Genomic DNA, 72,089 nt, shown 5'->3' with positions numbered 1-72,089 from the left:
GTCACGACTCAAAATTCCACCATAGGCATCGTGATAGCACTTAGTCTCTAAGACTAGGTAAGCCGATTACAATTTCATTTCGAGCCTTTTTTTGAAATATATAATTTAATACAAGTGTCAAAATCAAAAGCGGAAACAAATATAATAACCTCCAAAGATCGGTAATAGTGAGTCACAAACTCTAACTGAATACATGGAATGATCTCGAGGACCGAATATACAATACTGTTCGAATAAGAAATTAATAGTACAATAAAAATGGAAAGACTCCAAGGAAATGCGACGACCAAGCAGCTCTGCCTTAAGTCCTTGCGATCACACTCTAACTTTGTCCGAGTACGATATCTCCAATATCTGACTCTGCACAAAAATATACAGAAGTGTAGTATGAGTATTGTCACGACCCAAAATCTAACTAGTCGTGATGACACCTAACCCAACCCGTTAGGTAAGCCAGTTATCAACTATTCAATTCCAATAAAATTTAATAAGACAATCAAGTAAGAGGGCATATCTAAATCTTATAGATTCCTCAAGGACTGGTAGTACAATTCATGAGCTTCTAAGATTAGAATATACAAAGTTGGTATGAAATAAATACAACATCTGTTTGAAATGTACATAAACAGATCTTTGTAAATTTAAGGCTACCATGAACAAGAGGCAGCTACAACCGGAACGCATGTACATCCTCAAATCTAGATCTCATCGGTATCAGCAACTTTAGCAACCAACATCTGCAAGCAAGGTGAAGAAGTGTAGTATGAGTACAACCGACCCCATGTACTAAATAAGTAACAAACCTAACCTTAGGTTGATAGTAGTGACGAGCTGGAACAAAGGTCGGCTCCAACATCAATAGTCAACAACAGTCCATAACAACGTAAAGCAAGTAATAAAAGAAGTAACTCCAAGATAAAATGCTCAGCTTAATCATGATTTCTGAAAATAGTTCTCCCTTTCAAGTATATCAGTGAAAACCCAAATCGTTTACCGAAGTTTCCAAAAATATGAGTAAGTTTGAAAATAGTAATTTTCCCGAAAATCCTTTCAACAATAAATAAGATGTTTCATTTTCGTTCCAGATAGCTAGTGTAAAATGCATCACCATGTCCATATGCCAATATGCGTGAGAAGTCATGTATGACGTGATACCGTACAACATGAGGAAGATACATCTCTATGCATGTATGTCATATGTGTATGTCAATGCAATGTAGCTCAGAGATGAACTCATGTACTCACACTCTCAGAGTACTCAATCTCATTGTCTCACACTTTTAACTCATCATGCTCAATCACTCAGTACTGTATATCCGGCCCGGGAAAAATCTATCCCGGAATATATACATGAACTGACCATTAGTCACTCAGTACTAAGTAGGGCCAATCCAACCTGTGGGGAAGATCCATCCCCAAGTGTAAATGATTCGGACAAGATCCATGTCCAACGAATATCCATCCCTCAATATAAATCAATCGCGCTCACCAGGGGTGTGGGCAGACTCCGTAGGGGCTTTTTCAGCCCAAGCGCTAAAATTCACACGGACAACTCACGTGCTATGGTATCAATATCTCAAAATTAGTCCATCTGCCTCACTCAGTCATCAACCTCTCCAGTCTCTCGGGCTTACAATGACATGAAGTAGCCCAAAAATGATGATATGGTGTATCAATAAAATAACAACAGAGACTGAGATATGATATACAATGAATGAATATGACTGAGTATGACATTGCAATGTAAGCAAATAACTCAACAACAGTCATTGTAATGACCTCAGTGGGTCCTAACAGAATAAGCAAGTAGCCTATACATGGTTTCTAACATGAATCACATCTCGATAACTCTAGTACATAGAGATTTCATGATGACATATAAGTTCAGGTAACTACACAGTACGACAGAAATAACGGAGTCACAGTTCACACGGTGCACGCCCACATGCCCGTCACCTATCATGTACGTCACCTCAACACCAAACACATAACACTTATAGTCAGGGTTCATACCCTCAGCTCCAAGATTATAGGAGTTACTTACCTCGAACAAGACGAATCCAATGCCAGGCAAGATAAACAATACTACGAAAATTCCATTCCGCACATATCAACCTCCGAACGCCTTCATAACTCCTAAATTCCATGCCAAATGATACAAAACTAGTCAAACAGCGTGCAATTTAATCAAAATATACTCCAGTTCTTGCTATTTAACAATTTATAAAAATTTCTAACTCCCCCTGAAAAATCGACAGAGGGGCCCACATCTCGGAATCCAATGAAACTCACAAAATTCGACAACCCATCTATTTATGCGTTCAACCATACAAATTTCACTCAAATCCGACTCCATATCGGTATTCAAAACTCGAAAATTTATTTTATGAAATTATAGAAATTTCCTTCGATTTCTCTTGAAGATTCGATAATCATACACCAAAAATGAAGATTAATCCATGAAATATAATCACAAGGGAGTCCAGAACACTTACCCTAAGTTGTGTGGAAGAATTCCTCTCCAATGTCGCCCAAACCGAGCTCCAAAATCCGACAATGGATAAAAATGTTGAACCCTCGAATATAAGACATTCTGCCCAGCGTTTCCGCATTTGCGGACACTAGGTCGCATCTGCGACCATTGCTTCTGTGTAACAAGCTCGCATCTGCGAGACAACCTTGGTTAACAGTGATCACTTCTACGATGTCGAGGACCGCTTCTGCGGTCGTGCTTCTGTGCAGGTTCCTTCGCATCAGTGGTTCCTTCCGCTTCTGCGATTAGTGTCACCGCTTTTGCACGAAAATTCCGCATCTGCGGCTCCTGTTCAGCAGTGCCCAGCTCGCTTCTGCGAAGGGCTTCTCGCTTCTGTGCCTGCGGCTCCTCATGCGCAGGTGCGAAGACACCATCAATAGAAAAATTCCAGCATTTTCTTAAGTCCAAATTTGATCCGTTAATCATCCGAAACTCACTCGAGGCCCTCGGGACCTCAAGCAAATATACCAACAAGTCCTAAAATATTATACGAACTTAGTCGAGGCCTCAAATCACTTCAAACAATTCTAAAACCACGAATCATACCCCAATTCAAGCTTAATGAAACTAAGAAATCTCAACTTCTACATTAGATGCCGAAACCTATCAAATCAAGTCCAATTGACCTCAAATTTTGCACACAAGTCATAAATGACATAACAGACGCATTCCAACTTCCATAATCGGATTTTGACCCTGATATCAAGAAGTCAAATCCCCAGTCAAACTTCCAAACTTACATTTCCATTTTAGCCAATTCAAGCCTAATTTAACTATGAACTTCCAAATAATTTTTTGGATACGCTCCTAAGTCCAAAATTACCATATAAAGCTATTGGAATCATCAAAACTCTATTCTAGGGTCGTTTACACATAGGTCAACATCCGATCAATCTTTTTAACTTAAGTTTTTATCTTGGAGACTAAGTGTCTCAATTCATTTCAAAACCTCACCGGACCCGAACCAATTACCCCGACAAGTCATACAACAACTGTAAAGTATACATTGAGAAGTAAATGGGGTAATGGGCCTGTAATACTTAAAATGACCGACCGAGTCGTTACATTCTCCCCCACTTAAACATACGATCATCCTCGAACATGCCAGAAGTTGTTTCCAAGTCATCAAATCACTATTCCATCTTACCACGTACGTACCCGGGGGTGATACTACGCCACCCTATTCTGCATAGGCCTGACAACACAACATTCATTAATTTAACCTTAGCGCATAAACCTTGGAATTCAATTTTCAACATTCAAAATTTCTTTTCAAGACACGAATCTTACATCTACACACTGTATGAGTCTGAACAAGTGGTATCAAGCCATAGCCATAACCTTAGATATAATCACATAATATACTACATAACTCGCATGCTCACAGCACCATCCCCGATCACAGTAACTGCTCTAAACTAACCCGGTACTAGTATTAAACCCCATATCAAGCCAAACCTCATTCCAAAACCTTCGTACACTGTTGATAATAAAAGAAACATACGGAATCTCATAACCCCTTATTAGATCTACAAGTCATGGAGCTCTCTCATCCCAACTAGAACCATAATCACTTTCTAAGCTGACTTTCAATGTCATCCTCCCAAATATACCATAATCAAACTTGATAGTACCCATTATAGGTCCAACGACCATATATTATTAAGCACAACTATCCCACAGATACGCCACACCAATATAACTCAAGCCACAACTACGCAATCCGGGTACCCAAAAATAGAAAATATCTCAAAGAAGAGAACCGTATTGCAAGTTCAACAAGCACCACCACAACTGCAATGCTATAAGCTCATCATATATAGAAGAACCAAGACACACGAATCTAACAACGATAACTAGATCTTCTAGAGCTCACATTAACATCAACCGCACAACATGGTCACAGGCCTCCCGTCCCAGCATATCATACATGAGCAATTAAATAAGTACACATGTATATGATAATGAAATAATATTCTCATGCTCCTGGACTGGTATAAATAACACGCCATAGTGTAGGCATGTGCAAAGTCTTCTATCACAACTCAAATCGGCAAGTTAACACAGAAATAGTAACTACCAAGTTTTCTCAGGGAATTAGCCTCTTCATAACCTTAAGTATAGCCCAGATACTTCTCCACAAAGGTACGAATACGAGAAACATTATAACTTTATGCTTAACAGTCAACTATAGGCATATCATAGCCTAAGCATTCTTGCGAGTATGAATACTTGCCTTGATGCCCACACATGGGCTCAAACCTCACCTATATACACATTCATAGCACATAGCTATCACAAATAATTAACGCAACTAGCGCCTCCACTGAGTTTAATAAAATACTCATCTCAAACAGGTCGCAACCCTGAAACCATATGCTTCTGAGAACTCCTAGTCTCCAAATTCATAGGACATATGAATCTTCATAACTGCTCCCAACTCTAGCATTCAAATGACTAACTCACCCTTCATACACGATCTTCCCACGAGGAATACTTCTATAATTCTTCCGTGCCACATAGCGAAAATTCGAATACCAGCAGGCTATCAACTAGGTGAGTACCGCAATACTAATGAAACATCCGTAAGTCAAAACATAATGCGCCTTCTGAAATACGCACCCTTCTCATGCAATACCAAGTAGTAATAGTATTCATCTAGTCATTTGGAACCGCCCATGTTGTATAAGAATTCAAGACCATCCCTTCAAAACTGAACTGTATACTTGCACATGCAAATAACAGTCTCACTCCACGCGCCGCCTCTATTAGGCCATTACATGACAACACAAGAACCTCATTAACACTTTGAGTCACCAGCAAATTATATACCCTGTCAGTTAGAATCCTTCCTCTAGCTTCCTTCAAGGAGGAAATCACAATAGACAATACGATCCCCACACCGGTAAAAAATTTCTCAGTTCAAACCATGGTAGAAACCATCAAGAATACTTTAAAATCCATTTGCACGTAACCAAGCTATCAAAATTGAATTCCTCTAACTCGACCAAGCCACGCATGTCACCAAATCCAAGAATATTGCCACCAAAACATCTGTAGAGCCTCACCACATCATAATCATCCAAAATAACTGAGCATACCATTACCATACTGGTCTAGCCTACTACCACTTGTCCTATTTTCTCTGAGTTTCTTCTAAATTACCCTCAAGTTGACACTTCTTCTTGTCAGAACACTATTCCCCTTACCCAAAGCTCACTATAAGACACCCTAACATAAAATCACACAGCCCTAAGGCCTATAAGCCGTTGTATTCTTCTTAAGCATATCGTGAATACCACAACCGAGATATCCACTCTGAAAGACCTTATGTGAATTTAAAATTGTTCCTCTTCCCTTTCTTATACTAAAATGTAGAATCCATAGTCATACAATTACCGTATGTCCCGACACCATCCAATTTAAATAACCGATCCTAGCGATATACGAATCCGAAAATTTTTCAATTGCCACTTATACATTTTTTAATCTATTAGCACCTCCTCGAGAGTTACCCACTTTGTTCAAATCTAAATTGCACCGCCCCAAACGGTCCGAAAGACACATGCCCCATTAGCATAACAATACCCAAAGAAGTAACCCTGCCTTAATACCACCGATCAAATTCATACTCTGCGCACACTACATTTTTCAGAAATAATAGCTCACTCATCCCATAATTATTATATACTCCTAAAATTCCATATAACCCATATCCATTCATTTCATTACTCTACTCATCCTCGATTTCATCCTCGACCTCAACCTCGGTAAGTCGTAACTGATCCATAAGTATGCCTCTGTCACGACCCAAAATCCAACTAGTCGTGATGACACCTAACCCAACTAGCTAGGTAAGCCAATTACGAACTATCCAATTCCAATCAAATTGATAAGGCAATTAATTAAAATAAAATAGATAAAACTAATACATTTACCCAGGAGCTGGTAGTACAAATCATGAACTTCTAAGAATAGAGTTTACATAGATGGTATCAAATAAATACATCATCTGTTTCAAAAGTACATAAACAGAGTTTTATGAATCTAAGGCTACCATGAACAAGAGGCAGCTACAACCGGAACTTAGGTACATCTTCAGATCTAGCTCCCAACGAACACAGAAACATCAGCAGCCAACATCTGTACGCAAGGTGCAGAAGTGTAGTATGAGTACAACTAACCCCATATACTCAATAAGTAACAAAAACCTTAGGTTGAAAGTAGTGACGAGCTTATACCAAGGTCGGGTCCCAACTTTAATAACCAACAATAGTTCATAACAACTTAAATAAGTAATACTAGAAGTAACTCAACAATCAAATGCTCACAAAAAACATGACTTCTAAAAATAGTTCTGCCTTTCAAGTACATCAACGAAAACCCAAATCGTTTACTGTATTTGCCAAAAATATGAATAAGTTTGAAAACAATAATCTTCCCCAAATCCTTTCAAATATAAATAAGATGTTTCATTTTTCTTTCCAGATAACTAGTGTAAAACAAATGCATCACTATGCCCGTCTGCCAACATGTGCGGGAAATCATGAATGATGTAATATCGTACAACATGAGGAAAAATACATCTCTATGTATGTATGTCATGTGTGCATGTCAATGCAATGTATCTTAGAGATGAACTCATATGCATAATCTTAGAGTATCAATTCACTCAGTCTTCCCCATCACTCAGTCCTCCCAGTCATTCGGTCCTCATAATTATTCAGTCCTCACAGTCACTCAGTCATCACAATCGCTCGTCACTCGCACTCAGTAGGTACCTGCGCTCACTGGGGAGGGGGGTGTATAGACTCCGGAGGGGCTCCTTTAGCCCAATCACTATAATATGCACGGACAACTCACGTGCTATAGTATCAATATCTGTATCTGCACGGATAACTCACGTGCTATAATAAAGCCTATAAGGCCCGCGGCATGCGTGCAGCCCCGATCCACATAATAATAAAGTATATAAAGCCATTATGGCCTGCTGCGGCGTGCAGCCCGATCCCATAATTATCCTCATAATCAGGCCCTCGGCCTCACTCAGTCATCAATCTCTCCAGTCTCTCTCTCATGGGCTCACAATGTCATAGAAATAGCCCGAAAATGATAATATGATGTATCAATAAATAACAACAGAGACTGAGATAGGATATGTAATGACATGAATATGACTGAGTATGAATTTTCAATTTAAAACAAATAACTCACAGCAATATGACCTATGTGGGTCCCAATAATACTCGCACATAGCCTCAACATGATTTTTAAGATGATTCTCAACTCAATTTCTTTAACATAAAACTATATAGAAACTGCCAAGATTATTTGACTACAAAATTCCACGGAAACAATTATGTCATAATTTCCATAGTGCACGCCCATACGCCCGTCACCTAGCATGTGCGTCACCTCCTAACAATTCACATAATACATATATTCAGGGTTCATACCCTTAGCTCCAAGATTAGAAGAGTTACTTACCTTGAACAAACCGAATCCTATGTCGAGCAAGCTAAACAATGCTCCAGAAACTTCGTTATGTGCGTAACAACTTCTGAATGGCTCGAATCTAGTCATAATTAATTTGATTTAGTCAACCCAAATTATAGAAATTTATTCCATATCAAAATACTATTTTTCCCCCACAAAATCCGAAATTACACTCAAACATTTCTCGTGGGGCCCACGTCTCGGAATCCGACAAAAGTTACAAAATATGAACGCTCATCCAACAACGAGTCCAACCATATAAATTTCACCAAATTCCGACATCAACTCGACCCTCAAATTTTCAATTAAAGTCATTGAAGATTTTTACCATTTTCAACCCAATCTTTACCCATTTGAACTCAACATTCTTTCCATAAACCCTATTGATATGTATAAATAATACTATTACACCCAAGAATCATACTCTTAATCACTCATCTTTTCCCAAGCTCGAAATTGAAGACTAGGGGTTAGAACCTTACCTCTTGGGTGAAGATCTTGTGATATTTCCTTGTTGGATTTCAAAGCTTGAACAAGATCTTGATGAACAAAGCACTTGAGCTTCTTTCTCTCTCTAGAACATTCTCCCTTCTCTCTAAAAATGTAAGATTTTTGCTCCAAAATGAGTCCCAAAGCCTATTTATCAAAATGGGGTTGGTTTATGAAAATAGAAAAATTAACCCTCCGAAAGCAGGTCTGCGGTCGCATAATGGACCGCATAATGGGTATGCGGGTTGCAAAAATCAGTTCCCAGAACTGGGCTGTTTTGATCCATTATGCGACCAGTTTGCGGTCACAGAAGCACTTTCGCGATCGCAGAATTATTCTGCGATCGCACAATTGTCGCAAAATTGCATGTTTTCTAGCCTTTGGTAATTTGGTCATAACTTCTTGTAAAAATGTCCAAATGATGAACTGTTTAAAGCGTTAGAAACTAGACTCAAAGATATTTCATTTGATAGGTAATAAACCATATAACCCTTCATATCATGAGAGTTATATGCATTTGAAGTTTGGTCTTGTGCGAACTCACTTGAAACTTTTGTCTATTATGAAATTTCCAACTTCTACATTCGATGCCGAAACCTATTGAATCATGTCCGATTGACCTCAAATTTTGCACACAAGTCATATATGACATAAGAGACCTATTCCAATTTTCGGAATCGGATTCCAACCCCGATATCAAAAAGTCAACTTCCCGGTCAAACTTTTCAAAAATTCAACTTTCGCCATTTCAAGACTAATTCTACTACGGACCTACAAATAATTTTTCGGACACGCTCCTAAGTCCAAAATAACCATACGGAGCTATTGAAATCATCAGAATTCAATTTCGAGGTTGTATACATATATGTGAATATCCGGTCAACTTTTCCAACTTAAGTTTTCAATTATGAGGCTAAGTGTCTCATTTCACTCCGAAATCCTTCCGGACCCGAACCAACTAACCCGATAAGTCATAAATTAACTGTAAGGCATAAATTGAGTAGTAAATGGGGGAGCGGGGCTATGATACTTAAAACGATCGGTCGGATCGTTACATTCTCCCCCACTTAAATATACGTTCGTCCTCGAACGTGCCAAGAGTTGTTCTTAACCTTCAAATCTCTATTCCACCTTACCACGCACATACCCGGGGGTGATCTCACGTCACCCTATTCTATATAGGCCTGACCACACAACATAACTGAAAATCATTAATTTAACCTTAGCCCAAAAACTATGGAGCCAAATTTCAAACATCCAGAATTCTTTTCAAGACCCGAATCTCACATCTACATATTGTATAAGCCTGAACAAGCTGTATCCAGCCATAACCATAATCCCAGATATAATCACATAACATACTATACAACTCGCATACTCGTAGCACAATTTCTAATCACAGTAACTATTCAAAACCAACCAAGTACTAGTATAAAACCCCGTATTCAACAGAACCTCATTCTGAAACCTTCGTACACTGCCAATGATGAAAGAAATAATCAAAAACTCATAACCACTCATCAGAGCAACTATCCATGTAGCTCTCTCGCCCCAACCAAAATCATAATCCTCTCCTAAGATGACTTTCAATATTATCCTCCCGAATATACCATAATCAAGCATGATAGTACCCATTCTAGGTCCAATGACCTTATATTATTAAACACCACTATCCCACAGACACGCTACATCAATATAACTCAAGCCACAACTGCACAATCTGTGTACCCAAATATGGGAGATGTCTCAAGGAAGAGAACCATATTGCAAGTTCAACAAGCACCACCACAACCGCAGTGTTACAACCAACTCCTCAAATTTTGTGAAGAGTATAACCATAGGTGCATGTGCACAATTGTAGAGAAAGAAAATTAATAGATCAGATAAATTATTATAGAAATAGAATTCCCACACACGGCATAGACAACTCACGTGCCAATAATATGAATCGCCCAGCATGGTTACAGGCCTCCAGTCCCAGCATATCATACAGGAGCAATTAAACAAGTACACTTGTATATGATAATAAAATAAGATTCTCATGCTCCTGGACTGGTAGAAATAGCACGCCATAGTGTAAGCACATGTAAAGTTTGCTATCACACTTCAAATCGGATTTTTTTAACGTAGAATTAGTAACTATCTCGTTTATTTAGGGAATCATCTTCTTTGTAACCTAAAGTATAGCCCAAATAGTTCTCAATAAAGGTATGAATACGAAAAATATTATAACATTACGCTTAACAGTCAACTCTAGGCATATAATAGCCTAAGCATTCTTCCGAGTATGAATACTTGCTCTAATGACCGCACATGGGCTCAAACCTCACATATATGCGCACTCATAGCGCATAGCTATCACAATTAATTAACACAACTAGTTCCTCCACCGAGTATTAAATAAAATAGTCACCTCAAATAGGTTGCAACCCCGAAACAATATACTTCTGAGAAGTCCCAGTCTCCAAATTCATCGAACACATGAATCACCGTAACTGATCCCAACTCCAGCACTACAATGACTAACACATATTCCATTCACGATAATCCCATGAGGAATACTTTCATAATTCTTCCGTGCCACAGAGCAATAATTTGAATATCAGCAGTCTATCAACTAGGTGAGTACTGCAATATCGATAAACATCCGTAAGTCAAAAAACAACGCGCCTTCTGAAATGCGCACCCTTATCAGGAATTACCGAGCAGTTATAACATTCATCGAAATATTTGAAACTGACCGTGCTGTCCAACATTCGTTACCTTCTCTTCAAGACTAAACTGTCACCTTGTACATGTGAATCCTAATCCCGCACAACACACCACATCTATTATGCCATCATGTGACAAGCACATGAATCCCATTATCAACTCTGAGCCACCAGCAAATTACATACCTGGTTAGTTAGAAACCTTCTTCTTTCTTCCTTCTAGGAGGAAATCACAATACACAACATGTTTCCCACACCAGTAGAAAATATCTGGTTCAAACCATGGTAAAAACCATCAAGAACACTTTGAAATCTATCTGCACATAACCAAGCTATTAAAACTAAATTCCTTTAACTCGACCAAACCACGTAGGTCACCAAACCCAAGAATATTGCTACTAAAACATCTATAGAGTCTCACCACATCATAATTACCCATATAAATACCACAACCGAAACACCAAATCTGAAAATACCTTATTTGAGTCTAAGGCCGTTCCATTCACCTTCTTGATACCGAAATATAAAATCCATAATGATATACAAAAATGCCACAAGTCTCGACACCATCCAACTTAAATCTCAGATTTTAGCCACAAACAAATCCGCCAAAAATTCTCAATTGTTACATATTAATCTCCATTAGAAGTTTCTCGAGAGTCACCCCCTTTGTTCAAATCCATATTACACCGCCCAAATGGTCCAAAAGACACGTGCCCCATTAGCACAACAACACTCAAAGAAGTAACTCTACTTTAATACCACCTATTAAATTCATACTCTATGCGCACTACATCATTCACAAATAACAACTCATTCATCCCACGATTTTCATATACTCATAAGTGCAATATAACCCGTATCCAATAATTTCCTTCTTCGAGTCATCCTCAATCTCAGTTTCTGCAAGTCATAACTAACCCACCAGTATGCCTCGGCCCAAAACTAAACCTTTACATATAACCATGAAATTGAATTATCAATAGCAGGCTCCCCCACTTGGATCAAAGCCATAGATTAAAACATTCCATAACTCACAATACCAATACTCTATTACTGCCATAATGCCACAGTCAGTTCAACGAAACTTCTTCTCAAACTCATGCAACGCCAACCATAAAAATACCCCAAATCATCCGCTAAGCTCGCAATCATTCTCTTGACACCCAAGTCAACTTTCTCAGCCAGATTCAAATTCAAATTCAAATCTCCACACATACGCCCTGCTGGCAGAAAAGAAACTCTCTACTCATATATAAGAAACATACCTATGTAGATTATTCCGCAGGGGATACCCTTTTCGCAATCACAATTACTATGTAATTAATTAATCTTTCCAAGTCCAAACTTATTAACAAGACATGAGAATTTAGTTTGTCCCAGAATTTAACAACGTGAAAGATCCTTCAAAACATTCATACTCGAGACTGTACGTCACATCAAATCGAAAATCAAGCACCCAATGGCCTTTCCTTTACATTTCAAGGAAACACTTCTCGTCATATTCAAATCATCTTAACACATCCCGCGGTCACATCATACCCATCACACAACCATTTCACCGCTCATCGAGCCATAAATTCCACTCGTAGGGTCATTATCGGACATATGAGTCCAATTGTACAAGTTACAACTAAAGCTACCGAGCTTAAGTTGAGGTCTAACCATGGCCTCAAGTCCTCCAGACTAGCCCATCACCAAAACACAGAATACTCACCTCGAGCCTCATCCACAGAATCATAAGTCGGCGATGCACAGCTGATACCGAGCGCTCATGTGTGCATACGAATGCATGGAAGGAATTCAAAGAGTTATATTTCAAGCTGAATTAATTTCGCACGATAAAGAAAGAAAGATGGGAAATTATCCTAAATGCCTTGTAACCTCTCGAAATTATCCTTCCCCAAATCGTTTCAAATATAAATAAGATGTTTTATTTTTCTTTCCAGATAACCAGTGAAAAACAAATGCATCACTATGCCCATCTGCCAACATGTGTGAGAAATCATGAATGATGTAATATCGTACAACATGAGGAAAAATACATCTCTATGTCTGTATGTCATGTGTGCATGTCAATGCAATGTATCTCAGAGATGAACTCATATGAATACTCTCAGAGTATCAATTCACTCAGTCCTCCCCATCACTCAGTCCTCCCAGTCACTCGGTCCTCACAATCATTCAGTCCTCACAGTCACTCAGTCCTTACAATCGCTCGGCACTCGCACTCAGTAGGTACCTGCACTCACTGGGGGGAGGTGTACAGACTCTAGAGGGTCTCCTTCAGCCCAATCTCTATAATATGCACGGACAACTCACGTGCTATAGTATCAATATTTATATCTTTACGGATAACTCATGTGCTATAATAAAGCTTATAAGGTATGCTACAGGCGGGCAATCCCGATCCACATAATAATAAAGTATATAAAGCCATTATGGCTTGCTGCGGCGTGTAGCCCGATCCCATAATTATCCTCATAATGAGGCCCTCGGCCTCACTCAGTCATCAATCTCTCCAGTCTCTCTCTCATGGGCTCAAAATGTCATAGAAATAGCCCGAAAATGATTATATGATGTCAATAAATAACAACAGAGACTGAGATATGATATGTAATGACATGAATATGACTGAGTATGAATTTTCAATTTAAAACAAATAATTCACAGCAATATGACCTATGTGGGTCCCAATAATACTGGCACATAGCCTCAACATGATTTTTAATATGATCCTCAGCTCAATTTCTTTAACATAAAACTATATAGAAACTGCCAAGATTATTTGACTACAAAATTCCATGAAAACAATTATGTCATAATTTCCATGGTGCACGTCCACACGCCCGTCACCTCCTAACAATTCACATAATACATATATTCAGGGTTCATACCCTCAGCTCCAAGATTAAAAGAGTTACTTACCTCGAACAAGCCGAATCCAATGTCGAGCAAGCTAAACAATGTTCCAGAAATTCCATTCTGCGCGTAACAACTTCTGAATGGCTCGAATCTAGTCACAATTAATTTGATTCAGTCAACCCAAATTATAGGAATTTATTCCATATCAAAATACTATTTTTTTCTCAAAATTCGAAATTACACTCAAAAATTGCCCGTGGGGCCCACGTCTCGGAACCCTACAAAAGTTATTAAATATGAATTCCCATCCAACCATACAAATTTTACCAAATTCTGACATCAACTCGACCCTCAAGTCTTCAATTAAAGTCATTGAAGATTTTTACCATTTTCAACCCAATCTTTACCCATTTAAACTCAACATTCTTTCCATAAATCTTATTGATATGTATAAATAATACTATTACACCCAAAAATCATACTCTTAATTACTCATCTTTATCCAAACTCGAAATTGAAGACTAGGGGTTAGAACCTTACCTCTTGGGTGAAGATCTTGTGATATTTCCTTGTTGGCTTTTACAGCTTGAACAAGATCTTGATGAATAAAGCACTTGAGCTTCTTCCTCTCTCTAGAACATTCTCCCTTCTCTTTAAAAATGTCAGATTTTTACTCCAAAATGAGTCCCAAAGCCTATTTATCAAAATGGAGCCGGATTATGAAAATAAAAAAATTAACCCTCCGAAAGTAGGTCTGCAGTTGCATAATGGGCCGCATAATGGGTATGCGGGTTGCAAAAATTGGTTCCGAGAACTGAACTGTTCTGGTCCATTCTGTGACCAGTTTGCGGTCGCGGAAGCACTTTCGCGAGCGCAGAATTATTCTGCGATCGCACAAGCGCATTTTTTCCAGCCTTTGGTAATTTGGTCATAACTTTATGTAGGAATGTCCATATGATGAACTGTTTAAAGTGTTAGAAACTAGACTTAAAGATCTGTCATTTGATAGGTAATAAACCATATAAACCTTTGTATCATGAGAGTTATGCTCATTTGAAGTTAGGTCTTGTGCGAACTCACTTGAAACTTTAGTCTATTATAAAATTTTCAACTTCTACATTTGATGCCCAACCTATCAAATCAAGTCCGATTTACCTCAAATTTTGCACACAAGTCATTTATGACATAACAAACCTATTCCAATTTTCGGAATCGGATTCCGACCCCGATATCAAAAAGTCAAACCCCCGGTCAAACTTTCCAAAAATTCAACTTTCGCCATTTTAAGCTTAATTTTACTACGAACCTCCAAATAATTTTTCGAACATGCTCCTAAGTCCAAAATAACCATACAGAGCTATTGGAATCATCAGAATTCAATTTCGAGGTCGTTTACACATAAGTGAATATCCGGTCAACTTTTTCAACTTAAGCTTTCAATTATGAGGCTAAGTGTCTCATTTCACTCCGAAATCCTTCCGGACCCAAACCAACTAAACCGATAAGTGATAAATCAACTGTAAGGTATAAATTGAGCAGTAAATGGGGGAACGTGGTTGTGATACTCAAAACGACCGGTCGGGTCATTACAGCCTCAAGCCAAAACCAATACAACACATAACAGTGCAATCAAATCGTAGGTAGCAAACTCCCTCAGTTGGCTCAAAGTCATAGATCATGACATTCAATAACTCACAATACTCATACCGTATTATTGCCATGATACTGCAACGAGGTTTGACTTAATTCTTCACAAGCTCATGCAATGCAACCAGTATATTACCTCAATTCATCTACTAAGATTGCCTTTATTTCTCTAGACAGTCAAGTCATCTTTCTCCACCAAATTCAAATCTCAACACACACACCCTGTTGGTAGAAAAGAAACTCTCCACTCAACATTATAAGGAACACACTTACGTACATTACTACGTATGAGATAACCCACCTGCTTAGCCTCAAATTGACATATTGCTATACCCTTTCACAGCCACAATTCCTACGCGATCCCTTCAACATGCTCACAACTCAAATTGACATATTGCTATACCCTTTCACAGCCAAAATCTAACTCTCTGCAATTAAACTGTATGATAGTTCCTTCAATATGCTCACATCTCAGACCGTACGTCACATCACAACGATAATCAAGCACCCAATGGCAATTTTTACATTCCAAGGAAACACTTCTCATCATATTCAAACCATCTTAACACATCCCGTAGTTACATCATACTTATCATATAGCCATTCAACTGCTCATCGAGTCACAAATTCCATTCATAGGGATACCACCAGACATATGAGTCAAATTGTACAAGTTATAACTGAAGCTACTGAGCCTAAGCTACGGTCTAAACCTGGCCTCCAGTCCTCTAGATTGGCCCATCACCAAAACACATAATACATATTTCGAACTTCGTTCATGGAATCATAAGCCAGCGATGCATAGCTGATACCGAGTGCTCACATCAATTACGAGCTAAATCAATTTCGCACGATAAGGAAAGAAAGATGGAAAATTATCCTAAATGCCCTGTAGCCTCTCGAAGATAAGTATGGATGTCATCATACCAATCCGCAAGACTCTACTAGACACTTGCTCATGACTTATAGAACCTATGAACCTAGAGCTCTAATACCAACTTGTAACGACCTAAATCCAACTAGTCGTGATGGCACCTAAACAAACTCGCTAGGTAAGCCAGTTATCAACTATCCAATTCCACCGAAATTTAACAAGACAATTAAGTAAAAGAAAATATCTAAATCTTATATATTCCCCAAGGACTAGTAGTACAAATCATGAGCTTCTAAGATTAGAATATACAAATATGGTATGAAATAAATACAACATATGTTTGAAATATACATAAACAGATCTTTATAAATCTAAGGCTACCATGAACAAGAGGCAGCTACAACCGGAACATGAGTATATCCTCAAATCCAACTCTCGTTGGTCTCAACAACGTCAGCAGCCAACATCTGCACGCAAGATGCAGAAGTGTAGCATGAGTACAACTGACCCCATGGACTCAAGTAACAAACCTAACCTTAGGTTGAAAGTAGTGATGAGGTGGAACAAAGGTCGGGTCCAACACCAATAGCCAACAACAATCCATAACAATGTAAAACAAGTAATAAAAGAAGTAACTGCAAGATAAAATGCTCAGCTTAATCATGGTTTCTGAAAATAGTTCTCCCTTTCAAGTATATCAGTGAAAACCCAAATCGTTTTCTGAAGTTGCCAAAAATATGAGTAAGTTTGAAAACAATAATTTTCTCAAAAATCCTTTCAACAATAAATAAGATGTTTCATTTTCTTTCCAGATAGCTAGTGTAAAATGCATTATCATGCCCATATTCCAATATGTGTGAGAAGTCATGAATGACGTGATACCGTACAACATGAGGAAGATACATCTCTATGCATGTATGTCATGTGTGCATGTCAATGCAATTTGGCTTAGAGATGAACTCATGTACTCACACTGTCAGAGTACTCAATCTCACGGTCAGACTTTCAACTCATCATGCTCAATCACTCAGTATTGTATATGGCCAATCTGACCCAGGGAAGATCCATCCCGGAATATATACATGAACTGACCATCAGTCACTCAGTACTGAGTAGGGCCAGTCCAGCCCATAGGGAAGATCCATCCCCAGGTATAAATTCTTTGGACAAGATCCATGTCCAGCGAATATCCATCCCTCAATATAAATCAATCGCGCTCACTGGGGAGGTGTGCAGACTCTGGAGGGACTCCTTCAGCCCAAGCGGTAAAATCCGCACGGACAACTCACGTGCTATAGTATAAATATCTCAAAATCAGGCCCTCGGCCTCACTCAGTCATCAACCTCTCCAGTCTCTCGGGGTCACAATGGCATGAACTAGCCCAAAATGATGATATGATGTATCAATAAATAACAACAGAAACTGAGATATGATATGCAATAAATGAATATGACTTAGTATGACATTGTAATGTAATCAAATAACTCAACCACAATAGTGACCTCAGTGGGTCTTAACAGAATAAGCATGTAGCCTAGACATGATATCTAACATAAATCACAGCTCTATAACTCTAGTACGTAGAGATTTCATGATCACAAATAAGTTTAGGTAACTACACAGTACCACAGAAATAACGAGTCACAGTTCACACGGTGAACACCCACAAGCCCGTCACCTAGCATGTGTGTCACCTCAACACCAAACACATAACACGTATAGTCGGGGTTCATACACTCAACTCCAAGATTAGAGGATTTATTTACCTCGAACAAGACAAATCCAATGTCGGGCAAGCTAAACAATATTCCGAAAAATCCATTTCGCGCGTATCAACCTTCGAACGCCTTCATATCTCCTAAATTCCACGCAAAATGATATGAAACTAGTCAAACAACATGCAATTTAATTAAAATATACTCTAGTGCTTGCAATTTAACAATTTATAAAAATTTCTTACTCCGCTCGAAAAATTGACAGTGGGGCTCATATCTCGGAATCCTACAAAATTCACAAATCCAACAACTCATCCAATTACGAGTTCAACCATACTATTTTCACTCAAATCCGACTCCGAATCGGTATTCAAAACTCGTTTTATGATATTATAGAAATTTCATTCGATTTCTCTTGAAGATTCGATAGTCATACACAAAAAATGAAGATTAATTCATGAAATATAATCACAAGGGAGTCAAGAACACTTATCTCAAGTTGTGTGAAAAAATTCCTCGCCAAAGTCGCCCAAACCGAGCTCCAAAATCCGAAAATGGATAAAAATATTGAACCATCGAATATAAGGCATTCTGCCCAGCGTTTCCGCATTTGTGGACACTAGGTCGCATCTGCGACCATCGCTTCTGCATAACAAGCTCGCATCTGCGAGACAGCCTTGGCCAGCAGTGATCGCTTCTGTGATGTCCAGGACCGCTTCTGCGCAGGTTCCTTCGCATCTGTGATTCTTTCCTCTTCTGCGATCAGTGTCACCGCTTCTGCGGTCGCACTTCTGCGCGAAACATTCCGCATCTGTGGCTCCTGCCCAGCACTTCCCAATCCTCTTCTGCGAAGGGCTTCTCGCTTCTGTGCCTGCGGTTCCTCATACGCAGGTGCGAAGACACCAACAACGGAAAAATTCCAGCATTTCCTTAAGTCCGAATTTGATCCGTTAATCATCCGAAACTCACTCGAGGCCCCCGGGGCCTGAACCAAATATACCAACAAGTCCTAAAACATTATACGAACTTAGTGGAGGCCTCAAATCACATCAAACAATGTAAAACCACGAATCCTACCCCAATTCAAGCTTAATGAAACAAAGAAATCTCAACTTCTACATTCGATGCCGAAATCTATCAAATCAAGTCCGATTGACCTCAAATTTTGCACACAAGTCATAAATGACATAACAGATGTATTCCAACTTCCATAATCGGATTTCGACTCCGATATCAACAAGTCAACTTCCCAGTCAAACTTTTAAACTTATCAAGTCCAAAATCACCATACGGAGCTATTGGAATTATCAAAACTATATTCTGGGGTCATTTACACATAGGTCAATATCCGGTCAATCTTTTCATCTTAAGTTTTCATCTTGGATACTAAGTGTCTCAATTCATTTCAAAACCTCACCGGACCCGAACCAATTACCCTGATAAGTCATACTACAACTGTAAAGTATAAATTGAGCAGTTAATTGGGGAACGGTGCTATAATACTCAAAAAGACCAGCCGGGTCATTACAAGTACACCATAATCTGTACCCGGTAAGTATCAAGACTAACCTCGGTCGAGTAGTGACGAGGTACAGTCAAGACACTCACTAGTCAAATAACCTGAGCAATATAGTAGTATACAATAATACTGGAAAATAACTAGCAGTGATAGCAACAAAAATTAACCGGTGATACAAACAACAAGACTACAAGAGCACCATAATTATTCGTCAAACGAATGAGAAACACAAAGACAACCAATTACACAAGTCCTTCAAATATAATTCTTTCGAATCGAATATATTTCTTTCAAATAAATATCTTTCGAATATCAAATTCTTTAAATATATATCTTTCGAATATACTTCTTTCAAATAAATGTCTTTCGAATATATTTCTTTCAAATAAATATCTTTCGAATATCAAATTCTTTAAATATATATCTTTCGAATATACTTCTTTCAAATAAATGTCTTTCGAATATAATTCTTTCAAATAAATCTTTTGAATATACTTCTTTCAAATAAATGTTTTTCAAATAAAATTCACTCTCTCACACCTCATTTCATAATCATAAAACACGAGTCTCAACCCACTTTAATATTTTTCGTAACACGGGTCCCAACACACTTTCATATTTTCACGGCACCTCGTGCCCATATTTCTATCAAACCGCACGGACAACTCACATGCTAATAATAAAAATCATCATATTTACCCTGTCACCTCGTGCCCACATCTCATATATATTGCGGCATGCAACCCGATCCCATATAACATAATTTGCCCGGCAATAGCCAAATGCTCACGATTTCAACATAGATCATACTATTATCAAGTTAACGAAATAACAAGACAAGTTGCACAAGATATAAGAATAAACACGAGAAAAATCACAACATCACATGAAAATTACCAACGCAATAACCCAACATCATCACATATAAATTATAAACACAATAACCCCACATCATCACATATCATCCCTAACAATAGCCACACGTATCTCTCCTATAGCCACCCTTATCATTCCTATAATAGCCTCCCTTATCCCTCTGCCCTGACAATATCAGTAGCCATCCTTATCGCTCATATATCCACCATTATCGCTCCTATAGCCACCCTTATCACTCCTATAGCCACCCTTATCGCTCCGTTTAATAGCCACCCTTATCACTTCATTTAATAGCCACTCTTATCACTCTGCTCTTCCACCACTGTGAAATACCACTCATATACCTACACAATATTAACAGTGGAATGCCACCTTTATGTCCTCATAATAATAACTCAAATCATACGACAATTCACACGGAACATTATAAAAATAACACAACACAATAAATTCATATCACAAATTTCCCAATGGTCACAACAAATTCCAAAGATATAAAAAATTCAATAAATTTTACAACAAATAGCCCAAGGCTCCACACTTCAGGGTGTTCTGTAGGTTCGCTGGTCAGAGTTCGGAAGCTTATATCTTTTGATCTACAAGGAATTTGGAAATGATTCAAAACTAAAAGTTGTAGCCCTTCGTGTCTAGTTTCCAGAAAGGTAAAGAAAATATTTGTTGGACATTTGTAGAGAAAGTTTTGGTAAATTTACTGAAGCCTGGTAGTGAGAGGCTATGAAGTGCGGCCGCACAATTGTTTTGTGCGACTGTAGAACTTGGAAATGTGCGACTGCACTTGAAAATGTGCAGACCGCACATTGGGAGGTCAGAGGGTGCACTATATAACCGAGGCCTAGGGTATTATTTCATTTTTGGGACATAGAGAGCTTGGTTTGTGACGATTTTTCGTGGGTTTTTTCAAGAAATTCATCGAGGTAAGTGATTCTAACTCGGATTTGGTTAATATATATGAATATATCATTGTTTTTATCATTCAATTAGTATTTTGAGATGAAAATTTGGGGAAAATTATAAAAATTTCATAAAATGAATTTTTGGGATTTGAATGTCGATTCGAAGTCGGATTTGAATGGAACTAGTATGGTTGGACTCGTAATTGAATGGGTTGTCGGATTTGGTGACTTTTGTGGGATTTTGAAATGTGGGCCCAGGGTCCGGGTTCGGGCCGATTTTAGATTTTGGCTATAATTTTGTATTTTTGTGTGGAATTGATTCCTTTAGCCTATATTGATTGTATTGTATTGCTTGTGGCTAAATTCGGGACGTTTGGAGACCGATTGGAGGGGCAAAGGCATTTTGGAGTAGAGTTTAGCCCGGATTGAGGTAAGTAACACTTTCAAACTTGGTTCTGAGGGTTCGAAACCCCGAATTATGTGTTATGTAATGGGTATTGAGGTGGCGCACATGCCAAGTGAGGGGAGTGCACCATGAGAACTGTGGCATGGTTGAATCCATGGCACTGTATAGTGGTTCTATCTTGTTGATATCTGTGTTTTCATCATGTGATAAAGTAATTGAGTTGTCACTCATGCTAGATGTCATATTTAGGCTTTATGTCGGTACTGTTGGGACCCATACTGGTCGTTTCTTGTTGTTGTCTTGCTCATTTCATTGATATTTCGTACTTAGTCATTTCATATCTTATCTCAGTGTCTGTTGTTATTTATTAACGCATCATATCATTGTTTTCGGGCTAGTATCATGACAGTGTGAGCCCGTGAGAGAGAGACTGGAGAGATTGATGACTGAGTGAGGCCGAGTGCCTGATTATGAGTGACATTTATGGGATTGGGCTGCATGCCGCAGCAATAATACTGATTTATGATAGCGCTTGGGCTGAAGGAGCCCTTCTGGAGTCTACACACACACCCAGTGTGCACAATTGATATTATTAAGGGATGGATCTTCCCTGGACATGGATCTTGTCTGAAGCATTTTATACCCGGAGATGGATCTTCTCCACAGGCTGGATTTGCCCTACTCGGTACTGGGTGACTGATGGTCAGTGATATATATATATTCCGGGATGGATCTTCCCTGGGCCGTTTTGGGCCATATACAGTACCTAGTGATTGAGCATTTGAGAGTGTGAGAACATGAGGCTGTCAGCATGGTACATCGAGGTAGTTGTTGATTGAGGAGATAGGATCTCGGAGACTATCGAGGTAGCTGCATGGCGTTCGCAGGCCTTGACTCTCCTTCATTATCTTTATCTGTACTTTAGTTATTTTTTACTCTTTGGACATTGTAGTAGACTGTATTCTGGCATAGATGCTCATGTACTCGGTGACACCCCAGTTTTGGGATAGATTGTATTGTGTTGCGGGTTATTTCAGTTCCAAAAAGGGTTTTCTTAAATATTAATTATTTCCACCTATATTTTTAAAAGTTGTTAATATGTTGAGATAGTTGAGTAGTGGCTTGCCTAGTTCCACGATAGGCGCCATCACGACCGTTGATTTTTGGGTCGTGACACTTATCCCTCCGTCCTGACAATATCAGTAGCCACCCTTATCGCTCCTATAACCACCATTATCGCTCCTATAATAACCATCATTATCACTCAGCTCAGACGATATCCCAACACACATGACCATAGTGAAATGTCACCCTTATACCCACACAATATAAACAGTGGAATGCCACCCTTATGTCCTCATAATAATAACTCAAATCACTCTATAATTCACACGGAACATTATAACGATAACACAACACAATAAATTCATATCACAAATTACCCAATGGTCACAACAAATTCCAAAGATATAACAAAATCAATAAATTTTATAACAAATAGCCCAATGCTCCACACAGCGTATATAACACCTCAAAAACAACAACAGAGATGGAAAAGTAACTCAACATAGGACAACGCCTTCTTAAATCCAAATTTTGATAAATATATTAACGCCTCAATTTAAACTTATATAATAATTATTTACAGATGGAAAATCCATAATGAAATTAATTTCAAGAAATATCAAATCAACAAACACACGGAATTCACATAAAAATCCAAGCAGTGATCACACCAAATTATCATATAAAATACAAACTCGACAAACAAGGAATGAGGCATGGCAAATTAAGGATTTACTAAGTTCCAACAATTTTTCAATTTAATACATAAGGGTGTCTACGAATTTTAACTGATATAATTTTGCACATATAAACTAAGTACGTACTCGTCACCTTGCGTACACGGCTTTCAATCACGCAATTTCCACATAAGACTCAATGCCTAAGGGGTAATTCTCCCACTCAAGGTTAGGCAAGATACATACCTTTTTGAAGTAATGCCGATATTCCAAAATAGCCTTCTTGCTTGAATTGACCTCCGTACATCTCAAATCTATCCAAATTAATTTATAACTTCATTAAAATTCATCGGAAACAATTTCGGATAATAAAACATCAACTTAAAATTTTATTCTAAAAAGTCAATGCGAGGCTCGCCTCTCGGAACCCGACAGAATATTTACGAAATCCAAATACCTATTCCGATACAAGTTCAACCATACTAATTTTATCAAATTTTGATAACGAATCGACCTCCAAATCTTTAATTTAAGGTATAGAAAATTTCTACCATTTTCAACCAAATTCACTAATTTCATGATAAAAATAACAAGAGATTCATGTATTTTAACCAAGATCGAGTTATGAATTCTTACCGTAATATTTTCCTTGAAAATCTCTCAAAAAAATAGCCTCACCCTAGCTTCCTTCATCCAAATATGGAGTTTGTTCTGCTGCCCAGGGGTTTGTTCTTCTCTTTCGCGACCCTCCCCTCGCTTTCGCGATGAACAAATTTCTCAACAACCATTTTCAAACTCTTCCCCGTCAGCCTATAGTAGAATGGTCATAACACTCTCTATAAAACTCCAAATGATAATTGGTTTGATTTTCTGAAAACTAGATATCAAGGGCTACAACTTTTATGTTTTGATGATTTTTCAATTCTTTATACATTGCTAGATATAAGCTTCCAAAATCAGCCGTGTGCAATATAAATTTCTTCTTCATAATTTCCAAACTCTTCCCGGACAGCCTATAGTGTATCCATCATAACCTTTTTTACACAATTCCAAATTCCAAATGGTTTGCTTTTCTGAAAATTAGACACAAATGACTACAACTTTTATTTTTGCATCATCTCCAAATTCCTTATAGATTGCAAGATATAAGCTTTCGAAATCGGGCGAAGAACAAAATCCCAGAAGCGAAATCCTTCTTTGCGAACGCGAGAGACACTTCGCGAACGCAAAGAATAATACTAGACATCAGAAAATCAGCATCCAAAGTAACCCAAAATGATCTGACACACACCCGAAACACACCCGAGGCCCCCGGAACCCCAACCAATTATACAAACAAGTCCTAAAACACGATACAAACTTAGTCGAGGCCTCAAATCACATCAAACAACACCAAAACTACGAATCGCACCTCGAATCAAACTTATGAGTTTATGAAATTTCCAAATTTTATAACTTGTGCCGAAACATATCAAATCAATCCGGAATGACCCCAAATTTTACACACGAGTCCTAAATGACATAATGAAACTCATTCAATTTCCAGAATTAAATTTCGACCTCGATATTAATAAAGTCAACTCCCGATCAAACTTTTTACAAATCTTTCATTTTTCAACTTTCGCCAAAATGCGTCAAATTATCCTACGAACTTCCAAATCAAAATCCGGACATACGCTTAAGTCCGAAATCACCATCAGAATCTATTCACATCATCAAAATCCTATTCCGGTGTCGTTTTCTCAAAAGTCAAACTCCGGCCAACTCTTTTCATTTAAGTTTCAAAAATAAGAACTGTTCTTTAAATTTAATCCTGAATCATCCGAAAATCAAACTCGACCACACACAAGTCATAATACACATCACAAAGCTGCTCGAGATCTTAAGTCACTAAACGAGATGCTAATTTATAAAACGACAAGTCGGATCGTTACATGAACATAGATTTTGTGTATTATATAATAGTTTTATAGTTATAGGCAATTGTTGGAACAACCCTATATACCCTGTTAGTATAGAGCAAGTTGCTTTGCGAATATTTAGCTTGCAATGCGAGCATATAATTTTCTCATACTTTTATTGCATCCTTTAATATTTTGGTATTGTAGTATAATCGTAGATAGTTGTAGCAATATTCTAGAGCAATACCATATTGGTATCATATGGTACTAGAAGTTTTTTTTTTGCTACTTATACTTTTATTGCATTTTTTTATATTTTATTATCATTTCTATTCTAACTAGTATATATGGAGATTGGTGATTGTAGATTATATTTTCTTACTCCATAACTGATTGTGTTACTGCTAATGGTAGAGTATGTACTCATATTTATACGGAAAGAGATCAAGGTTTGTATGGTAATCACAAGTTGATTCTTAGAATCAGATTATGTAATTTATGGTGCTCAGCAGCAGTCAATGTGATATTTAGTGAATTAGATCAAGTGACAACTAATATTATTTCAGTTTAATAATTAAATTAAAAAATGAGAAAAAAAAATAAAAGGTATATTATACTAGTTATATTAAAAAAAGGTGAACAAATATTTATTATATCAGTTATTTTTCTTATTGTATAAAAATAAAAATAATAAAAAAGAGTGAAAACAGTAAATGAAATTAGATTATGAAGAGAAAAAGAATATAAAAAAGAAGTTAAATGAAATTAGAAAAGGAACAAGAAATAAAGAAAATAAAAGAAAAAAAGAGTTAATTGGAATTAGAAAAGGAACAAGAAATAAAGAGAATAAATAAAAAGAAAAAAATAAAGGAGTCAAAATTGAGTGCGAAATAAGTTATGGTAAAAATAACAATAATACGATTTGGAAAAAAATAAATGAATAGAAAAAAAAGAAAAAAATAAGAAGAAAACGAGAAAAAAGAAAAGGAGAAAAAAAGAAAAGAAGCATAGAAATAAAAATAAAAAATTAGAGAAAAAGGAGAAAATTTCCCACAAAACTACTATGGATAGGAAATGTAATATAATTAGTTTGATGGGTAGAAAAATAAATGGGTAGGTAACGGTAAATAATTTTATTTTTGTGGGTAACTGTGTCATTCACCCAAAAGAATACACACTCAGTAACTATTTGGAAAAATAATACTATATAGTCGCTTTCAAAATAATAGCCTAATAATATATATATATATATATATATGTTGTATATAAAAATTATACAAATATTATACACTTTTTAGACTATCAAATATAAATAGTTTTTGACACCGCCCCATTTCACGCTAAACATGATGGCACATTAGACATCTTAATGGATGTCGGTAGTGTTCATAAGCGTCGACTCTCTTATGAAATGTGAAGAAAAAGTCTATGCATATCCAATCAAAATAATTCTGACTTTTATTTGGCTCATTTAATATTTCCCGCCACTTCCCCAACGGTTCAAAAGCGTCAACTTACACCAACACCATGCATGTAGCTTTACACATTTCTTGTCATTAATGGCTTCAATTGAAAAAGGAGACTACTCTCTCAAATTTTGTCAACTCGCTTGGCCAGTAAACCTGTATAATGTTGAGAAGCTATGAGTGAAAAGATCATAAGCAAGTTTCATTTCAACTTGTGTGATTATAGAAATGGGTTGTTTTCAAAAGAGAGTTTTAGTGTTTCTTCTCTTCTTTAACGTTTTCTTGGATTTTAGTGTTCTCATTCTTGGTGATGAGAATCTTGATAAGTCTAGGTGGGGCGACGACGATGATTGCAAATTTGGTAGGAGAGGTTGTGGTGGCGGTCCATTTGGTGGACGGGGAGGCAGACCTGGCGGAGGTCTTGGAGGAGGAGCAGGTGGAGGAGCGGGTAGTGGTGGAGGATTTGGAGCTGGAGGTGGAGTAGGCGGTGGTGCTGAAGGACAGTGGCGGAGGCAAGATTATCGCCAAGGGGTTCAAAAAAGAAAAAAGTTAGAAAAGTTATAGTCAGCGGGAATAGAACTAATGGCCTTATAAAAGTTTTGAAACCCCTTGACCGCTAAGCTATGTTTTTAGGTTGTGTTAAGGGGATTCAAAGCATAATATATAGAGGTAAAAAACAGATTTTACTTCGGCGAAGGGGGTTCGGGTGAACACCCTTCAGCCCCTAAATCCGCCCCCAAACTTTGCTGTCTTTAAATGATAAAGTTCCGATCCAATGAATGCGATTAAAGGAATATGTTTGTGTTTGTATTTTTTGCTTTTCCAAACAGTTGTATACTCCCTTAAGTTTCAATGTCTCTTTGGATTAAGAGCAAAAAAGAAAAAAGAGGACAAGCTTTTGCTATTGAATTTGTATTTGAAGTATATAGTGCATACTTATCCAAATATGGTGCTCATTACATTTATGATAATGTATCTTGGTGATTAACTGATTATGCTGCGTTGGTATTGAGAAAAACTGAATTTTTATTTGTCATTTCTCCAGTGATTTGCGATTATATATGAGGATAATTGAGGTCTATGGAAGTTCTCTTAACCATATATAAATGCTTAATTTGATGCATCAAAATACCACCCCACTTTGAAATGGAAACTAAGGGATCAGATAACTACTTTTATCATCTTTTCTGTTTACTATATGCTTTAAATCAAGGAGTCAATTTTTAAAGCTACTATTATATTTTTAATGATGGCAACTAAATTTATTCTTCTTCTTTTGGTTAATAAAGCTAAATTTATTCTTCGATAAACAAATTATGGAGTACACATACATTTCTATTAATGGTAGCGGCGACTTTCTTGTGATTGTGATTACGTATAATATATAATCAAAAGTATAATCAGATTGTCATATATGCGGTGATGAAATCAAAAGTTTATTTTAGAGGCTCAAAGAAAAGTATAATGTCATAGTTTAGATCTAAACATGTGATCTAGAATAACTTTTGAATCCCCTTTTACCCTTATATTAGAATATTCCCTTATATCAAGAGAATTCAACCGTTCATATATAATTAAAAAAAAATTATTTTGTCCTATTTGACCTATAAAACTTTTCATCAAAAGAAATCCAATTAAACTGTTTCACTTCACCAGCTCCGCCCCTTATGTGTGCATCGATCCTTCTTTTCCTACTATGCAAACATTTACACATTGCCAACTAATATTCATAACCAAATATGAATAAAAATAGTAAGACATACAATGAGGTTCAGATATCATTTTTAAAAATAGTGATCGAAAGTTGTTGCGAAACCAATCAAAAGGTTGGTGAGGGTAAATCAGGGGTCGTTTGGTTCCAAACTAGAATATTCAGAGATTAAATTATAATGTTGAGATTATTATCTAATATCAAATGTGAGATAGCTAATACCAAAATATTTGATATAAAACTTATAGCGATATTAGCTAATACTCATAATCAAACATGAAATAAGTATAATATTAAATTTTAATCCCTATCCGGCTAACCAAAATATTCCAAGAGTTGTGGTGCTCTTGATTGGATTCATCCATCATTAATTAGAAGTTTCGGTTTCGAGCCTTAAAAATGGGAAAAAAATCTTGATAGGAAGCGTTTTTCCTTTTGATGAACATTACGCTGGGTAAATTCGAATGAATCAAATCTCAATACAAATATCGCCCGGATAGAAAATGAAAAGAAAAATGGTATCCTCGGAATCCAAAGGAGCACATTCTTAAGATGGAAATTTGTCTACCCTCTGTAACTTTGATGCTTTTTAACTCTAAGACCGCCTTCGGGATTTTTGTTAAAATTGAGGTGAATGGAAAACGGAGGGAAAGTGAAATTTTGATTTTTTTCTCATTTATAAAAGAATATTGTCCCATATTGGAGGAGCAAATCTCATTTGTTGGGTATATATGGAGTTACACTTCTTCTAGCTCTTCCCAAAGAATTGATAAGAAGTCAAGCCTCGCACTGTCGTCGCTCGCTCGCTTGGTTTCGAATTTGGTCAAATAATTTGATTGATTAATTTTTTTTGACCAAATTTATTTATTAAATTAAATTAATATTTGTAATCCAAATCAACCGTTTACGTAAGGGTAATTTTAATTTCCTCCGGTTTGAGTTTTTCATTTTATTTTGCGTACATAGCCATTTACATAATAGTTGTTTTACGCGAAAAGCTATCTCGAAGAGTTTCCTTACTAAAATTCTGAAATCTCTTGTGATGACCTGATAGGTCACTTTGAGTTTTAGCCTTCATTTATGTGTTACGAGACATTGAATAGCCCCATTTAGTTTTCCTCGATTTGCATGCGCAGTCCGTATTTTTTTCTGAAAAACTTTTATGTGAAAAATTGAAGAAAATGTGAGATTTAGCCTTAAAATGATTTGAGTTGACTACGGCCAACATTTTATATAAACGGACCCGAATCAGTATTTTGACGGTCCCGATGGGCCCGTATCGTGATTTGGTACTTGGGCGTATGCACGGAATCGAATTTGGAAGTCCCTAACTTGATTTAACGTAATTTGTTGAAAACTACTAATTTAAATGCTTATAGAATTTTCAAGTTTGATTGTAGGTTGACTTTGTTGCAATCGGATTCGGATTTCGGTTCCGAAATATGGAATAAGTTCATTTCACTATTTATGACTTGACTACAAAATTTGGTGCAAAATGGAGTTGATTTGACGTGATTCAGACTTCTGATTGTAAATTTGCATGCTCTTGAGTTTCTCTGAAATATAATTCATTTTGATGTCCGGTTCTTAGTTCTAGGTGTTATTTTGGTGTTTTGATCGTGCGAGTAAGTTCGTATGATGTTATTAGACATGTGTGCATGTTTGGTTTGGAGCCCGAGTGTCACGACCCGAAATTCCCACCTTCGGGACCGTGATGACGCCTAACATTTCACTTGCTAGGCAAGCAAACGTTAGAAAAAATTTAAATCATTTTTAACAATTTATTTTAATTAAATAGTAAAGAAACCAATAACCGGGATCATATCTGAATTTAAATGAATAAACCAAAATAAATACGATGTCTAAATACCAACCCAGAATTGGAGTCACAAGTGCACGAGCTTCTAGAATAATACGAACAAGTGTCTGAATAAAAATAAAGATGTCTGAAAGAAAGCACACAGATAAGATAGAGTAGAAGGGGACTTCAGAGTTACGAACGTTGTGCAGCTATACCTCAAGTCTCCTCTGATAGATGAATCCGAGCAAATCTACAGTACGCCGTTGGGAGCAACTATGGTATCTGCACAAGAAGTGCAGAGTGTAGTATGAGTATAACCGACCCGATATACTCTATAAGTGTCGAGCCTAATCTCGACGAAGTAGTGACGAGGCTAAGGCAGGTCGCTTACATTAACCTGTACGTAACAGGAATAGAGTTAAAACATGTAAATCATATCAATAATTGAAATTATTTCAGCAGTCACAACTAATTATTTCTTTTCTCATTCTGTTGCGGCGTGCAACCCCTTCCTATAATATAATCCTTCAATAAATTTTCGTTGCATCGTGGAACCCGCTCCAACAATATAAACTTAAAATATAATCCGTTCCGGTATGCAACCCGATCCATCAATATATTCATTTTTATTTCTGTTGCGGCATGCAACCTGCTCCAACAATATAATTTAATAACTCTTAAATGTAATAAAAAAAATACTCCAGTAAATACCACATTCAATAAGAAATTATCAGGCAACAAAGCATACAATAATTATAATTTATTTAGGAAACAAGTAATGACAAGTGGAAATTATTGTGGAAATCAGGGAGAAAATAGGTAATTTAATATTTAATATGCTAAATGTCAAGTAGCAATTAATACACATAAGTCAAATAAGCATGTAACAATTATAGCATGAATTCAAGACTTAATATTTGGCAAGGAATATGAGAGAAATAATTAATATAATAATTACCTCATGATAAAGAAAATAATTTATGTTTTTCCAGATAAATATGCAAACAATCAACTTGACGACGTATATGCACTCGTCACCTTGCCTATACAACGTTACACATAAAATTCACGTAACAAATAATTTCAGGGTTCTATTCCTTCAATTCAAGGTTAACCACGATACTTACATATTTTGTTATTTCAAGTGATCACTCTACCACAACTTTTCCTTTCTAATTATTCTCCAAATCAACCAAACCTAGAAAATTATTTACCGACAATTCAATTTAAGCTTTAGAAATTATTCACAATTCGAAAGGGACTTAATTTAAGTCATTTTCGGAAAAGTCAACTAAAAGTCAACATGGGGCCCATTATTTGGAACCCGAATACCCTTTCCAATACGAGTTCAACCATACTAAAATTATCGAATTTCGACATCGGATTGTCTTTCAAATCCTAAATTTTTGCTTTTGAAACGTTTTGCAAAAACTCTAATTTCTTCCATCTAAAGATGAATATAGACATGGATTTACGAAATATAATTACTTTCGGATATAGAACACTTACCCAAGTCGAAGTCATGAAAATCTCCTTTGAAATCGCCCATATCTGAGACTTAAAACTCAAAAATGAGTTAAAATTGCGACTTCCGAATTTATGGATTATGTCCAGTTTTTTTCGCATCTGCGGATACAAGTTTCGCATTTGCGGACTCGCATTTGCGAGACAAAGCTCGCATTTGCGATGCCAGACTGCCAGGTGAAGTTCCGCATCTGCGGACATTCCTGTCGCATTTGCGATTGTGCAAAAGCGTTGATGGAGCCGCAGAAGCGAGAGGTTCCTCATTTACGGTCCCCCGTTCGCAAAAGCGGTCGCGCACCTACGCGATTAATATCCGCAAAAGCGAAGCCACAGTCCGAGGCCAAAGTCACAGAAGAGACCAGCTTCCCGCAGAAGCGGTTACGCACCTGCGGTCACCATTTCGCAGGTGTGATTACACCAGGTTCTGCCAAGAACCAGCTGCTTTCAACATGCTCTAAACGATCTGAATTTCGTCTGAAACTCACCCGAGCCTCTCGGGACCTCGTACGAATATTCTAACAAGTCCCGTAAAATAATACGGACTTACTCGTGGTCTCAAATCACGTCAAATAACGTTAAAATTACAATTCACAACTCGATTCAAACTTATGAGTTTTAAACTTTTTACTTTACAAAATGTGTGCCAAAACATATTAAGTGAATCCGGAATGATTTCAAATTTGGCGCACAAGTGATAAATGATGTAACGAAGCTATTCCAACTCTCGGAATCTCAATCCGAGTCCGATATCGATAAAGTTAAATTCGCGGTCAAACTTTGAAATCTTTAAGCTTTCAAACTTCTAATTTTCAATAAATGGCGATAACTCAAGCTAGGGACCTCCAAATTAAATTACGGGCATACGCCCAAGTCTCAAATCACGATACAGACCTAACGGAACTGTCAAAATATTAATTTGGGTCCATTTGCTCAAAATGTTGACCGAAGTCAACTCAAATGAGTTTTGAAGCAGTATTTCACATTTTAATCAATTTTCACATAAAATCTTTCCAGAAAAATTTAAGGATTACGCACGCAAGCCGAGGAATATTGAAGGGTGATATTCGAGGTCTCAGAACATAGTAATAAATATTAAATTTAAAGATGACCTTTCGTGTCATCACACTGAGGGGCTCGGGTGAGTTTCAGATAGGCTACAACGTGATTTTCGGACTTAGGCAATTACTGGTTTTTAAGATTTCTGATATCTGGTGCATCCTTCTTCGCGATCGCGAAGCTACTCTCATGATCGCGAAGGGTAACTGGGGACTAGGGTGGATTTCTTCTTCGCGAACACGAAAAAAAGCTCGCGAACGCGGAGCATTAGGGGGTGGTAACCCTCCACGAACGCGGCTCTTCACTCGCGAACGCGGTGAGTAAGGGGTCTAGGAGGGGAGCACCTAACTGTTCTACGCGAACGCGATCAAAGGGTAGCGAACGCGATGGCCAGGGGGAAGAGCCATCGCGAACGCGAAGGCTACTTGGGTCGTAGTGTTTCGCGATCATTTTAGGTCCTTCGCGAACGCGATAAAGACCTGACGCCAGTGATTTAAAGTATTCCAAAAACGGGATTTTCTTCATTTTTCACCATCTTCACATTAGAGCTCGCCCTAGAGGCGATTTTGAAGAGAAATTTCATCCATGCTTCGTAGGTTAGTATATTTTAACTTATTTTCTTCCATTTCTATCAATATCCATTGATTTTTAACCTTTAATCTATGCTCTTTCATGGTAGAAAATTAGGGATTTTGTTAGAATTGGGGGTTTTGTAAAATTGAGATTTAGACCTCAAATTAAGGTCAGATTTCGAAACTAATCACATAATCGGGCTCGGGGGTGAATGGGTAATTGGGCTTTTGTTCGAATCTCAGATTTTGACCAAGCGGGTCGAGGGTTGACTTTTTGGGAAAAGTGTAAAGATCGTTGCTTTATCTATTGTAATTGATTTCCCTAGCATTGTTTGATGATATTAAGTCAAGTTTGGTTAGATTCGATTGATTTGGAAGCGAATTTTAGAGGAAAAGCCCCGGTTGAGCTTTGATTTGATTGCATAGCGAAGTAAGTGTTGGGTCTAACCTTGATTTGAGGGAATTAGGAACCCTTGAACTATATGTTATGTGAATTACGTATGACACGACGTATATGCGAGGTGACGATTGTATATACATCGTCAAAATAATTGTTTCCATATTTTTCTCATATTTCACGAATTATCTTATACCATGTCTTAACTTTTATATGCTTTAATTGCTTTCTATGCCGTAATTTGTCACTTGTCATTAATTATTCTTGTATTGAAATATTTGTTCCTTCCATGAGTCCATGATTAATTGCTACTTGCGTTAATTGTCTTACTTGTCCTTCTTAATTGTCACGCATTTGACTTCTCTTGTTGATATTGTATTATTTGTAGCATTCCTTTGATTAGTGCATGGTTCCTTTATTGCTTTTCTTTCATATTCTTTAATCATAGAGATTCTTGTGAATTGAGCTATTGGATCGATTATATTTATTGAAATTATTTGTGGATCGGGTTGCATGCCGCAACAGTTGTGATATGGAGGAATAAGGGAAGATTTGACATCGATATGGTAGGATCGAGTTGCGCGCCACAACGGATGTGCACGTAATACTTGTTATTGATAAATTGTGACATAGTGAAATAAGGGAGGATTATGACACTAATTATGATGATATGGTGGGATCGGGTTGCGCACCGAAACGGATTTTATATGTGATTCTTGATATTGATAAATGAATCTATGGTGAAATAAGAGAGGATTATATATGTACGATGGGATCGGGTTGCGCGCCGCAACAGATTATGTATGTTGTATTCGGTGTTGTTATTGTATTGGTTTCCAGCTTTGTTATATGAAATTATGAGATCGATTATTCTGGGTTCTCTGATTGCGAAGATTGAGCTCATTTTCATAAATTAACTATTATACCGTCATTTTCTGTTACCTTCCCTATTATTATTATTATTATTATTATTATTATTATTATTATTATTATTATTATTATTATTATTACTGAGTACAAATTATTATAAGTGACCCGCCTTTGCCTCGTCACTATTTCACCGAGGTTAGGCTCGGCACTTACAGAGTACATGGGGTCAGTTATACTCATACTACATTCTTCACTTCTTGTGCAGATTTTGGAGTTGGTCCTAGCGGCGGTCAGTAGATTGCTCGGATCCAGGGCTTGATGGAGGCTTGAGGTGTAACTGCACAGTGTTCGCAGCCCTAAAGTCCCCCTTCTACATTACCTTAGCTGTTTATTTCGATTCGGACAGTTATGCTTTTATTCAGACTATTATTTGTAGTACTCTAGACGCTCGTGTATTCGTGACACCGGTTCTGGGATATCGCCGTCCTTTTAGTTTATTTACTCTATTTCAATTTATTCAGCTTATTGGTTTTCATTTGATTTGAACTGTTAAAATGGCTAATAACTATATTTAACGTTGGCTTGCCTAGCAAGTGAAATATTAGGCGTCATCACGGTCCCGAGGGTAGGAATTCCGGGTCATGACACCTCTTCTTTCTTTCTTCATTGTTTTCCTACAAAACAAATAAAGTAAGTGTGATTGATGCCGCCATTTGTGTTCGCTGAAACACTGGTGTTTGAAGTACCGCTATACCCGTGTGTAATCTATTCTATTTTTGAGGAAATAATCCAAAACCTCGAGTACTAGGAGATGATTGAGTTACTTAAGAAAACACTGTGAATTCAGTGAGCTCGGATTAATTTTTGTTTCTTTTATATTTTTTATTTTACATTATTTTTCTTTTCCAGAATTATTTTACAAATACAAATAACTAACAACTCCATCGTCTTCATGCGCAAGAATAAAATAGACGTGATTACACACCAGTCAAACAAGTCCTCCTTTTTCTGGCAACTTGTAGCATTGCATTAGGTAGTATTCCTCATTTATCACCTTTTCAATATTTGACCAATTGAACAAAAGATTCAATTCCCACATCATAAAATCGAGAAACTTCCTTTAATATTTTAATTAGGTTAGTCTACACTGAGTAAAGCTTTCTTAAAATATAAATAGTTAAATAAATAAGAAGAGAATGATAGCAAATTCACTACCACCTTAATAATGTGAAAAAACTACCAAGGCGTATAATTTGTTCTTATCAATGAGAATTCCCACACAATAGTTGTGAATTCGATTTCTATTGTCCTCCATTCTTATCCATTTCTGGCCAACATCTCCATTGTGTAATTACAAAAAATATAAAAAGAAAAAAAAGAAGGCAATTGTGATGTATGTAGGACAATCTTCTCATAGTAACCTTATTGCAAATTCTAAAAGCATTATTGTTATAGTACTAATTTTTTATTACACCTTATATTTGGTGTACTATTACCATTCAAATACTCCATTTGATTATAGTTTTTCTAAACATTTTCAAAAAGATGTTATGTAACAATACTAGTTATATCATTTTTTTTTATCTTTCAAAAAGTCAAAAACATGTTCTTTTAGAACAAGGGAGCCAAACCCAATAGGTTGCAGTCATGATTTCAAGTCTATGGATATGGATACTGAATTTTAAAATGATAGACTTCACCGGCTAATAATTAAGTGTATTCATATTTAATACTTTTTTTAAACAAAAACATCTTTTATAATTCGATTGAATTTGTATTTAAACTTCCGCCTCCGCCCCTATTTAACATCAAAGTTTATGATAAGGTGTAAATAACCCACTATCCTTAATAAATATTTTAAATTTGAGCCTTGTGATTGGTGTCTCTTTGATGCCTCTCAAAAAGACTTTTTAATGCGAATTTGAATTAATGTAAGCACAAACCAATGGGAAACGAAAATAAAAAGAAAGAACATATTACTGCTTCAGAAAATATATTTAAAGCTCTTGCCGACGCTAGTTTTTGGTGGCGTAAGCAGAAAAACAAGTGTATCATTTTAAACAAATCCACCTCTACACTCTTTCACAATAAAGCCACCCTCTTCTCAAATATCAACCCCTTTTTCAGCACTTTCCACAAATAGCAAATTTCTCTGCCCAACTCTCCTTACCCAGCAGAAGAAAGAGGAAACTTTGCAGAATTTCAGTTCCCCCCGCAAAAAAAACTGTTAATTTGGTACTAATATCAAAATGCTAGCACAAGTACAGCTTCTGTTCATGGTGGTATTCTTAGAAATGTCACTAATTTTGTTATTTCTCTTCAAAACCCCTTTGAGGAAACTAATAATCATGACCCTTGATCGAGTCAAACGAGGCCGTGGACCGTTGATTGTTAAATCTGTAGCTGCCACTGTTCTTGTGATCATGATTTACACTGTTTACTCTATTAGGGAATTGCAGTCTCGCCCTACTGATACTGTTAATCCGACTGATCAAATCCTTCTTGCTCATCAGATTCTCCAAGCTGCTCTTATGGGTATGTTTCTTATTTTTGTGCAGGTTTTTAATGTGTTTTTGGTTGTTTGTTAGAATTCCTTTTATGATTAATTCATGGGTGTGTTTAATTTTGCATTTTTTTCAACCCCCTTTTTTTTGGGTTTGGGGGGGGGAGGGGGGGTGTAGAATTCTTTTTTATGGTTATTTTTAGGAGCAAAATGACCAAGTTAGTATTGAGTGTGATGCTATGATTTACTTCCCTTTGTCCCATTTTATGTGATGGTGTTTGATTGGACTTGGTGTTTGAGAAAGAAAGTCTTTTGAAATATGTGTTCTAGAGTAAGTCATAGAAATCCGTGTGCTATAAATAGCTCATCAAACATAAAATGAAAAGTTTAAAGTCGAATTATTTTTGTATATATATATAGGGAGAGGTGTCAGTTCCTTTAGAAGACACACTAAAAATGGAAGTGTCACACCTAAAATGGACAGAGAGTAGTTAATTAGATATTCGGTATGTTTAAGTAGAATTCCTTGGTTGCTAAGTAGTTCTCAAGTTCCAGTACAAAAGGGTTCGGAATTCAAGGACGGATTAGTTTTTAAGCAGTAGGTGTCATAGCAGTGTTTCCCCATGTCTTCTTGTTCCAGTAGTATTAGTGTTAGTATGATATTATTTTAACCTTAGATGGCTATTACTACATATCTAGTATTGTATTACTTGTTATCGGTGCTTCTTTCATCTTGTATCTTGCTATCTTAGTCTCAATTTTCTAAATATCTTGTATTGTTATTACTTGATATCAGTGCTTCTTTCATCTTTTCTTTAGCTGAGGGTCTATCAGAAAGACAGAAACAACCTCTCTGCCCGTCCAGGGTTGGGGTAAGGCTGCGTACATCTCACCCTCCCCAGACCCCACTTGTGAGAATGTACTGGGTCATTGTTGTTGTTGTTTGTAGGTGTCATAGCACACTGGCTTTGACTTGAACTGTATATATAGTTGAGCAATTTTTAAAGAAATATATATTTCTATTGAATTTCGCTCACTGCCACTGATGTAGACTGGAGTAAAAGCAAGCAACAAAAATGAAAACGAAGGATACAAGGATATGTAGTATTGATGATCCAATGTGTAGAATACAAACCAAAAATTTTAGGGACTTGAATCCTTGCTATAATCAATTAAGTAATTACTATCCAAGAAGAATTAAATAGAACTTTTAGAGAAGAAGACGGAGAATCCAAGTAAGAATTCAATACCGAATTAACAGAAGCAAGTATCTGATCCAACTAATGAAGATTCATGCTTAGAATAGACTCGAATATAGCCTACAAGAAAGATGGAGGGGAAACTCGTGCAAGGAATCATACTTCAAAGCAATCCAAGTAAGGTTCAAAGCAGTAGAGAAAGAAGGGAGCGGGCAATTCCCGATAGGGTTCTTCAAGCTAACACTTGCGTCAATCTTTAGTTCATCAAAGTCTTTTTGCTAATTGCAATGAGATCTATATATGTATATTTTTGGATGAAGATGAGATCTATCTATTTATAGCAGTGCTATGATCCTACACCCATTAGGGTAATAATATAAGGCATTGGACTTCGAAAATTAAGCTTAAAATAGCAAACTAGGATTTAGGCTGTGATCAACAAAAGAAGAGGGGATGCATTTGCGATGATTCCTGGTGCATACACACAAAGTAAATTTGCACATTCAGGAAGGTTTCTAGATTGGCCAGACGAACACATCTAGAGTGATGCACTCACATCTCCTCCCATTGTTCAGTTGCTGCTCAAAAAGATTACCACATGTGAATATAACTGCACTGGTTGCGTTAACATTTCAAGGCTGCTCTTCCTGATGGCTATGAAATGCTTTAGATGCGTTTACATCTGGTGGGGATGCGAAGCATCTCTAATATTGTTGTTATTCTTTTGTTTTTCTTCAGAGTTTGAGTCTGTAAAAGTTACCTTCAAGCATCGTTCCATGTGTCCATAGGTCTAGATTGGCTTTCTTTGGTATAATATATATATAATAAGGAAATTAGCTTTTTTGGTTGCTAGCTCTCTTGTACTACGACCTCTCCTTCCCGGGGAAGATTCAACCTCCCTGAGTCCGCATCAGCCAAAGAATAGTAAGTGGTGCAGAAATAATTTACACCCATTATTAAAATGCTAGATCCGCGCCGGTCAGAATGAGCATTCTTAAAGAAAAGCTTATATCTAGATTCGAATGTCTTATAAACACCTCATTCGAATGTCTTATAAACACCTCATTCGATGTCAAACTTGTCAAAGGAATGGGTAAAGTTGCTTGAATGTGCGTCTCCTCAGCACATAGAGATTGTTTGACTGGAGAAGATGGACCTTAAGGAGAAGACCTTATGAACACAATTCATGGGGGAAGGGGGTAAAAAGAGTATCATTAAGACATCTAGTTTGGTGGATCAGAATTTATGCCTGAGGGCTGAGCATTCAATTGAAGAACTGTTGTGATTTTGCTTGAGAAGTTCTTTCACAGGGTAAAAAGTTGGTGGTGCTCAAGGTGTGACCAGAGGCCAATCCAGTATTTGAACATTTATGGGCTCAAGTTCGTGATTCTATCACAGCGCATCTGATTTACTAGGTTCGAACACGTATATAGGGTCAGAGCAAAGTGGTAAGGCTTTGGTCACGGGTTCAAGCCGTGGAAACAACCTCTTGCAGAAATATAGGGTAAGGCTGCGTACAATAGACCTTTATGGTCCGGCCGTTCTCTGGACCTCGCGTATAGCGGGAGCTTAGTGCACAGGGCTGCCCTTTTTTATATATAGGGTCTGAGCAAAAGCTATCGGGTTCCAATGAACCTATAAGTTGCTTTCTATATCAGCCCAGGGTCTGATGCAGAAACTGTCAGAAAGATTTTTAATTTATCTTTTGCACTAGCATGGCATGTGATAGTAGAAATCAGAAGAGAGTATATGGTGCAAAGAGTTCCAACTGGCTAGAGTTTAAACTTTTGTTCCACACTGGTGGTACTATGTAACACACACACACACACACCCCTAAATTTTGCTGTTTGACTTGATTGTGGCTGAATTACAATGAAAATTTTGTGTTTTACAGTGTAAAAAGAGTGAAAAATTGGGGCACATGCACTGTTTTTGCCACCTAATACTGTTAAAATATGATATTAGAGAGACTTAGATACAAGGTGGAGGGAGTTCTATTCTTAATGGTGACTGATAGAAGTTGCTTGGTTTATTTTAAATCCTTAAAGGTTCCAGAGGTGAAATATGTTATGTTATTCAACATATGATGTGATAACACACTGCCTTTTGCAATCTGATTTACATGCATACGAATATTTGGCTGGCGAAATTCAGATTACATGGTTTAAGCCTATCTGTTTGAAGCAAGTTTCTGCATAACAAAGTTCAAATGGTTTCAACTTTTTGCAGGATTTTGTCTATTCCTTGGACTGATGGTAGACAGGCTACACCATTACATAAGGGAGCTTCGCTTACTCAGGAAGACAATGGAGGCTGCAAAGAAGCAGGATCGCGCATTGGACAATGGCAAGAATGGTGAAGCCAGTAACCTAAAGGATGAAATCTCCTCCTTGAGGAACAAGGTAAGGCAGCTGGAATCCGAAAACGAGGCAAAAGAAAAGGAGGTAAAATCTCAGAAGGCTAATTCAGATTCTCTCAAGGGTCAATCTGAAAAATTGCTGCTTGAATACGACCGGTTGCTGGAAGAAAACCAGAATCTTCGAAGCCAATTGCAATCAGTTGACCAAAATGTATCACATTCCGATAGCAAAAAGAACACCTAGAATAGCATACATCTGTTTTCTGGCCGTCAACTGTAGTAGTTACTATCTTGAGAATTTTGGTTAAAGAAGTGTGTTGTGTAGCTTGTCTTTGTAAAATGGTAGTAATATATTGTATTGGCTCCAAACCCTGGATTATCCTAAACAACTCCTGTTTTCTGTCTTTCACTGTGCTTGAAACTATTTGTTGTGTTCCCGTGGGGGTGATTATACAACAATATTTTGCTCTTGTGGGAAGTTTTTAGTGGACGTAGTTAAGATCATGATGGTCACTAATTATAATAAACTAATGTAGTTTGGTGTAAACCTAGAGTCAGATCCTTTTACCTTGCAAGGAACCATTTCAGTGATGTGGATAGCAACATGTTCAAATTATACCGTTTGATATCATTTATAACAACACTTTAAGGGCTCGTTTGGTACGAGGAATAAGGGATAATTAATCTCGGGATTAAATTTAAGATGAATTTATCTCATGTTTAGTTGTGATAAAATGGTGGTATAACTAATCCCGAGATTGTAGTGTTTGTTTATCCCTATGGGAGAGTGGAATAACTAATCTCATGATAACTAATCCCGGAATAATTAATCATGAGATAACTTATTTCTTAACCAAACGACCCCTAAATGTAAATTTAAGAAGTTATGTAGGTTTCAATTCTTGTACAATTTTTGAAGTTCTGATAGTATAACTCACTTTTAAGAAAGATTAATTGTAAATATATTTTGGGTGTTAAGAATTTTCTTTATGTTATCGGCCGAAAGTAATCGGTAAATATCTTTTGGGTGTTAAGAACTTACTCGTGCTCAATACGACTACTTGTAACCTTCAATACGACTACTTGTAACCTTCTCGTGTTCAGCACGACACTTGGAACCTATCCGTGCGGCTACTTGTAACCTTCTCGTGTTCAGCACGACACTTGGAACCTACCCGTGTTCAGCACGGCCATTTGTCCACTTGGAACTACCTACTCGTGCTCAGTACGGCACTTGAAACCTACGTGTGCTCAACACAACCACTCGGAACCTATACGTGTTAAGCACGACCACTTGGAACTTACCTGTGATCTCTCTCAAGGAACCAAAAGAAAAACAAAAGATTCTTTTTACAGTAGCATACCGTACCATGATTTCTTTCTTGAAAGTACACAAAACAGAAATAGGTAACAGTAAGGGGCAAAAAAGAAGAACTAGAATACAACAGTTCAAAATTTACACCTTTGAAGATCTACATACATACAACTTAAATAAACCACAAGACTCTCCAAGCTGCTGTCTAGCTCATTGCTTTATGAGCAAAAGGGCAGCATGCCCTGATAGAGATACATTTGTATAAATATATATATATATATATATATATATATACTACAATTACTAAGTTTCGCTCATAAACTATTGTTCCTCGCCCGTATTTATAGAATTTAATCGCCTTAGTCTCTGGTCAAGCTCTGCCATGACCGCCGGTTCCTGCTTTTTCCTCTGTCTTGATATAGTAGTGGTTGTCAAAAAGCCAATTTGATCAAAAGCAACCTGAAAAAAAAAATGTCAAGACAATGATTCTTGTTGGAGTTGAATGAATCATATAAGATAATGTTTTTACAATAGATTGACATTGTTCAGGCACAAAATGGTCATTCAAAAGACTTTTGTTCCAAAATTATAAGATTATGTTGTCCCTAGCATTATGCATAGAGTTTAAGTTCTTTGCTCGGAAAATGTATTTTTTTTTTTACACCATCAGATTAAGTTAATCTAACCTACAACAACAGATAACATAAATCCGGTTAAATTGAATTGATGGTGCAAAAATTATTTACGGTAAATATATATAACTTAAATCCTTATGCATAATAAATCACTCCACAAGAAAAAGCATCCCAGCTTAATCCTTTAAATAGGTACTTGATTCAAGCATAAATAGAAACAAGAGTCTAGCCAGAATATGTTACCGTCAACAAGTCATCGGGATCAAAAAGTTGATGAGTGCTTTTCTGGATGATATGAATTATATCCCCGACATGATGCACAGTCAGCAACTCTTCTTCGTTCATCTAGTCATTGGCATATTATAGGACTTATCTTAGCATTTGAAATTCAGTTCTAAGCTAATGCAAAACTCGAGAGGCAAGAAAAATAACAGCGAAAACATTATCATAAATGTGAAACACAAAAATATTAGGAATCATTTACCTTAAAAATTGCCAATGCTACATGAAATAGAAGATTTGCACCTTCATTGAAAAGGACATCCCAGACCCGCAAGGTTGTCTGTAATGAAATAGCAGATGCAAGAATCATTAACCAATACGAGATCATACAGTGCGTGACTTATTTCATAGCAACTCGCACAAACAGAGAGGAGAAAGAGAGACTAAATTTGTTGACCTCAGAAGGCAAGCTTTTGGCGAAAAGGCAGAGAAACCACTCAGTGCAAACAAGAGAAACATCAAACTCCAGTGCATCCAAATGAGCGGCTATCCTGTATTTTTCCTCATCAGTATTAGAAAACAGCAGAACTTGTAAAAAAAATCTACATTCATGTTAACGACGAACATCTGGGAAAAGACAAAAGTACCTGGGACATTTTTTGGTTAATAGATCCTTGAACACTCTTTGTTCAACATGGCATCCAGATAAGTTCTTTGTATAACAGTCACTAACTAACACATTCTCTAAAAGGACAGCAATCATCCAGAAAGCATCTTCTTCGGTTTTCATCACAAGCAATAATAATGCTGCAACATAGTTTAATCCCTGCAAAACAGTGAACCCATTTAGACCACGTATCAACTGTTAGAAAAGCAAAATGAACACTTATTGGATATAAGTTCCACGAAGATAGCAGACATACTTCCATAAACTATTGAACGAAGAGGGGAACAAGAACATTGTGCTGGGTGATTTGGAGCACTCTGAGAGTCATCGAGATTTTGGGTATGGTAGGCATATAAAAATTGAGGTCGAGGGGGCTATGCGTAAGATGAGCAGGGGAAGAGTAAGCGAGCCAGACGAAATCCCGGTGAAATTTTGGAAGAATGCGGGCAAGGCAGGCTTGGAGTAGCTCACTAGGTTGTTTAATGTCATTTTTATGACGGACAAGATGCCCGAAGAATGGAAGTGGAGTACAATGATCTCATTGTACAAGAACAATGGTGATATCTAAAATTGCAATAACTACAGGGGTATCAAGTTACAAAGCCATAGTATTAAAGTTTGGGAGTGGGTGGTGGAAGAGAGGGTGAGGAGGAATGTGTCTATTTTCGAAAACCAGTTCGGATTCATGCCGGGGCGTTCGACTACGAAAGTCATTCACCTTGTAAGGAGATTGGTAGAGCAGTATAGGGAGAGGAAGATGGACTTGCATATAATATTCATTGACCTAGAGAAAGCATACGACAAAGTCCTAAGGTAGATCCTATGGATATGTTTGGAGGTTAAAGGTGTTCCTGTAGCTTACACTAGGGTGATTAATGGCATGTATGATGGATCTAAAACTCGGGTGCGGACAGTGGGAAGAGACTCGGAACACCTTCTAGTTGTGATGGGGTTGCACTAGGGATAAACTCTTAGCCCATTTTTACTTACCTGGCAATGGACGCGCTGACGCGTTACATTCAAGGGAAGATGTCGTGGTACATGTTATTTACAGATGGCATTGTACTAATTGACGAGACACGAGGCGGTATTAACGCGAGGTTGGGGGTCTAAAGATAGACTCTAGAATCTAAAAGTTTCAAGTTGAGCAGTACCAAGACATAATACTTGGAGTGCAAGTTCAGTGATGTGACTCATGAAGCAGACATGGACTTGAGGCTTGATACACAAGTCATCCCCAAGAGAGGAAGTTTCAAGTACCTTCGGTCAGTAATTCAAGAAAACGGGGAGACTGGCGGGATGTCACACATCGTATTAGAGCGAGGTGGACAAAATGGAGGGCTCGCATTCGGTGTTTTGTGTGATAAGAATGTGCCACCAAGACTTAAAGGTAAGTTCTACAAAGTGGTGGTTAGACCGACTATGCAGAGTATTGGTTAGTCAAGAACTCCCATGTCTAGATGATGAAGATAGCAGAAATGAGGATGTTGAGATGAATGGGCGGACATACCAGGATAGATAAGATTAGGAATAAAGATATTCAGGATAAGGTGGATGTGAACCCATGGAGGATAAGATGCGGGAAACGAGGATGAGATGGTTCTAGCATGTGAAGAGGAGAGACACAGATGCCCTAGTAAGGAGGTGCGAGAGGTTGATTTTGGTGGGTCTGAGGAGAAGTAGAGGTAAGCTAAAGAAGTATTGGGGATAGGTGGTTAGGCAGGGCATGGCGCTGCTTCAGCTTACGAGGACATGACTCTTGATAGGAGAGTGTGAAGGTCGAGAATTAGCGTAGAAGTTTAGTAGGTAGTCGAGCATTTTCCTAGTCCATATCAGTAGTAGTATCAGTTTTTTTTATTATCTTGTTGATGTTACTGCTTGTTGCGACTGTATTTTTTTCTACCTTTCCTTGAGCCAAGGGTCTACCAGAAGCAGTCTCTCTACCTTCTCAAGGTAGGGGTAAGGTTTACGTACACACTACCCTCCCATACCCTACTTGTGGGATTACACTAAGTTTGTTTTTGTTGTATTGGATATAAGTTTCGACATCCTTTTCTCTAAGTCAAACACATTCAAAGCCAAACTTATGTCCAAAATACTTTTAAATTGAGAGGAGTTGGATGCTGCATGCCGTTTGGTTAAAACCTAAAGCAACTGTGCTAAATATATTACTGTTTGATGTAGAATAATCAATTACAAAAGCAAACATCACCTTCATTATTAACAACTGCAGTGAACAATCTCTCTGGATATTGCAAAAAGCACAAATAGGATTGAATAGTTTAGACCTATACAACCATGCATGATTGATAAAATATTCTTGCTTCCTTATGTTCAGGTTCAGGAAAAATATTTCCTTGAAATAGTTTCATTTGCAGATTGCACGAGGAGAATTGACTATTTATGGAATGAAAAACATGCTATCAAAAAGTCATATTATGATTCAGCTTCAATATCAGACTGTATAAATCCAGGAACACTTGGACCTTAAAATTTGACGGCATTGTAGCCCTTGAAGTCTAGATTCCAAAAAACAAATTGAGCACAATATGGATATGCACAAAATTGGCAGCGAACCAGCATAGCTATGCTGGATTTTAGCACAAAAAAAGGGCAGTGACACAGCGCAGCCATGCTCAATTTCACCACAGCTGTGCCAGCATTTTGAACGTGGATAGGCAGATAGCCCAGCAAGCCAGCACAGTTGTACAACGATGCCCAGAGTTGATTTCAGATTTCTGCATTTTAGGAAGAGGATTTCCTTATTCGATTGAAACTCAGTAAAAGCATGTTTAAGGTTGGTCAAAGAAGGTTTTAACAGGTGGAGCTCCCTAAGAAAAGAAGAAAGATGGAAAGAACGACCAAGCCAACATTCTCTAACCAAGTTGATGTTTCCTTTGTTCTTTTCTTTTGATATTAACGATAAATTCTCGTATTCTCTTGGTTTTGTTTAATTCAATTATGGAGAAGAATTTTTTTCTTAAGGGTAGATAGATCCAATTTTTTTGATTTCAAGTTTTTTTTTAAAAGTAGTCATGTTCATCAAGAGTATACTTTTTTTATTTTAATACTATCACTTGTTTCAATTGTGAGTTTAGCCCAGCGAAGATCGAACAGAGAAGTTTCCTTGAGCGTTAGTCTGCTTTGATTAATATTGATTTGTGGTCAGTGTGAGTCTAAACTGAGAGGGTGACCATGACTCAACCATAGAGGATTCATGAGTTTAATACATGTTGAACTGAACAAGCCTAAAACTTAAGTGAAACCTCAACTTAGAAATACTCAAGTAGGCATTCTTTATTGAGAGGAACTTTTAAATTAGGGATCCTATTATTTCAAGATATTAATATTTAAAATTAAATGAACAAGAACGCTTGAAAAGATGCAGTTGAAATCAATCCCCTAGCATTGTCTCTCATAGATTTCCACCGAAGAATTGCATTTCTTGCTCTTGCCTCCAATTCTCTTTGGTTAGTTTTCTTTTCCGTTAGTTTTCGATCCTTGTAGCTTTTTCTACATCTCAAACAATAGTATAGCGTAATCCCCACATTTGTTGATTTGTTAATCCTCGTAAGACGATACTATACTTACTACTTCATTACATAAACTGATTAGTGCGCTTAGCATGGCAATTTAATCATGTTAGAAAGAAACAAAGATATATTGACTTTATCAAGTTTTACATCAAATATAAGTATACACTTAATAGAGCTAAAAGGATACGTTCTTCAAAAGAAAATTAGAGCTAAAAGGATAAAAAAATTGTATTCTAGAATAAAATAAAGTGTTAACAAGGAAAAAGAGATCTAAATGGTCTGACTTCATATAACATATGTAACCCTATAAGCCAGGCCTATTCTAGCTTATAGACAGATAAATAATCTAAAACAAAGGGCAGTTATATAGATGTGTGTGTGTGTGTGAGAGAGAGAGAGAGAGAGAAAATGACTACATGGCCTCCCCTGTAAAGTATGGCAACACGGAGAAAATATAAAGTTGATAGGATTAATAAAATAATATCTTTGGCCGAAGTAAACATTATGATGTACTCACAAAGAAAAATAGATCTACCTGGCAGTAGCCAACATCAGAATCACGGAAAGAATAGGCAACAAGGACACGCCTTAGGGCAGCATGACCCTCAGGAGTGTCCAACCATGGATGACCAGGAAAGGTTCGCGGGAGGTCCTGCAAGTAAAGAAAATGTTGAAAATCAATCAAAATAAAGGTGGTAATACCAAAACATAAAAAATTATGTATCTCAAAATTTTCTACATTTCCTTCAATCTTGGCAATAAATTATGCGAAATAATCCTATCTTTTAGCAAAGCAAAAAATCCTCCTAGAACTTAAAGCATTAGTTCACAGCAAAGAGAATATCAATATGAAGACACCATAAAGCTTTAATTGCTTTATATGTGCACAACGAGTGAACCTAGCTCTAAAACAATAAACCTCCCAGAACTAAAAGTGTTTATGCGGACTTTAGTCCACAGATAAGGAAACATCAATATGAAGACCCTCTTTACTTGCAAGACTGGCACTTTAAAAGGACACAACGAGTGAATCATTCTCTTCACATATCATGCAGCATATATACCAACCTGTGCAGAATCCTGAACAGTTAACAAATCAAAACAGGAAAAGAAAGTCTAGCGCCGCTCTTACGAGTGTGAATAATTTTTCACTTAACGAATCTCTAATGACTCAACGTGAAGGCTGCTATGAAAATATCAAGCCGGGGCAAGTTCTAGCACATACACTGTAATACTCATTATTAGGGCCTTGTCTTATGAGAGATCTCAGCTTATCAATGCACATTGAATCCTTGATCGGGGTGGTAATTTGTATCCAAGACCAAGCCTATTACATTTGAATTTTGAAAATAGCCTAATGACTTGTGCATGTTTACTAATTAAAGAACATTTGTCTGTTACACGTGTAAACTAAGGCAAATATAAGCAGTCAATCCTTGGATGTACATCTTTCTCCTTACTCTTTCTCTGTAGATAATAGGCGGGCTTAATTACTCAAAAAAGTTAAAAGAGTATTAAAATAGCCAGTGCATGTCCCCTCATTCCCTTCTCTTTTTCTAATACCACCAAGAAATGCCGAATCACTTATCCAATATTTATCTGTACAATGAGCTATCTCACAGCGTAATAAATACTTCTCCTTCTCAAAACTTTTTCCACATTGGAATGTTTGATTTTTGGCTGAATAATCATCTTGTGGACTCACTCTAATTATCATATTCACATCTTCAGAATCCATCATAATTTAGGTCATAAACTATGGCATACAAGTGAAACATTTGAAACTGCAAAAGCTTCCACACACAACAAATTTGTACGTGCCAAATATTTTTATAATTATACTTCATAACATCCTAGAATTTCAGCCTCTAATAAATGACAAAATTCACATCTAGAGCATCTAAGACCACAAAAAATAGCCATCAACAGCATATATCCATCATGCTATCAAAACACCAAGTCTCAACATAACGTGCAAAAACTAACCGAACCATAAAAAGGGACATCAAATGAACAAAAAACATGCTCAGTAACAAAATCAAAACTTTCCATTGAATCTCAACAATGTATCAATGTAACATTTGACCAAGAAACTCACATGATCAATCTGCTTGGTAGCAGGTGTGACCTTATCCTGTATAGCTTTGGTCATATCCTCATAATAACTATCTGGGGCGGTCGATTTCTTCTTAGCTGCCCCTGATAGTGAAAACCACACCTTAGGCCTCAAAACAGGTGGGATACCTTTCCTAATAAGCTTCTTGAGAGTAATAGCATTCACCAAAGCAGAGAATTTTAAGGATGTTTTAAGTGTTGATGAAACATGAGTTTGCAAATACCAATTAGCACCTTTGCTTGCTTCTAATGCCCACCACACTTTCCCTTGTTCCCTAACTTTTTCCCTAACCTCATTCAACACATTAACATCATCAACATTCCCTTCAACTGTAAATCCATATAGATCTTGAAATTTTACAGTTATTTTTGCCCTTCTAGCATGTATACTTGGCCTCAAAATTGGAACTTGTGATTGGTATTCAATTTCCATGTCTTTCTTGCTATGAGTTCCATACATTTTTGTGAATTTTTACACAAAAGATTGAGTCTTTTTTACAATTGGGTATTCAAGAATTTAAAAAAGGCCATTTTTGGGCATCAAATTGCAGAAAAAAGAGCTGATTTTAGAGCTGATAAAATCAGATATAAGCACAAAGATTGAGTCTTTTTAGAAATGGGGTTCCAAAAATTCAAAGAAAAGCCATTTTTTGGGCATCAAATTGCTAAACAGCTGATAAAATAAGATATAATAAGTACAAAGATTGATTCTTTTTACAAATGGGTATTCAAGAATTCAAAGAAAAATCATTTTTTTGGGCATCAAATTGCAGAAAAAAGCTGATAAAATGTGGATTTTACACAAAAGAAATGGTCAACTTTCAGATAGAAGAATAAAAATTGAGTCTTTTTAAAATGGGTATCCAAGAATTTAAAGAAAGGCCATTTCTTGGGCAACAAATTACAGAAATAAACTAATAAAATCAGATAGAAATATAAAAATTGAGTCTTTTCACAATTGGGTATCTAAGAATTCAAAGAAAGGCTATTTTTTTATAATTAAATTGCATAAGGAAACTGATAAAATGTTGATTAACATACAGATATCACAAGCCTGTAAAGAATATAGAAACAATAAGATTAAAAAATGCTAAAATGGGAAAATGCCTTAACAGTTCAAGGGGAAAAAGAAGATAAATTATGGGCAGATGAAAAAGGGAAGTTGGATGATTGAAGAGGGAGGATTCAAATGCAAGGGAAAAAAAACCTCTAATCTCTACATTCAAAAAGAAAAGAAAAGACAAAAAGTTCTTTCAAATGTGAGGAAACTAAGTTTATTAATTAAAAAGCCAAAAAAGAAAAGATTTTGTAGCCTTAAAAAGAGAAAAGAAAGAGAATTTTAGTTACTTAATATAGATCATATTGAGATATATATTCAGAGTTTCACCAATGTGAGTCGTCACTTATAACTTGTTTGGCCAAATCGGAGAAATCAGTTTATTTTGAGAAATATTTTCTTTCAAAAGTACTTTTGAGCAATAATTTGTGTTTAGCTAAGCTTTTCAGAAAATATTTTTAAGTATCAAATTACGAGTTAGGACATGAATAAATTTACTTAATAGTTAATATTATAAGTAAATAAATAATCTCAAAATTTTATTATTACAGGTAATAATTAAATCTTTTCACTTTATTTAAGTAAAATATGAAAATAAAATATAAAAATTCTTAATTCTTTTAATATAAGTTAAATATATTAAAAATCATTCAACAAATATAAAAATATTCACCCCTAAAGTCACTATATATTAGAAAGCTATCCTAAAAATAATAAGAAATATTTATATATTAATATCCTAGGTATTAGGTTTAACGGTTATTTTCGGTATATACTATATTTTTTTAAGGGTATTCTTGGTAAGAAGAAAAGTCAAAACTACTTTTGCTTCTACTTTTGGGAAGAAGCTACTTTTTCTGCTTCTCTAAAATTGCTTCTGTTTCTTTCCAAAAGTACTTTTTTCCCCCAAAAAAATTTGGTCAAACACCTCAAGTTAAAAAAAAAAAATAACTTATGGGAAAAAAAAAATAATTATCGTCTCTTGAGAAGCTTGGCCAAACAGGTTATTAGTCATTATAAGGTAAAGACTTGACTATGACACTAAGCCAATATTTACTAGAGATTTTTCGGCCTATCGCGTGCAATGTCAAGGCACAAGTCGAAAGTATGACCAATATGCAAAGACAATATTGCAAATAGAGATTTTTCGAGGTATTGCATGCTAGGCGTCTTAATTTTAATACAACAATAATAACCCAGTATAATTTACTAGTGGTTCTGGGGAGGATAGTGTGTACGCATACCTTATCCCTGTCCTAGGGTAGAGAGGCTATTTCCGATAGACTCTCGGCTCCCTCCCTCCAAGAACTCCCTACCTTGCTCTTGGGGTGACTTGAACTCACAACTTCTTGGTTGGAAGTGGAGGGTGCTCACTACTAGAACAACATCTTAATTTTAATAAAAACAAAAAGGCCTTAGTGGTAATATATTGAGAAAATGACATTGTATTGTCACTCTCAAAATAATAACCGAAAAAACCAAACGTGTATATATATATATATATATATATATATATATATATATATATACACACACGTTTATATAAGGCCACTAAAGCAATGGCTTGGGCCCCAGCTTTTTTAAGGGCCCACTTTTTTCTAAAGATGTATTCTATATATTATTTTAAAAAAGCGTACATATAAAAATATTTTTGGTTCCTTATTTAGTGGTAAAACATTAAGATCATTAAATGATGAGAATTTGAAAAGGCATTGTCTTAACCTTGAATTTTCTTTAACACATAATATTTATTCTAATATTAATGGTTTAGATTTATTTTTTGAATTAAAATTATTTAGAGAAATAATAAAAGTAGAAGATAATGATCTAATCGAAATACTCGATCAAATAAAAAACGTTGATTCTTTTCCAAATACATATATTGCTTATACTCTATCCAAACCAATTTTGGAATAGGAAAAAGCACATAGTTAGTCTTCCCTATGAAGAAGACTTTACCGATATGTAAAAATCTATGAGTTTTTCTATAAGGGGCTAAATAATTTTAAGATAATAATCTAAAAGTAGCATGATCACTGTCTACTGTGATAGTTTCTTCAGTAGTTTTAACTACTTATTTTAATCCTAATTTTTTAAAAGTACTTAGTTAGTATATAACCTTAGGTTTTATATATATATAAAAATTACACATTTATTGGTTTTGAAACGATAAATCAAAAAGTCAAAGACATTAGGAGAAAAGCAAAGACTCAAATAAACAATTGATGTGCGCGTAAAGTGGTCACTAATGATATAAAAGGAAAAAAGTTCATTCAAAAGATAGGCAATAAGCTACTAAAAGTCCCATTAGTCATGTCATGTTTCAAATACAACGTAAAGAAGATTTTAAAAAATCGATTAATTTGCTTACTGGGTCCTTTTTTAGATAGGTTGTACCAAGTCCGAGTCTCATATCCTAAATTGTCCAAATTATTACATAAAACAATAACGATAACACAACAATTAACTTAATTAATTTAACTTGAATAAGCTGAGAAATTTTTTAAATAAATCTAATTGTCAAGACGTACTCGTTCTATGAAACAAATGAAAATAAAAATTTGAGAATCCTAATTCCTATATTTAATTTGTGCACTTTGGATATTTTGTAATCTCACTTCTAAAAAGTCCAAATGGGACAATTAGAGTAGTTTTGACATGGTCCCCGAAAAATAGCCGTTAGTACGCAATGAAAAGCCCTAATATATTTAATTCTTCTGCTCTGAGCTTATCGTTAGTATGAAAATGAGTGGGTATATGTTAGTGTCACTTATCTTTCTAAAATAAATAATTGGGGCTATCACTTATCACTGATTGCTCATTTTGAAAAGAAAAAAAACTATGAGTAATTTGACCCTTTAGCAGCGAAAAAAATTGTTCCATATAAATTTTATTTTTCTTATATACTGTTTGGTAAATCCATTTTATATATCATTAAAAGTTAGAACTATGAACTTCAAAATAAACATTTTATAAGGACGACACTAAGGATTTTTTTTGGCTCCCTCAGTATCTGGCATTCAAATTAGGAATCAATTGATTCGAACTTACGTTGCGTAAGGTCCATTAAAGGAAAAAGTTCTTTAAATAATTATTTATTTTATTTTTAGAACTCAAATCTGATACCTCAAGTTAATGATAGAGGAACTTTATCTATCACATAATCCCATCACAAGGGTAAAATCAATTGTGCTCGACAGAGGAACTTTATCTATCACATGATCCCATCACAAGGGTAAAATCAATTGTGCTCGACTTCGTCATGTTCTTCAGGTTCTATGAAGTGGTTGACAGTGATTTTCCTTTTTTGAACTTTGTTGAAATGTGCAGAATTGTTTGTTTGAAACTTTTATTTCAAAAAAGTTTCTAAAGTGGGGGATAATTCTTCTTCTTTTTTTCTTTGGAGTAAAGCAAAGGGTTAAGTACTTTTTTTTTTGTTCTCATTCGGTATATGGTACTCTTGTCTCTGCCTAATTGTATCCCTTGTTAGCACCTTACGTACCCTTAGGTTACTTTTTTAGTCTATTCTTTTTGTAACTTCTTTGTTGGTATAGTAGCTATGACGAGTTATGATAAAGTGAGTGCATGTCCTCGGGGGAGCGAGGGGTAGAGTGTAGGGGTGGCATGGGAATAAGGGACCTTCTACATTGAGAGTGAGGTCATGGAACATAGAGACTTTAAGGGAAAGTCTATAGAGTTAGCAAAGATTCTCCATAAGAGAAAGATTAACATAGCCTGTGTCTAGGAGACTAGATGGGTGGGGAACATGGCTTGGGAGGATGATAGGTTTAAGTTGTGGTATTCGGGGAGGGTGAGAGGGAAGAACAGGGTTGGCATTCTGGTTGATAGGGACCTAAGGGAGTTAGTGGTTGAGGTTCAGAGGGTGAATGACACATTGATAGCCATTAAGATAGTTATGGGAGGGCATACTTTGAACGTAGTTAGTGCTTACGCGCCTCAGGTGGGTTTGGACGAGGAAGTTAAAAGGCGCTTCTGGGAGGATTTGGATGGGTTAGTGTGGGGTATACCGTCCACCGAGAAGCTTATTATAGGAGGAGTGTAACTATCCCGCCAGTCGTTTTGAGTGTATTAGCCCCAACCCCCTATTTGTTTTCTCTTCTGTATTATATTGTGGTTACGTGACTTGCTCGGGTGCTTGGTTTTGGTTTCGGGTGAGTTCCAGAGTGAAATGGGACATATAGTCCCTAAGTTGGAAGTTTATGTTGTTAGAGTTTACCGTGGTTTGACTTTTATAAAGACGACTCCGGAATAGAGTTTTGACGGTTTCAATAGTTCTGTATGGTGATTTTAGACTTAGGAGCGCGACTGGATGTGGTTTTGGAGGTCCGTATGTCGTTTCAGCTTGAATTGGCGAAGTTAGGAAAATTAAGGTTTTGAAGATTTAAGAAGTTTGACCGGGAGTTGACTTTATTGATATCGGGGTCGGATCTCGATTTCGGAAGTTAGAATAGGTCCGTAATGTCATTTATGACTTATGCGCAAAAATTTGAAGTCAATCAGAGTTGTTTTGGTATGAACCGACATTAGTTTTGAAATTCGGAAGTTCATAAGTTTCTTAGGCTTGAATCGATGCGCGATTCGTGATTCTAGTATTGTTTGATGTGATTTGACGCTTCGAGCGTGTCCGTATGATTATTTTAGGACTTGTTGATATGTTTAGTTGAGGTCCCGGGGGCCTCGAGTGTAATTGTGACCTTGTTCGGCGCATTTCGGAACCTTAAGGTATTGCTAAATTCTATTTTTTCTGAGTTATGGTTTCCTTCTACGCGTTCGCGAAGGTATTTTCACATTCGCGTAGAGTCTTCAGGGATTTCTCGAGATTTACCCTTCGCGTTCGCGAAGAAAGCCACGCATTTGCGAAGGGTCGGGACTTTGTGCACTGCGATCGCGGACTGGGATCCGTGTTCGCAAAGAGAAAAGGCAGTTTGGGGTGGGACTCACGCCTTTGGTCTACACGTTCGCAAGAAGGGCTTCGCGATCACGAAGCTTGGGGATTTTTGTCATCACGTTCGCGAGTGGATGCTCGCGTTCGCGTAATAGGAAATCCGGGTAGTAATATTTTTGTACTTCGCGAACGCGAGGCATTTTTCGCGTTCACGAAGAAGGAATCACTGGGCAGCAGACTTAAGTTTCAAAATCGATGGTTTATTTTATATTTTACATTTTGGACTTAGATAGCTCGGAGTGAGGCGGAGTTTGGGAGATTTTTAGAGAGAACGTTGGGGTAAGAATTCCTAACTCGATTTTGGTTAAATTACACGAATCTATTATTATTTTTATCATCTAATTAGGGATTTGAGTTGGAAAATTGGGGGGGGGGGAATGGTATAAACTTCTTATGCTAAAAATTGAGGATTTGAAAGGTAATTTGAGGTCGGATTTGAGTAATTTTTGTATGGTTGGACTCGTTATCAAATGAGTGTTCGAATTTTATAATTTTGATTGGGTTTCGAGGCGCGGGTCCGGGTTGACTTTTTGTGTTGACTTTGCAATTCTTCACAAAAATCGTAATTTCATTGTTTGAATTAGTTTCCTATAGTTATATTTATAGTATGAAATTGTTTTGGCTAGATTCGAACCATTCAGAGTTGGATAATCGAGGGAAAGGCCTTCTAGTTGATTGAGTTAGCGTGATTTGAGATAAGTGGCTTGCCTAACCTTGTGTGGGGGAATTACCCCTTAGGATTTGGTGTTGTTTGTAAAAATTGTGATACGTGAAAGCCGTGTACGCAAGGTGACGAGTATGTACACGGGCTAAACGTGAAAATTTTCGATTTTAGCTATGTAGATCCCTTCCACGCCTTAATTGAGTTTGCCTTACTATGTTATAGTCATCATTTTTAGTCTAATTTAACATGTCTACTTTTCTTATCTCTTACTTGTTAATTGCTCTACATGTTTAGTTGAAGTTCTTGTTTCCTTTATTCCTTATTCACTATTTAACTATTGAATTCTTTACTTGAAATTGTTATTCTTGGAATATCTTGTTGTTGAAATTGGTATTGAGTTGCAAAGGTCGTGATTCATATTGAGGCAAAGTGTTAAGTATTCTTATTCCATATTTTACCCCGTAATAAAATGTCAATTCTTTTTTTTTTTTGTAAGCTAGGAAACCTGTAGCCGCTACTCTTTCGGTACGCTTTGGGTAAACCTAGCTAAAGTGCAATAGCTCGTAAATTACAAATAAATTACACTAAGCAAATAACATACGACGTGCTCGATCAAAAAGAATGCAGGGGTTTCGAACTTGCAACCTCCAATTTGGAGGATCTTCTGCTCAATCAACTTGATCACTCTTACGGATTAATAATACGTAAATTCTCGTATAACTTTATGCAATATTATTTGTAAGAAGATGCAAATTATAACCACCTTATTCTTTGACCTATTATTGGCCGTTCGACCTTGGTCACCCCTAAAATGTATTTTATTTTGTGCCCAAAATTGTTGGGTTTAAAAAAGGAGGAAGCAAAACAAATGTTTTGGTTTAAAGAAAGAACAGAGAAATAAATTTATTTCTCTAGAAAAAATATGTAAAGGTATACGATGGCGAAAAAGGGGTACATTCTTGTATTGCAACGAGAAAAAAAGACTTAAGAGACAATAGTCTTTCTCTTAGGTTTCTTTCTCCGGTGACCGTCACCGCACGGTTCACCTTAGACGGGAAAATTAGGAACTATTTTTGGCATCAAAATGTTCCTATTTTCCTGTTGAATTGATAAATAGATTTTATGAGTTTGTTGGTATTAGAATCGTCTCTCAAAATATCATCAATAAATTATCAAACAATTGTTATAAGGTCATATTATATATATTTTGAGACAAAATTCCAGAATATATTATTGATGATTTTGAGGAATTGTGCCTAAGATATGATATTAGGTAGATTAGCAAAAAGAGGATGGATGAATTGTTTTTCATGTTGCATGCCGGTGGAGGACAACATTCATAATTCCTCTTTGGAAAATAGCATTATTCAACAATACAAAGACACCAAATCTCCAGCACAATTTGCCAACATTTCTCTTAAAACTGGTAATTGGTCTGCCCTTTTCTCTCATCTCTCTTAATCTCAAGCATTTGCAATTTTCCATGATAGTATTTTCTGGTGAGTAGGAGAGCCTTGGCGTAACCTGTAAAGTTGATACCCTGCAGGTTACGGGTTCGAGCCGAACCCTTATGATCTGGCCCACCTCCGAACTCGCGTATAGCGGGAACTTAGTACACCGGTTGGTCATTAGAATTTTCTGGTCAATTAAAGGACTTCCTCTGTTTTCTATATTCGGAATCGACTAAAAATAATTGACTTGAAAATAAACCACAATACATTAAAATAGGAATTGACATGAATAACCAGTTAACCCACATGTCAAAAAACATTGATCCTTTCATTTGACACATTAGTGACATCGTTATTATATTATGGGAAAATGTTCAAATTTACCTTTCACTATACGAAATATCTTAATTTTATTCTCTGTTATAAGTTATTCATGCCCTTGCCATTAGCTAAGTACTTGACTTTTACGGAGCTTTAGCATGGATTTGATAGATTCCACTAGTCAAAATACTTCGCGAAGAAGGTTCAAATTTGTTCGTCTACTTTTGACTAAGCGAATATAACAATTTGCTAATGACAAGAGTATGAATGCCATAAAGTATAATGAAGGGTAAACTTTAGTTATTATGTATAAGAAGGGAGTATCTTTAACCCTCTTCCCTAATATCATCGGTTTGATGGCCCCCTTCTACTTTTTTCCGCACGATTTGAAGTTCATTATTTTTTTGGCTGAAACTTTGGGAATGACTAAATGAAAATCGAGTATTAATGTTACTAATCATTGAGTGATTATTTTTTTCTGATTGTGCTAAATATTCAGATAGCAGCAGAAGGAGATACATAGCTTCAGAAATAGAAAAATTTGGAAAGGGGAACATTGCAGCTCAGGCTTTCACATTCCGTGAGTTGTGTCTTGCAACTCAAAACTTTGACTGTGAATGTTTGCTTGGTTCTGGTGGTTTTGGTAAAGTGTACAAGGGCCATATTAAAAGCAAGAATATGGTATTCTTCTCATATTTCTTTAATTTGATTAGCTTTATTCAACTCAAAAATAAAAATAAGGTTAACTATTATTCTATTCTTTTCATGTTGTTTAGAATGTTGCTGTGAAGCAACTTGACAGGAATGGTTTCCAAGGAACTAAAGAGTTCCTTGTGGAGGTCCTGCTGTTGAGTCTTCTCCGTCATCCCAACCTTGTCAATTTGATAGGATATTGTTCAGATGGTGATCAGAGAATATTAGTTTACGAATTCATGCCGAATGGTTCATTAGAAGGTCACCTTCTTGGTATGCATTCGTATCCAACCCTCATTAATTGTAATACTTAGTTAATGTGATTTACAATATTATAGCGTCAATAACATGATCTCGAGTTTGATAGTTGCCTTTATTGAAATTAGCCGTTGTTTGGCAGAACTTGGTGCAGATAATAAGCCTCTTGATTGGGATATGAGGATGAAAATTACAATAGGAGCAGCAAAAGGACTTGCATACTTACATGAAAAAGCTAATCCTCCGGTGATTTATCGAGACTTTAAAGCCTCCAACATACTTTTAGATGAGAACTTTAATCCAAAACTTTCTGATTTTGGACTTGCCAAGCTAGGTCCAACTAGTGGCAGGACTCATGTCTCCACCAGGGTCATGGGAACCTATGGTTACTGTGCACCTGATTATGCTTGCACAGGTAAATTGACTGTTAAGTCGGATGTTTATAGCTTTGGGGTAGTCTTTTTAGAAATAATCACAGGAAGAAGAGTCATTGACAGCTCCAGACCAAGTGAAGAACAGAACCTCATCAAGTGGGTATGTTTTAAGCAATGTCGCTAAACAACAAATACTCCATCTGTTTCATTTTATTGTACCTAGTCAAACACAGTCATATAAATTGAAATGAGTGAATACTAATTTAGCAATTAGGAGCCTATATTTATTTGACAAATTGATGGACAGGCACGACCGTTGATCAATGACAAGAAGAAGTTACACTTAATGGCAGATCCGTTGCTGGGAAAGAACTATCCGACGAAGGCACTGTATCAAGCTCTAACAGTTGCAGCAATGTGCCTGCAAGAGGACGCGAGTACGCGGCCTCTAATCAGCGATGTAGTGACTGCTTTAGAGTATATATCTCGTATCAAGAAACATGAGAAGGAAGAGGCTGCATCAGAAGACACTTTCAAATCCCCACCTGCATTGCAAACTATTACAAGTCATGTTGAACGTATTGAAAGTAATAAAGCTCACTGTATTAGAGAAAGATTCTAAAAGCATTTCCCCATCACCGAACATTTGTAGTCTAAGTGTTTCTCTGATTTTATGTAGTGTTGTCAATATGAATGTCCATAGATTTTCTTATATATAGGTCATCAAATTACACAGATACTGTAAAAATTCTTTATATTGTCAGTGTATAAGTTAAATCCTTCATATATGTGCAACATTCCCCTTTGGAAACAAAATAGGAAGCCTCTTTTCAATACAATTCAGGTGTTCCTCAGCAATCAGGTCATCTCCCACTTGATCATATTGATGATCATCACAGTACGTCATGATCTTCATTATCAAAAATGAATTGCCTAAACTTTAGAATTTGATCTCTTGTATTGTCACGACCCCAAATTCACCCTCCGTAGGATGTCGTGATGGCACCTAATCTCTAAGACTAGGTAAGCCTAACAATTTTTGCTGAAATACATAAAATAAAACTGAAGCAAAATTCTCAACATATGAAATAAATATAAAACTGCAATCCAATAATTTCAACTCATCAAACCCGATAGAAATAAGTCACAAGCTTCAAAGAATTTATTCTGAGCGTCTCAATACGTCAGAGTCTAAAGAGAAATTAGGAAGATAATATAATTAGGATAAATGGGGCTCCGAGGTCTACGGACGTTGGCAGATATACCTTGAAGCCTTTGTGTACAACTAGTTCACTGATACCTGGTCTGATAGGAAGTACCTGAATCTGCACAAAAAGATGTGCAGAAGTGTAGTATGAGTATACCACAGCGGTACCCACTAAGTGCCAAGCCTAACCTTGGTAGAGTAGTGACGAGGTCAAGTCAGGGCCCTACTGGTTTAAGAGAAAAGTAAGGCAAAAGATATAATAATATTTTTGAAATGACTGAGGATTTAAACAATAATAAGTTTCAGAAAATATCAGCACAGTAAATAGATGTAAATAACATGGGCACTTCCGAGGTACCACCTCGTAGTCCCAAAAGTAAATCTATAGTACGAGGGATCTTTTGAGGAACTGCCTCGCAGTCCCAAAAGTAAATATGCAGTACAGGGGGATCTCCCGAGGAACCGCCTCGTAATCCCAAAAGTAAATATACAACAGGTAGTATGAGGAACAACAAATTTTAAGCAAGAAATCTTACAGTTAAAGATTTAAATCAATTTTAGGAAAGTAGGTAATTCAGCTAAGCATGTTGCACATATTGCACGTAAGAGTTAAGGCACGTAGACATGTGATACTAGGCTAAACATGATCACTACATATGCTAAGACAGCTCAGTTAAAGAATTTAAAAGATGACTACTCAACAAGAACCGATATTGCCAAATTTAGCCAGTGTACGCACTCGTCACCTCGCGTACACGACGCTCACATATCACATAATGTTACAACGGTATCAAATCCTAAGGTGATTCCCCCCACACAAGGTTTGACAAGTCACTTACCTCAAGCCAAGCTCAATCAGTCAATAAGAATGCCTTTCCCTCGATTTTTCAACTCCGATCAGCTCGAATCTAGTCACAATTAATTCGATTCAGTCAATACAAATTATAGGAATTAATTCCATATGAAAATACATATTTTTCAACAAAAAACCCAAAATTTAACTCAAAAATTACTCGTGGGGCCCATGTATTGGAACCCGATAAAAATTACAAAATATGAACGCTCATTCAACCACGAGTCCAACCATACTAATTTTACCAAATTCTAACATCAACTCGACCTCCAAATCTCAAATTCTTATTTTGAAATCCCTAGGCCCAAATTCTCTAATTTCACCTCAAAAATATGTAATCTAGTCGAAATACTCAATGATAGTCCAATATTATTGACTAACAATGATCACAAGTGACTTACCTCAAGTTTTTCCGTGAATTCTCTCTGAAAATCGCCCCAAAACCATGCTTGAAAGTCCAAATATGAGAAAAACTCTCGACCCTTCATTTATATTCTGCCCAAGCATTTTTCGCATATGCGATGCACTTAGCCGCATCTACGGTCTCACAGATGTGAGGGCCTTCACGCTTCTTCGGTTTGAGGTGCTTCTGTGGATAGTAGTCCGCTTCTGCGGACTCGCTTCTGCTATGAGGCTTGATCCTTCCCTTTTTCGCTTCTGCGATCGCGAAGCCGCATGTGCGACTCCGCTTCTGCGGTAAGGAGTGCGCATCTGCGGCCACTGCCCTTCCTAGTCCAGGACGCATCTGTGACCATTTTGTCGCTTTTGCGGTCGCGCACCTGCGACCATTTCCATCGCAGGTGCGATTGCACCAGAACTGAAAATATTCCAGAACTACTCCAAGTCCAAATTTGGTCCGTTTAACCATTCGAAACTCACCCGAGGCCCCCGGGACCTCAACTAAATATACCAACAAGTCCTAAAACATCATACGAACTTAGTCGAAACTTCAAATCATATCAAACAAAGTTAAAACCACGAATCATGCTCCAATTCAAGCTTAATGAAACTTAGAAATTCTAACTTCTACATTCGATGCCAAAACCTATCAAATCAAGTCCGATTGACCTCAAATTTTGCACACAAGTCATAAATGACATAACAAACCTATTCAAATTTCCAGATCGGATTCCGACCCAGATATCAACAAGTCAACTCCCCTGTCAAACTTTCCAAAAATTCAACTTTCTCCATTTCAAGCCTAATTCCACTACAGACCTCCAAATCACAATCCGGACATGTTACTAAGTCCAAAATCAGTCAACGGAGCTAACGGAACCATCAAAATTCAAATTCGGGGCCGTTTACACATAAGTCAACATCTGGTTAACTTTTCCAACTTAAGTTTTCAATTATAAGACTAAGTAAGCGTTTGGACATAAGAATTATAAAATTCGAAAAAATGATGAAAATATTTTCAAGTGAAAATGGTATTTGAAATTTAGAGTTGTGTTTGGACATAAATTTCAATTTGAGTTGTTTTTGAAGTTTTGTGAGTGATTTGAGTGAAAATTTTGAAAAATAACTTTTTACAGTTTTTAAAATTTTCAAAAATTTCCAAAATGCATCTTCAAGTGAAAATTAGAAATTTTATGAACAAACGCTAATTTTGAAAAAAGTGAATTTTTTTTGGAAAAATTTTCCATCAAATTTTATGTCCAAACGGGCTCTAAGTGTCTCAATTCACTCCGGAATCCTTCCGATCCCGAACCAACTAACTCGGTAAGTCATAAAATAACTGTAAAGCATCAATTGAGCAGTAAATGGGTGATCGGGTCTGTAATATTCAAAACGACTGGCCGGATCGTTACATCTCCCGCTCTTAAGCAAACGTCATCCTCGAATGGGTTTAGAATCATACATGGAGTCTCAAATAGGTGTAGATATTAGCTCCGCATCTCCCGCTCAATCTCCCAGGTAGCTTCCCCGAATGGATGGCCTCTCCACTGTACCTTTACTGAAGTTATGTTCTTTGATCTCAACTTTCAAACCTGCCGGTCTAAAATGACCACCGGCTCCACATCATAAGTCAAATTATCATCGAACTGCACTGTGCTGAAATCCAAAACATAAGACGGATCCCCGACCTAGTTCCGGAGCATGGATACATGAAATACTAGATGAACACCTGATAAACTAGGCGGCAATGCAAGTTTATAAGCCACATCTCCAATCCTCTGAAGTATCTCAAAAGGCCCAATATACCGAGGGCTCAACTTGACCTTCTTTTTGAATCTCATAACATCCTTCATAGACGAAATTTTGAGTAGTACCTTTTCTCCCGTCATATAAGCAAAATCACGAACCTTCCGGTCAGCATAACTCTTCTGCCTCGATTGCACCGTGCGGAAACGATCCTGAATCACTTTGACCTTTTCCAATGCATCCTGAACCAAGTCAGTACCCAATTGCCTAGCCTCACCCGGCTCAAACCAACCCACCGGAGATCGACATCGTCTCCCATATGAAGCCTCGTATTGAGCCATTTGAATGCTCTATTGATAGTTGTTGTTGTGAGCAAACTCTGCTAGCGGTAGAAACTGATCCCAAGAACCCCCGAAATCTATAACACAAGCACGTAACATATCTTCCAATATTTGAAAAGTGCGCTCGGACTGTCCGTCCGTCTGAGGGTGAAATGTTGTACTCAACTGAACTTATGTGCCTAAATCTCGTTGCACTGCTCTCAAAAACTGTGATGTAAATTGTGTGCCTTGATCTGAAATGATGGACATTGGCACACCATGAAGGTGAATAATCCCGCGGATATAGATCTCCGCTAACCACTCCGAAGAATAAGTAGTACCAACTGGAATAAAATGCGCCGACTTAGTGAGCCTATCCACAATCACCCAAAAAGCATCGAACTTCTTCTGCATTTGTGGAAGTCCAACAACAAAATCCATAGTAATTCGCTCATATTTCCACTCTGGAATTTCTAGCATCTGAAGTAATCTGCCTGGTCTCTGGTCCTCGTACTTCACTTGCTGGCAATTTAGGCACCAAGCTACATATTTCATTATGTCTTTCTTCATCCGCCTCAACCAATAGTGTTATCTCAAGTCTTGATACATCTTTGCAACACCCGGATGAATGGAGTACCGCGAACCGTGAGCCTCTTGGAGAATCAACTCACGCAAACCATCTACATTGGGAATACAAAGCCTACCCTACACCCGTAATACACTGTCATCTCCAATAGTGAATTCCTTAGCATCACCATGCTGAACTGTATCTTTAAGGACAAGCAGATGGGGGTCATCATACTGATGCTCTCTGATACGATCATAAAGAGCTGAGAAATAACACAAGCCAAAACTCGGCTCGGCTCGAAAACACCCAATCTAACAAACTGGTTGGCCAAGGCCTGAACATCCAAGGCTAAAGGCCTTTCTGCTATCGATAAGTATGTTAAACTGCTCAAACTCTCTGCCTTATGACTCAAGGCATCGACCACCACACCGGCCTTCCCGGGATGATAGAGAATGGTGATATCATAATCCTTAAGCAACTCCAACTTCCTTCGCTGCTACAAATTAAGATCCTTCTGTTTAAACATATGATGTAGACTTCGGTGATCGGTATAAACCTCACAATGGGCACCGTACAAATAATGCTGACAAATCTTTAAAGCATGAACAATAGCTGCTAACTCAAAGTCGTGGACATGATAAGTCTTCTCATGTACCTTTAACTGTCTGGACGCATAGGCAATCACCCTACCGTCTTGTATCAACACTGCGGCAAGACCAATACGCGATGCATCACAATGCACAGTATAAGACCCCGAACCTGTAGGCAACACCAATATTGGGGTTGTAGTCAAAGTTGTCTTGAGCTTTGAAAGCTCTCCTCACATTCCTAGGTCCACCTGAACGGAGCACCCTTCTTGGTCAATTTGGTCATAGGTGCTGCAATAGAAGAGAAACCCTCTACAAATCGGCGATAATACCCTGCCAAACCAAGGAAACTTCGGATCTCCATAGCTGAGGACGATCTGGACCAACTCTGCACTGCCTCAATCTTTTTCGGATCTACCTGGATCCCTTCGTATGAAACTATATGACCCAAGAATGCCACTAAATCTAGCCAGAATTCACACTTTGAAAATATTGCATATAACTTCTTTTCTCTCAAAGTCTGAAGCACGGTTCTTAGGTGTTGCTCATGATCTTCCCGACTCCGGGAGTACACCAGAATGTCATCAATAAAAACAATAATGAAAGAATCGAGATAGGGGTGAAATACATTATTCATCACATGCATAAATATTGTTGGGGTGTTGGTCAGCCCAAAAGACATCACAAGGAACTCGTAAGCAGCCTTCGGAATATCTGGCTCCTGAATCTTCAACTAGTGATAGCCTGAACGTAAGTCAATTTTAGAGAACATCCTGCCACCTTGAAGCTGATCAAATAGGTCATCAATACGTGACAATGGATACATGTTCTTCACCGTAACCTAGTTCAACTGGCGGTAATCAATACACATCCGCATAGATCCATCATTTTTCTTCACAAATAAGACAAGAGCACCCCCAAGGCGATACACTGGGCCGAACAAAACCCTTATCAAGCAGCTCCTGTAACTGATCTTTTAATTCTTTCAATTCTGCTGGGGCCATACGATATGGTGGAATAGAAATGGGTTGACTGCCCGGTAACAAATCAATGCCAAAGTCAATATCCATGTCGGGTGGCATACCCGAAAGATCCGCTGGGAATACATCTGGAAAATCCCTTACTACCAGAATTGACTCCACGGTAAGAGTATCAACACTAACATCTCTCACATAGGCCAGATATGCATCACACCCCTTCTCAATCATTCGCTGAGCTTTAAAAAATGAAACAACCCTGCTAGGAACATGATCCAAGGTACCTATCCACTCTAGCCGCGATAGACCTAGCATAGCCAACGTCACCGTCTTGGAATGACAATCAAGGATAGCGTGATAGGGAGACAACCAGTCCATGCCCAAAATAATATCAAAATCCACTATACTGAGCAATAATAAATCAGCTCTGGTCTCAAAACCACTGATAACAATCAAACACGACCGATACACGCGGTCAACAATAATAGATTCACCCACGAATGTAGATACATAAATAGAAGAACTTAAAGAATCACGGAATACGCCCAAATATGGGGCAAAATAAGATGACACATAAGAGTAAGTGGAGTATGGATCAAATAAGACTGATGCATCTCTGTGACAGACCGGAACAATACCTGTGATAACAGAATCAGATGCAACTGCCTCCATCCTAGTAGGAAGGGCATAATATCTGGCCTAGCCTCCCTCTCAAGGACAACCTCTACCTGTCCGACCTCCACCTCTAGCTGGCTGTGCAGGTGGAGTGGCAACTGGTGCAGTAACCATGGCCTGAGAAGCCTAAGGGCCCTGTGGAATAGGTTGGGCCTGAGAGATCTGTGGAGGCGCACCCCTCCTAATTCTGGGGAAATCCCCCACTATATGACGAGTGTCACCACACTCAAAACAAGCTCTCGGAGGACGTGGTTGTTGTGACTGGCTCGGGCCTGATCGACTAGACTGACTGCTGAAAGTACCCCGTATAGGAGGTACACTAGACACCGGCGGTGCGTAATAGGGATCCTGGGGCGTAAGAGTGGCCGGAGTACCGCTGGTGGCTGGAATTGCTGAATGAACATGGCGACTCCCATAACCCCTACCCTGACGAGCTATAGCTGGGGCATGAGAACTGTTATACGTGCCAGAATCTCGAGGTCTCTTTGCTTCTCTCTCTTCTCTCTCGCGGATCCGCATACCCTCCAATCTCCTAGCAATTGACACCACCTGATGGTATACGATGTCCATCTCCAGCTCTCGGGCCATACTGAATCTGATACTAGGGTGGGTCCCCTCAATAAATCGACAAACCCGCTCTCGAACAGTAGCAACCAAAACAGGTGCATGCCTAGCCAAATCACTGAATCGGACCGCATGCTCTAACACGGTCATAGAACCCTGGCGCAACTGCTCAAATTCTGTGCACCATGCATCTCTAAGACTTTTGAGGAACATATTCCCTCAAGAACATATCCGAAAACTGAGTCAAAGTGAGTGAAGCTGCCTCAGCTGGACTATCCAACTCGTATGCCCGCCACCACTGGTAGGTCGCTCCTCTAAGCTGGAATGTCATGAAAGAAACCCCACTTGAATCCACAATACCCATTGTACGGAGGATGCGGTGACATTCTTCAAGAAAAACCTGAGCATCCTCTGAAGCCAAACCGCTGAAAGTAGGAGGGTGATACTTCTTATACCTCTCGAGCCAGAACTGCTCCCCCTCCGAAACTACCGCCCTAGCCTCGGGCCGAACTGGGACAACTGGATGCACTGGTATAACCTCTGGAGCATGGTCAACCTGGGCCCGTGGCTCTGAGGTACGGGCGGCGGGAGTCTGTGCTCCTCCCCCGACCTGAGATGTGGCAGGAGCAAGTGGAATTAAACATGCCTGAGCTAGAGTGCCAAACATGCTCAAAAACTGAGCAATAGTCTCCTGAAGTGTAGGAGTAGTAACAGGTGCCTCAGGTGCCTGCTCTCCAACTGGAGCTACTGGTGGCTCTATTACAGCAGCTCGTGCAGGTGCTCTGGCTACACCACGTGGTCTTCCTTGGCCTCTGGCTCGATCTTTGCCCCGGCCCCAGCCTCTTGCGACTCCAACAGGGGGCGTGGGTGTCTGATCATTGGATCTAGTTGTGCGTGTCCGTACCATCTGTGAGTGAATAGAAAGACAAGAGTTTAGATTTTTGAAGTCAACAAATGCGCACGATAAGGAATCAAAGAAGTGAACATTTTCCTAACAGTTACATAGCCTCCCGAAGATAAGTACAGACGTCTTCATACCGATGCGCGAGACTCTACTAAACCTGCTTGTGACTCTTAACACCTATAAACCTAGAGCTCTAATACCAACTTGTCACGACCTCAAATTCGCCCTCCGTAGGATGTCGTGATGGCACTTAGTCTCTAAGACTAGGTAAGCCTAACAATTTTTGCGGAAATATATAAAATAAAACTGAAGCCAAATTCTCAACATATGAAATAAATATAAAACTGCAATCCAATAATTTCAACTCCACAAACCCGGTAGAAATAAGTCACAAGCTTCTAAGAATTTATTCTATGTGTCTCAATACATCAGAGTCTAAAGAGAAATCAGGAAGACAACATAATAAGGATAGAGGGGGACTCTAAGGTCTGCGGATGCTGGCAGATGTACCTTGAAGTCTATGTGTACAGCTAGTTCACTGATACATGGTCTGATAAGAAGTACCTGGATCTGCACAAAAAGATATGCAGAAGTATAGTATGAGTACACCACAGCGGTACCCAGTAAGTTCCAAGCCTAATCTCGGTAGAGTAGTGACGAGGTCAAGTCAGGGCCCTATTAGTTTAAGAGTAAAGTAAGGCAGAAGATATAATAATATTTTTGAAATGACTGAGGATTTAAACAATAAGAAGTTTCAGAAAATATTTGCATAGTAAATAGAGGTAAACAACAGGGGCACTCCCGAAGTACCGCCTCGTAGTCCCAAAAGTAAATCTACAATACGGGGGATCTCCCGAGGAACCGCCTCGTAGTCCCAAAAGTAAATATGCAGTAGAGGGGAATCTCCCGAGGAACCACCACGTAGTCCCAAAAGTAAATATGTAGTACAGGGGGATCTCCCGAGGAACCTCCTCGTAGTCCCAAAAGTAAATAAGCAGCAAGTAGTCTGAGGAACAATAAATTTTCAGATGGAAATCTTACAGTTAAAGATTTAAATCAAATCGAGGAAAACAGATAATTCAGCTAAGCATGTTGCATATATTGTACGTAAGAGTTAAGGCATGTAGACATGTGATACTAGTCTAAACATGATCACTACGTATGCTAAGGCAGCTCAGTTAAAGAATTTAAAAGAAGACTACCCAACAAGAACCGCTATTTCCAAATTTAGCCCGTAGAATGTTACAACAGTATCAAATCCTAAGGGGATTTCCCCCACACGGGGTTAGACAAGTCACTTACCTCAAGCCAAGCTTAATAAGTCAATAAGAATGCATTTTTCTCGATTTTCCGACTCCAATCGGCTCGAATATGGTCACAATTAATTCGATTCAGTCAATACAAATTATAAGAATTAATTTCATATGAAAATACAGATTTTTCAACAAAAAACCCAAAATTTAACTCAAAAATTGCATGTGAGGCCCACATCTCGGAACCCGACAAAAGTTATAAAATATGAATACCCATTCAACCACGAGTCCAACCATACCAATTTTACCAAATTCCGACATCAACTCGACCTCCAAATCTCAAACTCTTATTTTGAAATCCATAAGGCAAAATCCTCTAATTTCATCTCAAAAACATATAATCTAGTCGAAATACTCAATGGTAATCTAATATTTCTGACTAACAAGGATCACAAGTGACTTAACTCAAGTTTTTCCGTGAATTCTCTCTGAAAATCGCCCTAAAACTGTGCTTGAAAGTCCAAAAATGAGAAAAACTCTCAGACCCTTCATTTATATTTTGCCCACGCATTTTTTGCATTTGCGATGTACTTAGCCGCATCTGCGGTCTTGCAGATGCGAGGGACTTCACGCTTCTGCAGTCTGAGGCACTTCTGCGAATTGCAGTCCGCTTCTGCGGACTCTCTTCTGCGCAGAAGTTGTCCGCTTTTGCGATGAGGCTTGGCACTTTCCTTTTCCGCTTCTGCGATCGCGAAGCCGCAGGTGCGACTCCGCTTCTGCTGTAAGGAGTGTGCATCTGCGGCCACTGCCCTTCCTAGTCCAGGCTGAATCTGCTATAATTTTTTCGCTTTTGCGGTCACACACCTGCGACCATTTCCATTGCAGATGCGATTGCACCAGAACTTGAAAAATTCCGGAACTGCTCCAAGTCCAAATTTGGTCCGTTTAACCATCCGAAACTCACCCGAGGTCCCCGGGACCTCAACCAAATATACCAACAAGTACTAAAACATCATACGAACTTAGTCAAAATCTCAAATCTCATTAAACAACGATAAAACCACGAATCATGCTCCAATTCAAGCTTAATAAAACTTAGAAATTTTAACTTCTACATTTGATGCCGAAACTTATCAAATCAAGTCCGACTGACCTTAAATTTTGCACACAAGTCATAAATGACATAACAGAACTATTCAAATTTTTATAATCGGATTCCGACCCCGATATAAAAAATATAACTCCCCGGTCAGACTTTTCAAAAATTCAACTTTCGTTATTTCAAGCCAAATTTCCACTACAGACCTCCAAATCATAATCCAGACACGCTCCAAAGTCCAAAATCACCCAACGGAGCTAACAGAACCATCAAATTCAAATCCAAGGTTGATTACACATAAGTCAACATTCGATCAACTTTTTCAACTTAAGTTTTTAATTATGAGACTAAGTGTCTCAATTCACTCTGTAATCCTTCCGGTCCTGAACCAACTACCCGGTAAGTTATAAAATAACTGTAAAACATAAATTGAGTAGTAAATATGGGAACATGGCTGTAATACTCAAAACGATCAACTGGGTCATTACATGTATATTGTGATATAACTCATTTTTCTTTATCCATCTATTTTTTTTTCAACTTGGTTATATTTATTGGTACATCTATTGCAATAGTCAAAGAAATTAAGGGAATTCAATATTTATTATAAGTATATAAAAATATTTTTAATCTTGTATAATATTTTGGTGAAGGGATAACTCTACCCGTATTAGTAGTCACCAAGAACGAAAGAACTACATAGGGAATCAGAGGATATTAAAAAGGTAATTGGTGGGGGAACAACGAGATAAACATTTCAGAAATTTCTCTCTACAAATTTCAACATAATCTTGCTTATGTTGTTTTAACATTTCTAACTTTTTCTTTTTCCTCATCTGAAAAATATTGGACATCTAAAGATATTGAAGGTGGATTCCATTAATAGAAAAGTTATTGGGAATAAACCCCCCACAGAAATAATATTTACGGTAATAACATCGGAATGATAACGTAGCACCGAGATACGGTAATCAAAAAGAATAAAAAGAACAACAATAACACAACGATGAAAAACCCTTCTTAATAAAGAAAAAAATCACGGGCCCGAGAGGAGCAAAGTAATCTACTATAATGAGAAATTTTATACTCCGTAGTCCCGAGTAAATACTCCAGGAACCACTATATACTCAAAAGAAATAACCCTCTTTTAAGATTTTCACCTCACTACAATATCGCTCACACTCTCAATTTTTCCTACACAGTCTATTTCTCACAATGCTTGAGAAATACTCTTTGCAACTACTGTATTGCTTCTCTTTCTGTGTGGTAAAATGAAGAAACCGAGAGCCTCCTTTTATAGGGTGAAGTTGCCGCCCACTTGACCAATCAGGAGCATTGGTTCATTTGAAATTTGAATTGCAAGTTGCCAATTTGTATTCTTGCAAATTGTTTAGCAAAGCCGATTTGGGATTTTGGAATCTAACTTCATCTTTTTTATTTTTTATTATGGGGATGGACCCCACAATCTCCTTCTCCAAACCCATTCCCCTGAAGGAGGTAATACCGTGCTTCTAAC

At 37.4% G+C, this 72,089-nt stretch overlaps 4 protein-coding genes across 4 annotated transcripts; 2 read left to right on the top strand and 2 right to left on the bottom strand.

Annotated features, from left to right (window-relative positions):
• Positions 1 to 37,025: 37,025 nt before the first annotated feature.
• On the top strand, positions 37,026 to 41,554 carry LOC104104077 (uncharacterized). The gene is made up of 2 exons (XM_009612069.4): positions 37,026 to 37,621; positions 41,018 to 41,554. The coding sequence occupies exons 1-2, from the start codon at positions 37,336 to 37,338 to the stop codon at positions 41,389 to 41,391; spliced, it is 660 nt and encodes a 219-aa protein (XP_009610364.1). The 5' UTR covers positions 37,026 to 37,335; the 3' UTR covers positions 41,392 to 41,554.
• A 1,001-nt stretch (positions 41,555 to 42,555) lies between these two features.
• On the bottom strand, positions 42,556 to 50,936 carry LOC104104076 (uncharacterized). Its single transcript, XM_009612068.4, has 7 exons — positions 49,621 to 50,936; positions 48,058 to 48,174; positions 43,967 to 44,145; positions 43,777 to 43,870; positions 43,582 to 43,659; positions 43,341 to 43,442; positions 42,556 to 42,921 (listed from the first exon to the last, which is right to left on the bottom strand). The coding sequence occupies exons 1-7, from the start codon at positions 50,095 to 50,097 to the stop codon at positions 42,784 to 42,786; spliced, it is 1,185 nt and encodes a 394-aa protein (XP_009610363.1). The 5' UTR covers positions 50,098 to 50,936; the 3' UTR covers positions 42,556 to 42,783.
• A 6,349-nt stretch (positions 50,937 to 57,285) lies between these two features.
• Positions 57,286 to 60,237, top strand: LOC104104075 (probable serine/threonine-protein kinase PBL23). The gene is made up of 5 exons (XM_009612067.4): positions 57,286 to 57,750; positions 58,596 to 58,777; positions 58,873 to 59,062; positions 59,190 to 59,581; positions 59,729 to 60,237. Exons 1-5 carry the CDS (start codon positions 57,588 to 57,590, stop codon positions 60,041 to 60,043), a joined length of 1,242 nt encoding a protein of 413 aa, XP_009610362.1. The 5' UTR covers positions 57,286 to 57,587; the 3' UTR covers positions 60,044 to 60,237.
• Positions 60,238 to 64,138: 3,901 nt separating this feature from the next.
• On the bottom strand, positions 64,139 to 66,867 carry LOC138893617 (uncharacterized). Its single transcript, XM_070178261.1, has 6 exons — positions 66,807 to 66,867; positions 66,186 to 66,317; positions 65,170 to 65,273; positions 64,835 to 65,010; positions 64,667 to 64,757; positions 64,139 to 64,468 (listed from the first exon to the last, which is right to left on the bottom strand). Exons 1-6 carry the CDS (start codon positions 66,865 to 66,867, stop codon positions 64,139 to 64,141), a joined length of 894 nt encoding a protein of 297 aa, XP_070034362.1.
• Between the last annotated feature and the right edge of the window lie 5,222 nt (positions 66,868 to 72,089).

This window comes from Nicotiana tomentosiformis, chromosome 6 (genome assembly GCF_000390325.3).
Source record: "Nicotiana tomentosiformis chromosome 6, ASM39032v3, whole genome shotgun sequence".
Lineage (NCBI taxonomy): Eukaryota > Viridiplantae > Streptophyta > Magnoliopsida > Solanales > Solanaceae > Nicotiana > Nicotiana tomentosiformis.
Note: the sequence above shows the minus strand (reverse complement) of the source record. Positions and strands in the feature narration are given on the sequence as shown.

Coding starts and splice junctions, on each gene's coding strand:
- LOC104104076 (XM_009612068.4), bottom strand. CDS start 50,097: ATGTATGGAACTCATAGCAAGAAAGACATGGAAATTGAATACCAATCA. Junction 43,871..43,966: donor TTAACCAAAAAATGTCCCAG/GTACTTTTGTCT, acceptor GGAAAAATACAG/GATAGCCGCTCATTTGGATG. Junction 43,660..43,776: donor CCAAAAGCTTGCCTTCTGAG/GTCAACAAATTT, acceptor ATTTCATTACAG/ACAACCTTGCGGGTCTGGGA.
- LOC104104075 (XM_009612067.4), top strand. CDS start 57,588: ATGATATTAGGTAGATTAGCAAAAAGAGGATGGATGAATTGTTTTTCA. Junction 57,751..58,595: donor CAACATTTCTCTTAAAACTG/GTAATTGGTCTG, acceptor CTAAATATTCAG/ATAGCAGCAGAAGGAGATAC. Junction 58,778..58,872: donor ATATTAAAAGCAAGAATATG/GTATTCTTCTCA, acceptor CATGTTGTTTAG/AATGTTGCTGTGAAGCAACT.
- LOC138893617 (XM_070178261.1), bottom strand. CDS start 66,867: ATGGTTACTGCACCAGTTGCCACTCCACCTGCACAGCCAGCTAGAGGT. Junction 65,274..66,185: donor ATTCCCAGCGGATCTTTCGG/GTATGCCACCCG, acceptor TGTTGCCTACAG/GTTCGGGGTCTTATACTGTG. Junction 64,758..64,834: donor GTTCAGGCCTTGGCCAACCA/GTTTGTTAGATT, acceptor TGATCGTATCAG/AGAGCATCAGTATGATGACC.
- LOC104104077 (XM_009612069.4), top strand. CDS start 37,336: ATGCTAGCACAAGTACAGCTTCTGTTCATGGTGGTATTCTTAGAAATG. Junction 37,622..41,017: donor TCTCCAAGCTGCTCTTATGG/GTATGTTTCTTA, acceptor AACTTTTTGCAG/GATTTTGTCTATTCCTTGGA.